Raw genomic sequence first — 60,948 nt, 5'->3', positions numbered from 1 at the left:
AAAGTACTATCATCACTTTGGGACCCATTTCAGTATAATTTTTTAAGCTTTTTCTTTACATCATTTGCAGCATGTCATACTAAGAAACATATTACCTAGGGTAGTATTTTTTAAAATGGGAGATTTTATCCAACCCTGGATTAAGAAATTAGTTTAGTGGGTCATGATGAGATTTTTTTTAGTGACATAAATTAGAATAATAGAATAAAATGATGAAACAAGAAGAAAATAGAAAATCCCAGCTTATGTCACATGAACTAATGGTAATTATTGCTTTATGGATGTTTTTCATATACATTAAACGTATGTGTACTGGAGATGCAAATATTTTAGCATCACTGGCTTAAGGAATCCCTGCATTACATTGGCTCTTGCCTACTTTTCTTGTTATGAAAAAAGGTTCAGAATTATCTCTATGACTATAAAAAGTAGGTGTTTGAGATAAAGGCAGAGAAGATTTACTGAGATAAAGCATTGGAAGCAGTGGAGGCTGGTCCTGTGATGTTGTTGTAGCGAGTACAGTGGGTGTAAAAGCAGTTGGCAGGTTTACCAGTTATACTTCTCCTCATTCTCACAACTCCCTCTACAGATGTACAGATGATGGTCCAGGGATCTCTGACTCCTCCAGAGAAGTCTTGTTCACTCTATACAAAGTGTCTTTTAGGCAAAGTGTTTCTTTTAATCACACACCAGGACAAACTAGGATATAGAAGAAAGGAGTAGAGCAATGGAAAGAAGTGTTGAACCCTCATGTAGTGGTTATAGGCACAGGGAGCTAGTGGATTTCATAGGTTTAATTAAATGCATTTGTTTATCATGATGGAGGAGATGCAATAAACCAGATTCAGTCCTGGAAGAATTACTAGCTTATTTTGTAGTTAAGGGTCTATTCATTCCTTGTCAAATAAAGTATTCTTCTTTTATCAAAGCCACTTCACATTTTTTTAAAAGAATTTCTCTACACCCACTGAGTTTTGGAGGACACCATCACCCTGAATTTGAAGCTAAGACTTGCACCACTTATATGAATTTTACTAATGAGGAGCAGGAATGTTCTGTATTGGTTGGGAGAGGAAGCTTGAACACTGATCACAGTTTGTGAAGGAGAGGCTTACACTTTCCACAGTACTAAATACAAGAAAGGCAAATGATCTCACACCCAGAAGAGCAAACAGGTCACATGGTCCACACCATCACCAAGAAGGAATCAAAGTGTATGGCCATCTGAATCATTAGCAAGTAAATAAAACAGTGTTAGAGTGATCTGGATTTTCCTTTGACAAGTTCCCTGGATTGTCTTTTACTATCATATACCATATTGAAAGCACAAGGTGAGACTGAATCATGTTCCATGACATTTTATCCTGCTTTCCTGAGCCCCATCACAATAACTCCAATAGCAGTTGTGGGAGTGAGGAAAACAGCAGGTGCAGGTTGGACTCAAAGGTCCAAGCATAAGGGGGATCATGTCCTGACCTGCAGCACTATGTAAGGGAGGGCCAAGGTGTCATACTGTATAGTATCCTCAACCTGCAGGCACTTAGCTATGAGTGAGACACCTGTCCTAGACCAATTCTACTGAATCAAGGTAAAGTCCTAAAGATCAGATGGATGCATTAATGATGAGGATCATAGGATCCTAAACTGAGTCCTGCCAATACCAAGCTAAGTCACTGCTAAGACTTAACTGTCCTGGCTGGTTACGGTGACTCCTTCTGGAGACCAGAGACTGAATCAGTACTCTGAGGTTTTCCATGTTCATAGCGTATAAAACTAGATATTAAGATTTCACTATTCCCAAATTCACATGTGGACTCAATGAAATCCAGTTAAAATCTCCGAAGGATATTTAGAGGTTGAAAAGACAATTCTAAACTTTACATGGAAATTCAGAAAACCTAGAATAGCCAAGAAAATCTTAAAGAAGAAAATAAAATTAGAAGACTTATAATGTCAGATTTCCAGACTTATTATAAAGCTACAGAGATTAAGACAGTGTGTGCACTCTAGATACAAAGATAGACAAATAGACAATTGGGACAGAACAAAGAGTCAAGGAAAAGACCCCCCCCACACACACACACACAATTACTTGATTTCTAACAGAAGTGTTATAATAGGGTATAGTTTGTTCTTTGTTTCCCCTTTTTTTTATTTTTCTGTTGTTGTTGTTTTACAATAAGTGGTAAGGGGCTATTGGATACGAAAATGAAAATAAAATGAGGAATTGAAATGAAATCCTGACCCACCTACCACCAGGAAAAAATATAAATTAGAGGTAAAGCATTATCTATGTGTGAGCAGTAAAATAATGATGCTTCTAGAAGAGAGCACAGGAGAATAACTTTGGGCCTTAAAGGTAGGCAAAAATTTACTTAACAGGACACTACACGTAAACACACAAAACAAACACAGGAGGGGAAAAAAGGTAAATTAGATTACTTTATAATTAAGAATTTCAAAACATGTATATATAGAGAGAGATACAACGATATATATATATATGCGTCTATGTATATATATATGATTTGAATAGGTGCTTCCCCAAAAGCAAGACATGCAAATAGCCAATGAAAAATAGATATATGAAAAGATATTCACCACCACTGATCATCAGGGAAATGTAAACTTTAAACATAACACCACTTCAGATTTATTGATACAGATTTTATTTTAAAGTCTGAAAATACCAAGTTTTGGAAAAGGCTAACAGCTTCTGGAAATTTAATTACATGATTGGTTGAGTGTAAATTAATGTCCCCCATTTAAGAAAACTATTTGGAAGTGTTTACTAAAGCCAAATTTATGCCAACCCTATGACTTGGCACTTCCATTCCTAGGAATAAACCCAAGAGAAGTAAGTGCATAAGTCCATAAAAGACATTTCAAGAATGTTCCTAAAAACTCGCTGAATTGGAACTGGAAACAACTCTTTAATTAAAGAGTGAATAAATTAATTATGATATATTCACATAAAAGAGAACGATTCTACAGTAAAAAGTAACAAATTACTGCCACACCAACAACATAGAAAATATGTTAATGGAAAGAAGCCAGACACCAAAGAGTACATACTATGTAATTCAATTTGTATTAAGTTCAAGACCAGGGGAAATCCGTCAATATTTGTATAAAACGGAACAGGGGAGGCTCTGCTGGTGGTAGAAGGAACATGGAATTGACAGGGAAGAAGTATGATGAGTCTTTGGGATGATGGAGACAGTTTCTATCTGGATCTGGTTGTGGTTACAGGGGAGTATGTGTATGTTTGTATCCACCCAGATGTACACTTTGTATTCACTTTATATATACGTTTATGGTTTTAGTTATGTCTAGTTGTTCCAAAAAGTTAATGAGTTAATTAATGAGTAGGAATTATAGAGTCAAAATACTAGATTCTTTTCTATCTTCTTCCCTACAAGCATTGTACCTTGAGCAACCTGAGCTCTGAGAACCTGATTTCTCGGAGGTTATAGAAGATACTATAGAAAATATTTGTAGGGTTAACTGCATTAAATTTTTAAGTCCTTAGCCCAGTATTCAACCCATAAATTCTTCAAGACTTCAGTAAATTGCAATTGGCAGTGTAGTTAGTGTTGCTGTTGTTATTATTTTCACTGAATATGGGCTTTTTTCTAGTTCTCTGCCTTAATAATCACTCCCTCTAGGGAAGAGATTCAAAGATCACGCTGTGGATGAATTTCTTTGCATTCTTCACTTAGAAATCTCATTTTTAGAATTAACTCACTGTTTAGGGGTTTTATGTGGTCAAGAAAGCAAGCTTTTGCAAGACTGAAGTCCCTTGCAGGCCCTTACCCTTGAGCTCTGAAACCATTCCACAGTATGGACCCTGCACCTCTGAGCAGAACACAGGGCAGAGTGCAGCTGCTGGAACCAACAACCCTCCCACACAACAAGCCCGGGAGGACAGTTTATGCTCAGGGCTGTAACACTGTGGGAGGAACCGTCTAATCTTGCTAGCCCACTCTAACGATCTTGACACGAGTTTTTAGTCTGATCCCTTGATATATAGCATAATATTAGAGATTCAGTAGTGGTCCTTCTTCTGGACAAGTTGGATGCTTGGAAGTTCCAGTAGCCAAGTGTGCCTCAGTTAGTTGAAATTCATATAATTGAGCCCATGCATGGCCCTGTGTGACACTTGTTTGTGAGAGTCTCTAGGAAAGCTGGAAAAGGTGACTGACTGAAGTCTGTGAGTTGGAACGTCGTAATTGTTGAGAGTCCCCTGCTCAGCAATGTTCTTTTAATGAGTATTTATTTAGAAAGCCATTATTTTCCATCTTGGCCCATTTTGACAAGTCCAGTCGTAGCTCTTCCAAAATGACCTTGTCTCCAATCCTTCAGCTGTATTCCTTCTAAGGCCTAATAATCTGTCAGATCCAGCAGTGAATGTCCTTGAATTGCCTGTCTTTCTTTGCAAGTCATCATCAGATGTAACTCTTGGAGTTTACCCACTGCTGTGATGTCCCTTCTTCCAGGGCATCCTTAACTATAGGAGTGATATGACGTTAGTCTAGCATAAACCTCTGACAAATATTGAGACAAAAATTTGTCTCCAAACCCAGAAGTATTTCAGAAACAGAAGAAAACACCTGGAGGTATCCAGGCATTTTTTGCATGCCCAGGTGCCTGACTGGTGAATATTTCATGTCTAAGGGAATGAACGCCTCTTGGTCTCTAGGTCTCTTTCTTTATCTGCAAAAGGAGGTAATTGAAGAGGGTGATCTGCATTCAATGTTTGATACAATGCAGCTCTCTCTTAGAGGTCATTAGGACACAGATTGAGTTAGGATTCATTCTTGCTCCACTCTTTGGTCTCTGCTGCACAAAGGATAACCTGTTAAATTGGGCCCATTTTCTTCAAGTTGTCCAGTGTCAATGATCTATAAAATGTTAGGAATTGTTACGTAAAGAATAACCTGAAGAAAAATCTTAACATGTGAGTATGCATTTCTAATGTGTAATTTGTCCTCTAATTTGCACAAAGGCCAGGGGAGTCACTCAACCAATCTTTGAGAGATGTATCACCTGTTGGTAAAGCAAATGAATTATATGCTAGAATAGTATCTGTAGCATGAAAAGGGGACTTTAAAATCTACTATTAAATAAATCAGATCAAGCTTCATAACTGTCTCTACCTGAGATTCTGAGATGCTTCCTTTCTCTGGGCTAAATGTTGTCATATATGAGGATGTGATTTTATCCACACAATTAATTTTCCAGGCATTCAGTCTGATTTGTTTGTTAATTGCTAAGTTTGTTTAATTTCTATTATCTTTATAAATCACAAGTGCTACGACCTAGATGATAAGATTATCAATCAGATTTCACCTTAGACTGAAAAAAAATCTAATAAGTAATATCTCATACCTGGAACTCATAGCATCATTGTGAACATATATATATAATGGGGACTTTCATTTTAACGTTAGGCAAAATTGTCTCCTTTCACACCCTTTGAACCACGAATGACTTAGAAAAAGCCACACATTGCGGGAGTTTTAAAAACCTTTATTGTGAATAACGCTGCAATGAACATAGGGGTGCATATATCTGTGCGCATTTGTGTTTTCACATCCTTTGGATAAATACCCAGCAGTGGAATAGCTGGATCATATGGTAATTCTATTCTTATTTTTTTAAGAATTTCCATGTTGTTTTCCATAGTGGTTGCAGCAGTTTGCACTCCCACCAGTAGTGTAGGAGGGTTCACTTCTCTACGAATTCTCTCCAACACTTGTTATTTCCTGTCTTGTTAATGACAGCCATTCTGACGAGTGTGAGGCGATATCTTACTGTAGTTTCGATTTGCATTTCCCTGATAGTTAATGATGTTGAACATCTTTTCATGTACCTGTTGTACATGAAACAGGCCATGTATATATCTTCTTTGGAGAAATGTCTGTTCAGATCATTTGCCCATTTTTAGATTGGGTTGTTAGTTTTTTTTTGTTGTTGAGATGCATGAGTTCTTTATATATTTTGGATATTAACCCTTTATCAGACATATGGTTTGCAAATATCTTCTCCCAATTGTTAGGTTGTCTTTTCGTTTTGTTGATGGTTTCCTTTGCTATGCAGAAGATTTTTAGTGTGATGTAGTCCCATGTGTTCGTTTTTTCTTTTGTTTCCCTTGCCCGGTCAGACATGGGACTTGAAAATATGCTGCTCAGACCGATGTCAAAGAGCGTACTACCTATGTTTTCTTCTAGAAGTTTCATGGATTCAGGTCTTACATTCAAGTCTTTAATCCATTTCGAGTTAATTATTGAATATGATGTAAGATAATGGTCTACTTTCATTCCTTTACATGTGGCTGTCAAGTTTTCCCAACACCATTTATTGAAGAGACGTTCCTTTCTCCATTGTATGCTCTTGGCTCCTTTGTTGAAGATTAGCTGTCCATAGATGTATGCGTTTATTTCTAGGATCTCAGTTCTGTTCCACTGATCTGTGTGTCTGTTTTTGTGCCAGTATCCTATTTTGATTACTATAGATTTGTAGCATGTTTTGAAGTCAAGGAGTGTGGTACCTACAGCTTTGTTCTTTTTTCTCAGGATTCCTCTGGTTATTCGGGGCATTTTCTTGTTCTATATAAATTTTAGGATTCTTTATTCTATTTCTGTAAAAATATCTTTGGAACTTTGATAGGGAATACATTGAATCTGTACATTGCTTTAGGAAATATGGACATTTTAATTATGTTAATTATTCCAATCCAAGTGCACAGAATATCTTTCTGTTTCTTTGCTTTGTCTTCTATTTCTTTCAACAATGGTTTATAGTTTTCATGTACAGTTCTTTCACCTCTTTGGTTGTTTATTCCTAGGTATGTTTTTCTTTTTCTTGTAATTGTAAATGGGTTTGTATTCTTAATTTCTCTTTCTGCTGCTTTGTTGTTAGTGTATAGAAATGCAACTAATTTTTGTATGTTGATTTTGTATCCTGCAACTTGACCATATGCATTTATTATTTCTAAAAGATTTTTGATGGATTCTTTAGGGTTTTCTATATATAAAATCACGTCATCTGTAAATAGTGACAGTTTCACTTCTTCCTTTCCAATTTTGGATCCCTTTTATTTCTTTTTCTTCCCTGATTGATCTGGCTTGACTTCCAATACTATGTTAAATAAGAGTGGTGAAAGTGGGCATCCTTGTCTGCTTCCTGTTCTTAGAAGGAAAGCTTTCAGTTTTTCTCCATTGAATGTGATATTAGCTCTGGGTTTGTCATATATAGCCTTTATTATGTTGAGGTTCTTTCCTTCTATATCCATTTTCTTCAAAGTTTTTATCATTAATGGATGCTGTATCTTGTCAAATGCTTTCTCTACATCTATTGAGATGATCATGTGATTTTTATTATTCATTTTGTTAATGTGGTGTATCACATGGATTGATTTTAAGATATTGAACCATCCCTGCATCCCTGGAATAAAACCCACTTATCATCCTCTATGATCTTTTTAACGTATTGTTGTATTCTATCTGCTAGTGTTTTGTTGAGGATTTTTGCATCAATGTTCATCAGTGATATTGCCTTCTTTTTTTTAATTTTTAATTAAAAAAATTTTAATTTAATTTAAGAAATTTTTTTAATTTTCTTCTTTTGTGTTGTCCTTGTCTGGTTTTGGTGTCAGGGTAATGTTGGCTTCATAGAATGAGTTAAGTAGCTTCCCCTTCTTTTCTATTTTTTGGAAGAGTTTGAAAAGGATAAGTATTAATTCTGAATGTTTGGTAGAATTCATGAGGGAAGCCATCTGGTCCTGGACTTTTATTTTTGGGAGGTTTATGATTACTGTTTTGGTCTCCTTACCAGTGATTGGTCCATTCAAATTGTCTATTTCTTCTTGATTCAGTTTTGGAAGGTTGTATAATTCTAAGAATTTATCCATTTTGTTTAGATTATCCAGTTTGTTGACATATAACTTTTTGTAATATTCTCTTACAATCTTTTGTATTTCTGAGCTGACCATTGTAATTTCTTCTCTTTCATTTCCAAGTTTATTTATTTGAGACTTTTCTCTTTTTTGATTGCTGAATCTAGGTAAAGCCTTGTCAATTTTATTTATCTTGTCAAAGATCAGGTATTAGTATCATTGATTTTTGTCTATTTTTTTTAGTATCTATTTCATTTATTTCTGCTCTGATTTTTATTATTTATTTCCTTCTACTGATTTGGGACTTTGTTCTTCTTTTTCTAGTTCCTTTAGGTACACTATTAGATCGTTTATTTGAGATTTTTCTTGTTTTTTGAGGTAGGCCTGTATTGCTGTAAACTTCCCTCTTACAATCATTTTTGCTGTATCCCATAAATTTGGGCACGTTGTATTTCATTTTGATATGTCTCTGGATAGTTTTTTTATTTCCCCATTGACCCAATCATTGTTCAGTAGCATTTTGTTTAATCTCCACATATTTTTGGCTTTTCCAATTTTCTTCCTGTAGTTGATTTCTAGTTTCATACCTTTGTGGTCATAAAAGATGCTTTCTGACAGATTGAAGATTATTTCAATCTTGTTAAGTTTATTGAGACTTGTTTTGTGGCCTAATATGTGATCTATCCTGGAGAATGTTCCATGTGCATTTGAAAAGAATGTGTATTCTGCAGGTTTTGGATAGAGAGTTCTGTATCTACTGTATCTATATCTACTATAGATACTATATAGTACTATATATATATAGATACCATATAGTACTATAGATACTATATCTGTATCTATATCTACTAAGTCCAACTGGTCTAATGTGTCCTTTAAGGCCAATGTTTCCTTATTGATCTTCTGTTAAAGTCCCCTACTATTATTGTGTTGCTGTCTATTTCTCCTTTTATGTCTATTAATAATTGTTTTGTATATTTAGGTGAACCTATGTTGAGTGCATAGATATTCACAAGTATTATTCCCTCTTGTTGGCTTGTTCCCTTTATCATTATGTAGTGCCCGTCTTTGTCTCTTGTTACAGTTTTTGTTTTAAAGTCTATTTTTTCTCATATAAGTATTGCTACCCCAGCTTCCTTTTCATTGCCATTTGTGTAGAGTATCTATTTCTATACCTTCACTTTCAGTTTGTGAGTGTCTTTAGGTCTGATGTGTGTCTCTTGTGTGCAGCGACTATATGGGTTTTGTTTTTTTATGAAAACAGCCACTTTACGCCTTTTGAATGGAGCATTTACGCCATTGACATTTAAAGGAGCTATTGATTAGAATGCACTTATTGCCATTTTGGTACTTTTTTTTCTGGGTGTTTTAGTAGTTTTTCTCTGTTCCTTTCTTCTTCTCTTGCTCTCTTCCCATGTGGTTAGATGGCTTTCTTTATGTGTGGGTTCCTTTCTCTTAATGTTTTTGTGTATTTATTATAGGTTTCTGGTTTGTGATTAGTATGAAGTTCGTATAATAACCTACATTTATAGCAAGTCTATATTGTTGTCTCTTTAGTTTGACCTCTTGCTAAAAGTTCTACTCTTCTACTCCTATCCTCCCACATTCTATGTTTTTGATATCATGTCTAACATCTTTATGTGTGTGTGTCTATCCTTACCTTCTTATCATGGAAATAGATAATTTTAGTACTTTAGTAGTTGTATTTTGATCTTTAAATTAGCTTCATAGATGGTTGATCTGCTATCTTTATTGTATATTTGCCTTTACCAGTGATTTTTTTGCTTTTTTTTGATAGTTTTCTTATTACTATTTGTGGTCCTCCCTTTTCCACTTAAGTCCCCTTAGTATTTCTTGTAAAGCTGGTTTCTTGGTGATAAACTCCTTTAGTTATTGCCTGTCTTGAAAACTTTTTCATCTCTCCTTCTATTCTGAATGATACCCTTTCCAGGTAGAGTATTTTTGGAGGTAGATTTTTTCCTTTCATCACTTTAAATATATCATGCTACTCCCATCTACCCTGTAATTTTTCTGCTGAGAAGTCAGGTGATAGCCTTATGGGGTTTCTTTTGTATGTAACATGTTGCCTTTCTCTTGCAGCTTTTAAGATTCTCTCTTTATCTTTAATTGTTGACATTTTAATTATAAAGTGTCTTGCTGTAGGCCTCTTTGGATTTATCTTGTTTGGTGCTCTCTGTGCTTCCCGTACCTGGATGTATGTTTCCTTCCTTAGGTTAGGAAAGTTTTCAGCTATTACTTCTTCAAATAGATTCTCTGCCCCTTTGTCTCTCTCTTCTCCTTCTCAGATACCTATGACGTCGATGTTAGTGTGCTTGATGTTGTCCCAGAGGTCCCTTAGACTGTCCTCATTCTTTTTAATTCTTTTTTCTTTTATCTGTTCAGCTTGGGTGATTTCTTCTAGTTTTTTATCCATCTTACTGATCCATTCTTCTGTTTCATCTAATTTTCTATTGAGTCACTCTAATCAATTTTTCATTTCCAGTATTGTATTCTTCATTTCTGATTGGTTCTTTTTTATATTTTCCAATTCTTTGTTGAGTTCATCCATTCTTCTCCCAAGGTCAGTGAACATCCTTATGACTCTTTTTTTGAACTCTGTCAGGCAGATTGTTTCTTTCTCTTTCATTTAGTTCTTTATCTGGGGTTTTATCCTGTTCCCTTACATGGAACATATTCCTTTGCCTCCTCATTTTACCTCTTTCTCTGTACTTAGATGTATGTATTATGTAGGTCAGCTATGCCTCCCGATCTTGGAAACGTGGCCTTATGTAAGAGATGCCTTATGAGGCCTGGCAGTATGCTTCCCTATCCTCACCAGTTCCAAGGAGTGTCCCTTGTGTGGGCTACATTGTCCTTTTGTTGTGGCAGCGTTGCTTTTGCTGCAGGTGCCCAAGGAGGTTAGGCTGTCTCCCTGGCTGGCTGGTTGTAATGCTCAGCTGCATGAGGTTGTTATGATCCTTTCAGTCACTTTATCAGGCATGTGGAGCCCCAGCACAGTTGGTTACAAGGTCTAGTAGCACATTCCTGTTAAGTCAGTAGGCCCCCAGCATGTCTGATTGGTAGACTCAGAGGCCTACAATTGTTGTAGGCCTCCAGCCTTCAAAGGTTATTGTCAGCTCCCTCAGTGTTGCAGCTGAGTGAGGCCAGCCCCAGGCATAGGAAAACTCAATTGTTTCAGGCTTTGGAAGGTGGGCTTGATCCCCTATGTGGCTGTTTGAGAAGTACAAGTCTGCTGCAGCTGATAAGACCCACCACCTGCAGGGCCACACACCCCATCAACACAGTCCTTCCTGGTGCACATGCCCTTACCCACTAATTGGATCTGGTCACCCCACTGCAGAGATGCCACACACTCTACCAATGCAGGCCCACTCCTCAAGCATGCCCTGCTCACCAAAGGTGGACCCACTCACCCACCTGCAGAGGTTCCAGGAACCTCACCTGTACAGGCCCTTATGTTGCCTGAGGGCTTGCTGTTGGGTGGGGCCAGTCCCTGCAGTGGCTTCCTGCCCTGGATGAGCTGAATTAAATTGGTGCAATAGTGGGTGGGGCAGACATCTGTGCTAAGAGGCTAGGGGACGAACTCCAATGGCTTCTGCCAGCATCTGTGTCAGCACACCTGTACTAGGTCACAGTAATGGCTGCTGCCAATGCCTCAGTCCCTGGAGAGGTCTCACCTCTCACCAAGATGCACTTAGAACCTATCACGTGAGTCTCTTTTCAGCAAAGGACAGTGTACCTTTCTTTCTGGTGATTTTAGGTTGCTTTCTGAAACGTGTGAATTTGTGCATGGGTCCTTTAAGAGCATGCTTTTCTTTCCCCTTATGTCCAACAGTTTTTCTGGGGAGATATTCCCTGTTTTCACTAACAGCCAGCAAAGCCAAGTATTATGACACTTGTCTCAGTTGTACTGAGTCCAAAACCTGCTTATTGTGGTAACTCTCCCCTGCTCAGATCCCCCACTCCTCCAGGGAAGACTTCATACCTTGGGGTTGCTCCCAGTTGGCTGTGAAGCATTGTGGCTGGAAAGTGGCTTTTTTCTCTCTGGAAAGGAATTTCTGCCTCTTCCACCTCATTCAGCACCATCCCTTATTGTGGGGGTTCTTTACATGTATCCAGTTTTTAGTTCTTTCTCAGGGGTAATAGTTCCAAGAATAGTTGTAAATTTGTTGTGTCTGTGGGAGGTGGTGAGTTCAGAGTCTGCCTATCCAATCATCTTGACATCATCTCCTGTTCACATGATTGACATAAGTAATTCTGACTGATTCCAGCAAGGCTTAGCTGGGTGGTTCTGCCACAGGCCACTGAGCTTGTCTCCAGTCTATGGATGGTGTTTGATCTGGGCCAAGACTGAAGGGCAATGAATCCTCAGGGCACAACGTTAAGGGAAAGTTGCAGGAGTGAACAAAATCCCCAACCAAGCCGCACAAGTGAATTTAAGTTCAATCATCTCCAACACATATGCACACAATTTTTTTAACTAGTAGACTTTTTTTTCCCAGAATTCTTAGCTTACGAAACAATAGAGCAGAAAATTCAGAGAATCCCCAAATACCCCTCAATACCTCACCCCGTTTCCTCTATTATTATCAGCAGGCATTGGTGTGGCACCTTTGTTACAACTGATGAGCTAATGTTGATACATTGTTAATTAAATTCCATAGTTTACATTAAGGATCACTGTTTGTACTGTCCATTCTAGGGATTTTGCCACATATATAATAACATTTATTTGCTATTCCAGCCTCATACAGAACAGTTTCCCTGTACCTCGAAGCCATGTGCTCCACCTATTCACCCCTCTTTCCCTTCCCCAAATACCTGTCAACAACTGATGATTTTATTTTCTCCAAAGTTTTGCCTTTTTCAGAATGTCATATAATTGGAATCCTGCAGTATGTAGCCTTTTAAAAAATTTCATCATAGTGTATTTATTTTCATTTTTTAAAGTGTTTTACTCTTTTAGAGCAGTTTTAGACTCACAGCAAACTTGAGAGGAAGGTGCAGAGATTTTCCACACATCTCCTGCCCCTACACGTTCATAGCCTCCTCTATTATCAACATCACTCACCAGAAGGGCATATTTGTTACAACTGATGAACCTACATTGACACATCCTAATCACCCAAAGTCTACAGTTTACCTTAGGGTTCACTCTTGGTATTGTATATGCTGTCAGTTTGGACAAATATATTATTATAATATGACAGAGTATTTCCACATCCCTTACAAATTCCCTATTCTCTTCCTATTCATCACTCTCCCCCACCATGCCTAACCCCTGCCAACCACTAATTTTACCATCTCCATAATTTTTCCTTTTCCAGATTGTCATATATTTGGAATCACACAGTTTGTAGCATTTTCTTTCACTTAGTAATATGCATTTAACGTTCCTCCATGTTTTGACATGAGTTTGACAGCTCATTTCTTTTCAGCACTGAATAGTATTCCATTGTCTGGATCTATCACAGTTTCTTTATCCATTCACTTACTGAAGGACATCTTGATTGCTTCCAGGTTTTGGCAATTATGAATAAACCTGCTATAAATGTTTGTGAGCAGGTTTTCATGTGCATGTAATTTTCAACTCCTCTGGATAGATACCAAGGAGCACAATTGCTGAATCTTATGACAGGAATATGTTTAGTTTTGTAAGAAACTGCAAAATTGTTTTCCAAAATAACCACACAAATTTGCACTCCCACCACCAGCAATACAGGAGAGCTTCTGTTGCTCTGCATCTTTGCCAGCATGTGGTGTTGTGTTCTGGATTTTGGCCATTCTAATAGTTGTGTAGTTGTATCTCATTGTTCTTGCATTTCCTTGATATCAGCTGATGTGAAGCTTTTTTTTCATTGCTTATTTGCCATCTATATATCTTCTTTAGTGAGGCATCTGTTAAAGTCTTTGGTCCATTTTTTAACTGGGCCATTTGCTTTCTTATTGTTGAGTTTTAAGAGTTTTTTGTACATTTTGGATACAGTGCTTTAACAGATGTGTCTTTTGCAAATATTTTCTCCCAGTCTTGGACTTGTCTTTTCATTCACTTGACTTTGTCTTTTGTAGAGAAAAAGTTTTTATTTAAATGAAGTCCAGACTATCAATTATTTCCGTTATGGGCCACGCCTTTTCTGTGTGTCTAAGTCACTGCCATACCCAACATCATCTAAGTTTTCTCCTATATCTTCTAAGAATTTTATACTTTTGCATCTTACATTTAGTTCTTGAATTCAATTATCAGTTTATTTTTGTGAATGGTAAGATCTATGTCTAGATTCCTTTTCCTGCATGTGGATGTCCAGTTGTTCTAGCACCATTGTTGAAGAGACTGTCTTTGCTCCAGAGGATTGTCTTTGCTCTTTTGTCAAAGTTTGGTTGGCTTTTACATTCATGTGGTACTATTTCTCAACTCTCTATTCTGTTCCATTGGTCTATTTGTCTGTTCTTTCACCAATATCACACTGTCTTGATTACTGTGGTTTTATACTAAGTCTTGAAGTCAGGTATGTGCACTTGATATTTATTTATTTTTTCATCTTGGTGATTCTCCAAATTTCAAAAAACATTTACTCCATTTAAGGTATTTTATAATATCAATGACAAATAATTGTATTTTTCATCTTTTGTTATCTTAAAAATGCTTTAAAATTTAATTTTGTGTTAATTAAAAAGAAAAACTCGGTGTGTTTTTTCAACATGTGATTTTAAAATAGAAATTTTCTTAAATTTTCTTTAAATTTTAAAATAAAATTTGCTTAAATATTTTCTTCTATTTCTTAAATATTATATTTATTATACATTATGAAAATTGCATTATATTTATAAATATATATATATATATTTAGCTGAAGTAAACATCCCCTAAGACATAGCTTCTTAAACCTTAGATAGATGATCTGTTATCTTGCTAAAAAGCACGTTTTCATTTAGTAGATCTAAACTGGGCCTGCTATTTTATATTTGTAACAAGCAACTTGTCAGTGATGCTGCTGCTGCTGATGAATTCTGGACAAATTTTTAGTAAAAAGATATTTTCATGTCAAGGTAAAAGAATGCTATATCCATGTGTAGATTTTGTGTGAAGAAAGTTTTTCATTTGTTTATCAAATTATTGCTATATATTTCATGCAACTTCCTCATTTTCTGTTTACTGCATGTTTAATGTTTTTTCTTGTTATGATCCCAGTCTTGCTGACGATAGTTGGAAGCACATCCAAGTATATTCTGGATGCCATTCCCTACCTGGAAAAATTCTGAGCAATGGAAATAGTACCATACTGAGCTGTCTGCTGTCAACTCCTCACCATCATTATTACTTCTAGAAGTGCATTTCCAACACCTCTTTTCTTTCTGTGGTTTCATGTAGAGTTGTTCAATGATGGGCCCTCCAATGAGATTTGGAGGTCAGAAAAAGAAAGTTCAATATCCACTGGCATCTGAAAGCAGAGAATGGACAGGGTGAGGACTTGAAAAAACCTGGTGAGGTGCTGCAGAAGGTAAACCATCAACACCTCCACTCCTGGGCTTCTTAGACAGGCCTGAGGCCACATGATCAGGCAGCCTATACCTTCAGTGGCAGCTGTGCTCTGCCTTCTGGGGGAACACCAGGGCATCATCCCTTTCTAGCATCTGCTCCCTTAGTATCACACTCCCTAGACTTTGAAAGGTTATAGTTTACACTAAAATTCCTCATACTAAAAGATTACTGCTTGGAATATGTAGACTGACTTCTCTTTTGCTGTATAAACCCTGACTGGTACCATAACTGAGACTCCTCAGGTGTAATCATTTCCATCCTTTATTTACTCAGGAGAGGCACTGACATGTCTGTGCTGCTGGGGCTGAGGAGAGAGAAAGAGAGTTATAGAGTGCTGAGGAGCCTTCCTGCCCCTTCTATCAAATCTCCCTGTGACCTTCAAAGTGTGGCAGCTTCTGAGAAATGCTCTGAGCAGATGGAGGCACACAAGGAGGAGCTGGGGAAGCCCAGCCCCACACTTTTGCTTTCCTGGGTGGTTTATGTTCTGGCTTGTAACACTGTGGGAGGGCTGCTCTTATACTGCTGACAGTAATAAGTTGCAGCATCTTCAGGCTCCAGGCTGCTGATGGTGAGAGTGAAATCTGTCCAAGTTCCACTGCCACTGAACCTCGAAGAGACCCCAGTGTGCAAAATGGTTGCCTTACTGATCAGGAACTTAAGAGCCTTCCCTGGTTTCTGCTGATACCAGGCTAACCAAGTGTTAACGCCCTGAGTGGCCTGGCAAGTGATGGTGACTCTGTCTCCTAGAGATGCAGACAGGGAGGCTGGAGACTGGGTCATCTGGATCTCACACCTGGCACCTGAGATTGCAGACATAAAAACAAACATCCATATTATTAACCATGTTATAAGAGGACTACTCTGAACTGCTAGGTAGTACTGACCACATTGGGAGAGTACATTTCCAGTGTTCTCCCTCCTTACCTGGGAGCCAGAGCAGCAGAAGGCTGAGGAGCTGAGCAGGGACCCTCATGTCCAGGCTACATCCTGACTGGGATTGACTCCCACACAGGGTGCTAGCAGCATATTAATAAGTGCGCAGGGCAGTGAGTCATACTCCAGTAATATGCAAATCAGCAGGGGATGGGGCAGGGCTAGGCACAGCTGCAGGGCAGCTAACTCAATAACACGGCACAGGCGCAGTGTCTCCCAGGTGTCCAAGTCTGACCAGGGCAGCACAAATGTGCCCGTAGAGAATGTATTTCTCCCTGGGGGCCACAGGATAGATTTAGTCTACTGTCCTTTAAGTATAGTGTTCTTTTGCTCTCTTCACTGTTCACAACATGCTTTTCTTTCTACCTCTCCATCTAAGACAAGTTCTATCTGGGATGACACGTTTCAAGAAACTGCAAGAAATTTTACAAGATCTCTGTGTTTGGTACCTGGGGATATTATTGAGGCCAAAGGGTCCTCCCCTTTGATCAGATTCCCTGATGCCCTTGCTGTGATAAATTGTCAGCACGTGACAGAACCCAGGATATCTACAGAATTTCCCCTCTGTATTTGACAAGGTACTGATTGAAAGACACATGAGAAGAATCTATTGAGGTTGTAGAAAGATTTTTCTGAATTTATTAGAGGAAAAATTCCGCAGAACTCAGACAGAGTCAAGATTAGTTGCTGTTTCCACCAGCCAGAGCAGAAAATCTTATAATTCATGAGCCGTCAGCTGGAGCACTCAGAAAGAGTTTGCCTCAGTGGTGGGGCAAAATTATCTCTATGCTAAATGCCATCTGGTCTTTCCTAATAAAGCCTAAAACCAAGACCAAATAGAGTCAAACAGTTTCACGTGAAAAGATTAGATAATGCAGAAGAAAGATTAGTGACCTTTAGCAATAGAAAATATCCAAAATTGAGCAGAATGAGTAAAAATTTGAAAAAATACAATAAAATGAGCAGAGCATCCATGAGCTGTGGGACACCTTGAAGCAGTCTGTTGTGTATGTAATTGAAGTTCTGAGAGGAGAAATTAAGGAAATGAGTACAAAAATTTTTGAAAAAATATTGACTAAAATTTTATGTTTTAAGTAATGATTCCAAGGGTTTGCATAATTAAAAACCCAGTCAGCTCAAAACCACAAATTCAGTGGCTGAATGTAGACGCCCAAGAAAAATCAGGCAATTTACCCAGAGCTCCCTCCATAGTCCTGGCTCTTGTTGCAAACAGATTTCTAGCAATTGAATGGTCTGGGGAATATCAAGAAATTATCTCCAAGATAAAGACACCCCCACACCCATAACTAAAAAGTAGTCAACACTAGAAAGTCCTTTATGGATTCTGAAAGCAACACAGACATTTTGGAGTGAGTTATTCTAATTCATTTATTGATAACTTGTAAGGTTTCCAGTTCTGAGTGAGTCCCAGAAGAGAAGAAGGCTCTGCATTAAGTCCAACCTGCAGTGGACCTTATGACCTAGTAGGTCAAAGATGCTTAAGGTGACTCTGTCAGGTAGGGAAAGTGTATGGAGGCTCCAGAAAGCCCCAACAGGAGAACCACAGTGCAGACCTCTAGAGCGTTGCAACAATGCCATGATCTCTTTCGCAGGTAAAAAGTCCCTTTTTGAGATAACGGTTCACAAAGTCCATTTGGTCAAGTTGTTCGGTAGTGTTACTCAGATCACTCAGAGCCTTACTGCGTCACTGAGTATTGTGTAGTTTTAAACACTCTCAGTTGACTCTTTAATTATATATTTATTTACTTTTTAGAGATTATTGTAGTACAGTGGTTTTCATCTGGGAAAAATGTTGTCCCTTCTCCCCTAGAAACATTTGGCAATGTCTGGAGATGCCTGTGATTGTCACAACTAGAGTGGGAGGGGGTGGGCTGTGACCCTGGCCTCCAATGGGTAGAGATAAAGATGCTGCTACACATTGTGTGATGCACAAAACAGCTCCCGCAACAGAGAATTTTCAGGTCTAAAGTGCCAACAGTGCCCACTTGTTCTGTGGATTACACCATGCAGCCATAACTATCTTAGCCTACTGTAAGTTAATATTTTCCCACTTCACAGACAAGGCGAAATCCCTAAGCTGTGTACTGTCATTTAGCTCCCTGCCATTCCCTGTGCTATTTTTGTCATGCATTTTACTTTCACACATATTTTACAACTCACAGCATATCCGTATTCATTTTTCTTTAAACAATGTGTTGTCTTTAAGGAAATTGTAATCAAAGAACAAGTCTTTCACATTTTCCTATCATTTACCAGTTCTGGCGCTCTCATTTCTGTTGTGTTTTTATCTAGTAAAATTTCCCTTCAGCCAAAGAATTCTCTTTTGCATTTCTTGTGGTGCAGGTCTGCTGAAGACAAATTCTGTTTCTTTTTTGTCTTTAAATTTCTTTATTTCATCTTTATTTGTGAAGGATATATTTACTGGATATGGAATCCAAACTAACGTATTTTTTCTCAGTGCTTGAAGATGCTTCCTTATATTCTGTTTTGCAATTTTCTCTGATAAGAAACATGCAGTCATTCTTTTGGTTGTTTTCCATAACGTTTTCTTCCCATGTGGCCGCTTCTTTTTGTTTTTTGAGGAAGAATGGCCCTGGGCTGATATCCATGGCCATCTTCCTCTACTTTATAAGTGGGACTCCTGCCACAACTTAGCTTGATAAGCAGAGCATAGGTCCGCACCTGGGATCCAAACCGGCAAGCCCCAGGCCGCCGAAGTGGAGTGGGTGCACTTAACCACTGCACCACCAAACTGGCCCCAACCCATGTGGCTGCTATTAAGCTTGTCTCTTTATGAGAAATTTTCATCAGTTTGACTAGAACGAGCCTAAGACTTTGTGTTTATCCTGCTTGGGCTTTGTTGAGCTTCCTGGGTCTGTGGGTTGACATTTTTCATCAGCTTTGGAAAATGTTTAGTCATTATTTCTCAAATTGTTATTCTATTCATAATTCTATGCATTGTCAGTTAAAGATGGTTTCAGCTGGGTAGTTCTTCTGGTCTTGTTTGAGATTGCAGATGGGCAAGCAGAGAGGCTCGGGACCTTTGACGAAGGTGTAGCCTGGTCCAGGAGAAAGATAGTGGAGGCTTGTAGCAGGATGGGCAGTGGAGGTGGAGGAGGTGAGAGGTGGTCAGATCTGGGATACATTTAAGGTGTGGGAGAGCTGTTCCATTTCTCTTTGCTCCGAGGTGCCTAGCACACTGTGTTGAGTGTGCAGCACGTACAATAACTCTTGATTTTTGTTTCATTGAGAATTTTCCCACTGCCTGCTGGCATTCAGGAAGGAGACTTCTCATTTCCTCTTAGATTCCTTTGAGTAACCAAGATTGTGCCTCTGTTTCACATTTCCTTCTCCTGGTTGTCCCCATCTTCTGAAAGGAGATGGCCAATTTATTCTGTTATTGTGAATCTCAACCTGTTATTAAAAGGCCTCAGTCTAGTGTCTTCTCTATTGTTTATATGTTATTTTCTTATTTCTTTGTCATCATCTTAACAATAAAATAAAATGTAACCTTTTCCCTCTGATTTTTAGCTATTACAAATGCCATCTTGGTTAATCACACTGATTAGCTTCAGAGCTACTAATGAACATACAGAATGGTATTAGGAGATTCAAACAGTGTCTTCAATAAGTTGTGTGTAGAGCACGTGACTGTCTAGCATTAGGGTCAGTGCCTCTCACCGAATTTTTCGAATCAGCTAGCTCTGCAGAATTCCTCTGTGTTGTCATACTGCTTATTGCCTTCTATGAATCAGATTTTCTGATTAGAATCTTGGCTTGCTATCTGAGTTATCTGGACACATTTCATAACCTTTCTCTGCCTTGGTCTTTCCACTGGAAGATGAGAATAAAACATCTCACCCCAAGACTTAGCTCCATTCATGGCACATAATAAGCATTCAATAAGTATAACAGCCATTGTTATCTTTGTTGTTGTTAGACTTATATTTCAAGACAATTATGGTGAATCAGAAAAACATTGCTATATTCCTCCTGTTGAGAGTGGAGTCTATTTCTTGATTTCTTGAATCAACTTTAGTCTTGGGTCTTGCTTTGACAAATAGAATGTGGTGGATGGAACCCTCTGACAGTTCTGGAACCCAGAACTCAAGTGGCTTTGCAGCCTCCACCCTCCCTGTTGGAGTGTAAGAAAGCTGATCTAGCCTATTGGAGGATGACAGGCCACGTGGAGGAGAACTGAGATACCCAGCCAACAGCCAGCACTGACTACCAGACATATGATCAGGCCATCTAGCAACATGACAGGGGATCCAGGGTGGGGAGAGGAAGTGGTCCTTCTGGATGGGTATATTTTATCACTGACATTGTTCAGAATTGTCAGTACATGCAGATAGTAAAAAATAGCACTATTATCCATTTAAAACTTTCTACCATTGGGGCCGGCCTGGTGGTACAGCAGTTAAGTTTGCACATTCCACTTTGGCGGCCCAGGGTTCACCAGTTTGGATCCTGGGTGTGGACGTGCACATCGCTTGTCAAGCCATGCTGTGGCAGGCATCCCACATATAAAATAGAGGAAGATGGGCACGGATGTTAGCTTCCAGGGCCAGTCTTCCTCAGCAAAAATAGGAGGACTGATAGTAGACATTAGCTCAGGGCTAATATTCTCACCCGAAAAAAAGGAAAAAAAGAAAACTTTCTACCATTAATTCACTCTTTAGAGCATGCACGTGAGGTGAAGGTCTCTAACCATCCCTCCCCTTGTATGTAACTAAGAAGAGAACTGAGGCTCCCAGCTGACAGCCAGCACCACTGGCAGACATGTAGGTGAGACCAACTTGGGCCTTTCAGCACAGTTGACCTTCCTGCTGACTGAGACCACATGCGTGAGCCCGGGCAAACCAGCTGAGAAAACACCTGGCCAACCCTCAGAATCACAAGAAATAATAAATTGTTGTTGCTTTAAGCTATTATTTTTGGAGGCTCTGTTACACTGCAATTGATAATGGAAATAACAATAAATTAATCCATTTACACCTTCTGTCTAGATCACGGCTTGGCTCTAACCCCTACCATGTTTTCCTCTATGTAGATCTAGTTTAAATGTGGGGCAAGAACTCTTCAACACGACCCTGCTTCACCAGGTCAGAAAATATCGACTCTGAGAACCTGGACATCTAAGATGTGGATACTTCACATCTCTCACATTGTGGCCTCCTGCAGGAAGCAGGTGTCTTTCCACCGGGGCAGACATCTATAGACTAGAAACGGTATTTTTGTTTGGGGCTCTGTCACTGTGAGAGGCCAGCTCAAGTGCTGCTGGCAGTAACACACCCCAAAGTATTTAGTTTCCAGTCCATGGATGGCGAGGGAGAAGACAGAGCCAGAGCCGCTGCCTCAAAGATGAGCACCCTGGGAGCTTCATTGGGTTTCTGTTGGTACCAGGCCACGGAGGTACCTACCTCCATTCTGCTTCTACAGGTGATGGAGACAAAGCTTCCCTGAGATGCTGCCAGGGTCTCTGGAGACTGAGTCAGCATGATCTACCTCCTGTGGGCTGCAAGGACACCCCTTCCAGGCAACACAATGCATTACTTCTCCCAAAGTTTTCAAGGAAACATTGTTCATTGGAAGAAACATGTTCTTTAGAAGAACCACGTCAAGTTTCAATATGATATCAATTAGAAATTAAGTGCCACTGGGCTTCTCCACCATTGCCTGTGTCCAAGAATCCACAAAGAAATGGCTGTCAATATGTCCTCAGGCCCAAGGCAAGCTATAGAAGGTGAACCCAATATGGCACATCCTCATCCTGAGGAGCCAATGGATGAGTCCATTCCTTATAACCTAAACGGTACTAGTGAGCCTCTAAAGAAAGGATGGACATGGAGTGGGAGCATGAACAGAGAGATCCATGGGCCTCAGGGAGCAGAGGACAGTTTCAAGTTGGTTTATGCCTCTGCTTCATTGTCAGGCTTGGACTCTTCCTCAGTGTCTAAGAGTTAAGTCTAAACAACTCTGTATATTTCACTGTAATTTCCAAAATCCATTTGATAACATGATCTATGCATCAAGGGCTAAGGTTCCAGCTCAGAATCTACAGCAGGAAACATGCTTATCCTGAAAACTCATCACCAGGAGACAGAGGAGCTGGGCCTGGAAGATCATCTTGGAGTATCCTCGGAATCAGCTGCCTCTGGAAGACAAAGCAAGAGGGATGGGGCTGGGCAGGTAGTTAACTGTCAGGGCTGCTCTGGAATTGGGGTCTGTACCTCAGGGTTAAATAAGCACAAGTTTCCTTTGAGTCAATTTGCATGTCTGGTGGCCTGACCAGGGCTCTTCTCTGGTGCCCTCTCAGGGCTGGCAGGCTCACCCTATCTGCAGCTGGAGGAGGAGGTGGAGGTGACGGAACTTCTGTGGAGGGACAGTGGAGCTTCTGCTCCCACAGAAGCTAAGGCTGGATTGAGTGGGACCAGTCAGGCTGCCTCATTTACAGGGCTCCTCTCCAGAGGCAGGGACTGAGCTCACCCCAGAGATGGAAAATCACCTGCAGATGATCATTCAAGGATCTATTCTTACAGAAATGGGGGCTTATTCTGCTTTCTTCTCAATGAGATGCCAAGTTAACCATTGATCAAAGCCCAAACCAGACAATTAGTTATCATATGAGAGTCAAGCCAACCTGTCTTCATCACAGAGAACATAGCTCTGAATATACACAAAGACCACCAGAGAAGACAGGTAACTAAAATTAAAATAAACTGTTGTTGAAGGAAATAGTTAATACGAGAAGCCAGATGCCCACAGAGAGGATGTGGACACATGCTGCCGACTCAACAATGCAGCAGCTTGTCCAGCCCACATCTCGGGAGAAGGGACGTTGTTCTGCTGCCTTGGACACCACAGCTGTGGCCCTTTACTTCTTTATTGTGTGTTGGAAGCTGGAGAGGCCCAGGGTGTCATGTCAGGTCCTCTGCACTATTTTCAGCCCTTTGGGTAAAATTTGTAGCTCTGGGGTTCCCATAGACAGGACCCAGAGATGACTATGGGGGTGAGGATTTTGAGAACCTCCTGGGATGTCAGGAAGTTCTCCTCGGTGTCCTCCTGGCTGCCTCCATGGAGCATGCCTTCTGTCTGTTTCAATGTGGTGGCTTTCTTTCTTTCTGTCTGTCTGTCTGTCTGTCTGTTGGCAGCCTCCCTAAGAGGGACTCTGTCAGTTACCACATGGGGCAAACAGAACACAGTAGAGGAACGAGGTGGTGGACAAGTCCTCAGGGACAGGACACAGACCAATCAGACTGTTTTGACTTTAGAGCCTACATTGTCCAGTGAACCTGAGACCTGGGCAAACAAGACTGAACAATCCCATCACTGCTGCACTTAGAATCCCTTAAGAATTTCAGGAGGCATTTAGGAATGGAATAATCTCTCCTCACTGGAGGTAGTGACTTTTGCTGATTCTACAAAAGAATTTTTCATGACCAAGGAAAGGAATCATCATGCTGAGGAGACTTTAAATGGAAACAAGGATCCTGGTGTGGTCAGAGAGGGAGGGCAGCTCTGTAAGGCCCTGTGTGGTCATGAAAGTGACAGGTCACTCTGTACCTGCCAGACAGGGACAGCATTAAGCTTAAAGCAGAGAGATTCAGTAGCCATCTCTGTGGCAGATTCCCCCAATGGGCAGTGGGAAACCAGCTCTAGACCAAGTGTTACTGATCCAGGTGGTGTGGGACCAAAGGGTGGGTGTTGTGTGTGATGGAACCAAGCTCATAACTCTAAGAGCACAGGCCCTACAGGCAAATGGGATGTCCCCTGAGGGAGACAGGAGTGGAGGGTGAAGACTGGGTTTACACAAAGTTTCTGTATCCTGGTGAAAGCTCTTCAAAATTGTCCCTTTTTTGAAGACTTCATAGTCATTGCTCAAGTGAGACATGCCTGCCCACTGGAAACAGAGATTTTCAACCATATAAATTTAGTATCTCCTCAACATCCAAAGCAGGGTCAGCTTTTCCCCAAAATTGGGCAAAGTCTTGAAAACAGAGCTGTGAGGACGGGAGCTCAGTCTGCCCCTTGGAGAGCTCTGCAGTTCTTGTGGGGGAAGGTAGGTCTTCCCTCACCCCTGGTCCTGAGGAAGAGAGGAGAAGGTTCCTGTGATGTCCCAGGGGATGGGGAAGGAGTGTCTCCATAGTGCAGCTTCAGAACAGCAGTGAGATGCTGCCCCAGCCTCCATCGGGGGAGCAAAATACACTTCCCCACCTCCTAGCCGGGAAAATCCCTTTTCCTCTTTAAAGTCTTTTCTCAAGCTGTCTCTTCTGTGCAGTGTTCCTGACCCAGCCACCTGGTTTGTACCTCTTGTCTCCACACTCCCAGCTTGCCTTTCTCAGTAACCACAGCCTATGTCAGTTATGCAACAATCATTTATCAATCTAAAGGCTCATCTTCCCCAAAAGACAGTGACTTCCTTGAAAGCAGAGACTAAAGATTTCACTATTTGTATCTGTTGGATCTCGCAAAGGCCAGTAGCCCCATCCTGGAAGAACAAGCACTCACCAGCAGGGACAAGCCAGAGATAATTCAGGATAATCTCCCCTTTTTAAAGTCCTGAAATTAATCACATCTGCAAAGGCCCTTGCACAATGTAAGCTAACATATTCACAGGTTCTGGGGATTAGGATGTAGACACCTTTGGGGGGACATTGTTCAGCCTACCACACCTCTCTTATCATCTCCACACTGTATTCCCCTAAAGTAGAATCCAAAATCACATGCCTGAGAGGAGAGAACAAGGAGCAATAACAGATTTACGAAGCAATAGAGCTGGAAGGAATCTGAGACTCGGGGACCCTCTGGTCTGGGGACTTTAAGTGTTAGATGACTCTTCCTTACTTTTAATGTGAACTTTTTGGGGTGCAAATCTTTGTTCAGAGGTTTCTCTGATTTCATGACACATAAGAAAGGAGTTGCTGTTTAAGCCCAACCTAAGAGAGATTGGTAAATGGAAATTAAATGTTTCTCAAATTTTCTGAATTTTTTGACCATCAAAAGGGAGAAATGGCAAGAATTTAGATCAGAGATACCCTCCAAGGATGAAAGATTTGCCAACTTAGGTCAGGTCACCCATTGACAAGGATTCCTATTCAGGCAGCAGATTTGAGAGGAATAGGAAACACTGAGAGAAGAGGAGGGAAGAGACAGGGAAAGAAGATAGACAGTGAAAGGCACATTAGCAGGACAGCTACCAGTGAGCATGACTGGATCTCAGCCTCAACATGGAAATGCTAAATATTTCTGGGTTATTCCACCCAAGAGGTGGGGCAGCTGGGGTATCCATGCACCTCCTCCTGTCAGTCACTGATTGAAGGCTGCCCTGGGGGTGTTCATTCCAAGCCCTCCAGCATGCCATGCATGCAGGCAGAGCTGCTGTTCTCAGCTTCGGACAGGGCACTGAGGCACAGATAGGGCCCTCGGAAGTCAGCAGAAGTACATGGAAGTGACAAGGCTGAGGGTACCAACAGGGACTGCTACATCCACCCAGAAAAGAATCTGTATTTTCAATACAGAGCTCCTACACGTACTGAATCTCTGGAACAGGGTTCTGGTTAGCTGGTTGCAAACAGGTTCTCTAGAAACTGAGGCCCCAGCCGCCATCAGGAGGTTTGTGTACAGGCTGCAGCACTGTGGTTTGGCCACCCGTAGTCATGCATGCAGGAATACTCCATGGTGTCTTCAGGCTCCAGGGCACTGATGCTGAAGGCATAGCTGGTTCCACTTCCCCTGCTGCTGAACCGAGCTGAGACACCAGGGTCAAGGTCAAAACATGAGAGATATATCAAATCTTTGTCTAAGTTTTATCTGGATCTAAGACGTTTTTCCATGTACATAGGCACTGGCTTGACAGGAAATATGGACTCTCTTTCCCGGAGATGCAAACAGGGAGGCTGATGTCCCCACTCACTGCTAAAGAGTAAAACGGAAAAGTAGGGAAAAGTGACATTTATGGTGCATGGCAGGGTGCATGCACCTAGTACAGCCACCCTTACTTAGGAGACAGAGCTGACTAAACTGGCCTCTCCACAGGGCCTCCCAACTGACCTGCCATCCAGAAAGCCAAGCTCCAGAGGAGCTGCACCTGAGCCCCTAGAAAGATGCTAGTAGGGAGTGTTCAGGGCCTGGGAGTGCATCAACAGTTATATAGACCTGGGCTAGGGTGGGGGAGGGGGATGTGACATAGGGCAGACCGAAAAAGCCTTCAAGGAAGATAGTCCCCTGGGACTATGAGGGTTTATGACCTGAGACAAGACCAGTACTCTGGTGAAAATGCCAGAAATATTTAGGAGGAAATTTTTCTATTCCTTGACAATGAGCAGAAAGAAAATGATGCCCCTGCCTAGAGAAAAAGCAAGAATCAGCTCTTCTGTGCTACTTCTCTTCTTAGACAGCCTGGAACTACAGGAGATTTTAGAGTTCAGGAGTAGATTGACAGTCAGTACGTGGGGACCCCCAAGTGTAGAGGGTGTCAGTATAATTGGTATAAACTTCTTCAATAATTCCAGTGCTCACCTGTTGCTTTTTTCTATTGATCACCAAGCCATCTGCCTTCTGAATGGGGACTCTCATGTCTCATTTTCCAGACTCATCTCCACACATCTTTGGGTGAAGCCCAAGGGGTCCATCCAACCTCCACAAAGGGACCTGAGAGCCATTGCTTTCAGGGGCCATGTGGAGACATCAATGAAGACGAGACCCAACCTGCATGACAGGCAGAGTGTCCACTGATGAAATGGGCTTCCTGATGAGAACCAACTCAGGTCCCCATGATCTTTGATAAGCGGTCCCACTCTCAGTCTCCTAACGCTGTGGCCATAGGTCTGAAGTCTAAGTCCCTTCTCACACACACAGCCTTCCTCAGGACTCACTCTGGCCTCCTCCATGCTGTGAGTCAAGAATCACCATCAGGCTTTTCTCCTTGGGAATCCAACACTTACAGCCTGGAAGCTTTTCTTTGTAAATCCTCAAACTGCACCCTCTGATGGGAACCTGGTTGGATGAGTCAGCATCTCCCCTTCAAAATCAACTGAGAGTGGAGGGAAAACCTGCCAATATGTTAGTGTTGAGCCGACCAATGCAATCCTTGACTCTACATCTTTCCAAATTTTATTGATCACAATCATATTTTAGTGACCATTGGAGGACAGGTAAATCAAGGGAAGTCTGAGGCTGTTTTGGTGCTTAGGCTATAAGAAGAGAAATGGAGACAAAGAGAGTAGAATTCTTAAACTCTTCAAAGTGGTCTAGTTTCTCTAGCCATGGGCATGATATTACTAGGGTGCCAAGGAGGGCATAACTTATTATGGTTTCCTGACAGTCATGCCACTGACTCCCCATAAATACACACACACAAACATATGATAATTCCTGTCCTGTACTAAAGAGCAAGTCCAAGGCCCAGCCAGGCTTTTCCCTTTATGTTCTTTTCTGTATAAGTTAGAATAATTTTAGAAGCAAGTGAAAGAAGCAATAGAAAAAGGTTAAACAATCACAAGAAGACTGAAGGTTGGAGCTGTTAGATTGGTGCAGCAGCTCAGTGAGAGCAGAAAGACCCAGGTTGTTTCGTATTTCTGCTTCGCCACCTTCAACACATTGACTTTTAATCTTGAGTTTAATGTCTCATGGTCTCATGAGGGCTGCACAACTCTGAACATCATGTCTTCTCATACTTGTTCCAGGAAGAAATGCAGGGCAAAGCTCTTTACCTCTCCTCTTCCTATGAAGGATCGAAATCCTTCCAGAAAAACCTGAGCCAACCTCACTCTCCTTCATCTCACTGCCCAAGGTGGTCATAGGTGCCCCCTAGACCCTGCTTTCCCCTGGGACTGGGAGAGGGTTCAGCTATCCTCACTATGCACAGCAGGTGAAGGAGGAAGGTTGCTGTGGATGTGGCCAAGTTAACCTGGATGCAGAGGAGAGACAACAAGGGCATCTCTAGCTTGTGGGTTGGAACACGCCAGGCTCTAATGTTAACAATGAAGCCAAGTTTCTAATTTTTCAGGAGACAATGTCAGCTTCAGCGACTGTGGAAATGTGGCAAGGACAGGCCCTCAGGTACTGGAATAAGTGGGAAGATTAGAAACAGGTCCTCAAGCAGGGTGAAGTTTGGCTTGCACTGCCCAAGAGCTGCCTGGCTTTGAGCTGAACCATAGAGGAAACAGCTGCTCTCCTGGGTTATGGGGCTGAGGACCTGGGGGATGAATGGCCCTGCAACGGGCTGACTGTCAGGGGCAGGGAAGAACAGTGCTCATACCTGACGAGCACTGAACCAAGACTAGTGTCCAGCAGCCGGGGTGACAACTGGAGTGACCAGGACCTCAGAGCTGGGTCTGGGACTGTGGGGCCGACTGTTCTCTGAGCTGATCTCACTTGTCCTGAGTGGCCGTGACCCTGCTGGAGCCCAGAGAGGCAGGGTCAGCAATGTCCCCCTGCCCAGTGTCTTCACTCAGGCAGACTCTGTCCCAGTTAGAAAGAAAGGGTGTATGTGTTAAATAAATAAGTAAATAAGCAAACAAATCACTTATATATAAGCACTATATGTAAGTTTTATATATTAAATGAGTATTTTGTATATAAATTATATTTGTATATACTATGTATCTATAACATATAGATACATATAAATATAATGTGCATAGATATAACTTTAATTGTTGGTATAATGTGATTTTAAACTTTGACAAGTAAATGAGCAAGGACATTGAAAACCAGCCACGGGTTCATGGCCCTATGGCCCCTTCCTCACTACAGAGCCCACATGTCAGGAAGCCCAGGACTCTACCCCATGTCCTGCTGGTCCAAGCAGGGACCTGCCCATCCTGAGGACTCTGAGGGACTGAGGGGTTCTGGGGACCCTGTGAAGCAGCAGGTGCAAGGAGACGTGCAGGGGGTCTGGGTCAGAGAGAAGAGGTTTTTTCTCTCCAGAGCTCAGCCCGTGGGCAATGCCTCCCCTGGGGCTTCAGTCAGTAGCAGCCACACAGGTGACCTCAGGGACGAGTGTGGTTACAGGACAAAACCACCCACAGCCTGTCCACAGCTCACGTTTGACTGGAGGGAGGAGGGACCTCCCTGCCAAGCTTTTATTGCTACTCATGGCTGCCAGGACTTGGTCTCAATGGTTGGTGTCACCCCCCATGTGCCAACCTCTGAGTATTTGTCTTTTACTTTCTGGTTTTCCATGCCACAACTTGCCAACAACAACTCTTCCACAAGGATTCGTGAAGTGGAGTGCTCCAGTCAGTGATGCAGAGAAGATGGCCTGGAGATGCCAGACTGAGGAGGTGGGAAGGGAGTGCCAGGAGGAGAGGGGATGCAATTTCAGAGCTGTTGACCCAGACTCTTTCTCCTGAGAAGGCCCCAGAGATCATAGCAGGCCCAGGGCAGGAGCAGAAGCTCGGGTGAGGTTTGTGCCTGGAGTGGTGACAGGAAGAGGATGTTTGTGCACTGAAGGCAGCTCAAATGATGGTGGTGAGAGTGACACCTACCTAGACCCACTTCCCCCACCGGGCAGACATCACATCCAGGCGGCAGTGTGAGTGAGTAGCAGCTTGGGAGCTGGTCCTCACTTCTACTGATTTCAGGCAGGATGATGTTAATACTCTGGCTGGCCCTACAAATCTGCAGGTTATGGTGACCCTCTCTCCTGGGACACAGGAAAGGAGCTTGAAGAGGGGATCCACACCATGTCCCCTCCAGCATCTAGGTGGGGAAGCAAGTGTGAACATCCCCAAACATCAATATCAGGCGGAGAGCTCGTTCAGTTTGATGTATTTCTGTTCGGAAAACAAAACAGTCTAATGGCTTCATCTTCAAGGAAATGTCCAAGTTTAATGCAAACAAACTGAAGATGAACCTTGAGTCCTCCTTCCTCACCAGAGTCAGAGCAGCAGGAAGACAAAGCTGCAGTCCAGACGTCCCTGAAGGGCCTCCTGAGGCTAATCCTGCTCAGAGAGGGTAGGGATGATCTCTGGGGACACAGCCATCGCAGAGGAGATGGGCAAGCACTGGCTTCCAGCCACAGAGCACAGAGCACACAGCAGGTTTTCTCCACCACTCAGCACAATGGCAGCTCCTCCTAGGTGTCCCCATCACACCAGACAACCCATTCAAACCTCAGGGGCTCCCTTTGATAATGGTACAGTATCACTCTTACTTTCTCAGTATTTCTAAGATCAGGCCTGTGTCTTTTGTTTACTGTGGAATTTGTCTGCTATCTAATGACAGTTTTATGATGCAGCAACTTATATGATTTTTGTTGTGGGTGCTGAGATAATCTTGACTGTGAGCCTTTGCACTGTTACGAAGTTGATACTATTACATCCATTACTAGGCCAGACTCTGTACGGAACACAAAATGATCCTTACCTAGCTGAGAACAAAAGGTTAATCAGGAATTTAGCAAAGATATTGATCACAAGACAACTAAGGGCTGGGTTCTGTGATCCACATGAGATGCCAAAGATGTGGTTTTGGAAAAGAAAGATGGGCCGGGAGGGAACCTGCAGGCATAATGGCAGGAGGTGGGGTGGGAAGCAGAGGGCTCCTGGTCTAGATCTGTCCTCCCAGCCTCATTCCTCCCATCCAGAAACCCTTCCAGAGCAGCTCTGAGAAGCGCAGTAGCCACACCAGTGAGAAAGCCTCTGAGGCCACCCAGTCCTCTGGACCAACAGCTGGTGAGTTTTATGCTTTGAGCTATATCACTGTGAGTGGCTAAGCGTAAACTTTTAGGCCATTACTAAATAGTAGAACTTTCTCTGACAATGAAAATGTCTATATCTGTGCCATCCAACATGGTAATCATTAACCACATGTGGCTATTCAGCACTTAAAATGTAGCTAGTGCAACTAAGCACAGAGTGTCCCATAGCCACTGCACCAAGCTGGGCTATGCTGTGGACAAGGTGGACAAAGCACGGTGTCAATCTTTGGAGTCTTCCCTGGTTTCTTCAGCCCCCAGGTAGGTGACAGAGACCCTCTCTCTTGGAGAGGGAAACTGGAAACTGGGGCCCACAGCGTTGCCACTAGAATCTGGAGATGCAGACCAAACACAAATGTGCCCCAGTATTGATGACATCCCACCCATGGTCTTCCCAGTAAGGTCATGCTGGCTGAACAAATGGGACTGTAAACATGCACTGAGCAATGATCTCAATCTCAGTCCCATGGGTCATATGCACCCTCACATGAGCCGCCCTCCATTCCCTTTCTCAGCTGGAGCCACAGCACAGGACCCAGAGGGCCAGAGCCCTGTGTCCACAGCCCTGTGCTGCCTCTGCCTGACATGGATCCTGCCCAGAGGCAGTGACCAACCACTGATAAGGGCTTGAGAGGCAGGGATGGGTTTGGGTGAACATGCAAAGCAACAAGACATGCAGATCTGGGCTTCCAGCTTCTGAACAGAGGACACATTCCGTCTCATGGGTGAGACCCACACCAAGGGGCTTGATGAAAAATATTACAAATTTTACCCTTTAAAGGAATAAAATCACAGAAGACATCTGGTTGCTATAAGACTAGTTGGCTTTTGTAATACAAGAAAAGATTTTTTTTCAATAAACACTTAGTGGTTCATCTGGAATCTCCTGGTCCCCGCACTTCCCAGGATGTTTCCCTGGTCATTGGACGTGGTATTCAGTCACAGGGTCACAGGGCTGCCTCCTCCTCATTCAGAGTGCATCTCAGATGTGACCCAGAGACCCTCACTGATCGCTGCAGGTGGACAGTCTCCCCCTCCAGACTCTACAACCTCTCGCCTGATGTGTTAATAGAACTTAACCATCCCTGAAATTATTCCATCCACTTCCACCACATAGTTATTGTTCCTGGATGGCTCCCTCCTCTGCTACCACTAGAATGGAAGAACTTGGATCAACAATTGTCTTATTTACTCATGTGCAACTGCCCCTCACACGACGGCTTTAACTTATTCCTAAAAACTCTAAAACTAAGTGAAAAGCTATTAATGGAAGTGTATTTCCATTCTTTCTTAGTGTAGAGAATATGATTCATTCCACTCATCTCCTGACATTTAATTATTTTCACGTACAAAAAAAGATCAATTGGACAATAAAAAACAAGTTTGTATGAGTAGCAAGCAACATTTTGAATTTAAATAAAACAGTTGTATATAAAATGTAAAGTGTTTACCAAAGAGGCAGGGAAAGACCTAACGGTGGGTGGTGCTTGATGGAGACGGTGGGGAGAGTCAGGCCTTGGAAGGCAGTGGAGAGGCTGATGATTGACTTCAATCTCAGGACCACATGTGTCTAAGGGCAATTTTCTTTTCCTTAAGCTTTGATACCAGAAGGAGCTCCTGATGGGGAAGATTTTGGCATATTCACATAATTTCAAGCTGTGATGTGGAAAAGAATGGTGAGTGTCTGCCTGCACCCTCCATGCAGAAATATCACTTCTTATATTGTATTTTCTCACTTTGGGATAAAGTATGAGTGGTACTTAGAAAAAAAATTGATCAAAAACTAGCAGAACTTCTGTGGCCAAATGTGGTGAAAGCCATTAAAGAAAATGTCACTGACTGTGATATGTCTGTATTTCTAGTGCTTTGATTGGACACCAAAAATTATTGTTGAATGAATGAATAAGTGGACAGAAAACATAGTCAAACAAATGAACTTAAGTTCTTCTTGATAATAAAAAAATGTCAAGAAGGAACTCGTCCCGACAATCAAGACTGGTGAAAGTAAAAGGAAGTGATTTTTCAAAGTGCAGCTTGAATTTGTATGTGGGTGAGGGAGAAGATAGTCAAAGTCTCTGATAAGCAGTAAAGAATGTTCCTTCTTAGGGTGAAGATGATCTCCTGTATTTCACATGACAGTCAGGATAGGAAATGAAAATGTCCATTGAACTTTCCCAACCTTACTTGAGCTCTCAAGCTACATTCTCTTTTGTTTATCGACTTGATATATAGAACCTTTGATATAGGGACTCTAAAGAGGGAACTTGAGTTTCCTGATTTCAACCTCTTTGACCTGGAGCCCTGTGCTGCTCCCAAGACTGGCAATAGAGGACTCAGATTCCCTCCTTTATTCCTGCTAAACATCCTCCCTGGGAGAGTCTACTTTTCCCAAGCTTTACACACATGTCTACAGTCTTGTTACCAATGGGCCAGTTTTCACAAGACTATAGCTAAATATCTAGCGCCTCCTGCATTCTCAGTCATAATACTCCACTGGCAAAAGTGAACCTTAGTTCTAATCTGACTTGATAGATGTCCAGCCTTCAGGGTCCGTGTTGGCACGGGGTTAAATTGTCACTCCTTTGAACCCATGATAACCAAAACCTGAATCAACGGGCTCTGTCAATTCAGTTCCAGTTTAAGTCTTGGTTGTTTCACAATCTTCCTATTCAATTCCCTTTTATCGTACATGAGTAACTGTAACCCCTAAAGAAGAAATCCAAAATTTTTACCTACTTGGAAAGGGTGCTTTACGTAAGCATATAGACAGATTAACAGGTAATTATCTTCAAAAATTTTTCACTTAGTGTGAAGAATTACTGTGGGTGAAGATGAAAGGAGGATTTGAGACAGTCCCTCTTGGGATTCATCTCTGTTGGGGGTGAGCCAGACTTGTGGTATTGGTGAGCTCATTGCCCCAACTGCACCTGCAAGAATCAGAAGAAGTGCATGATTTTGCCCAGTTTCTCTGTTCACCATTGCTGAGCAAGTTTTTGTTCTAGGTTGTAACATGGTGTAAAGATGATAATAGCTATGCTGACAGTAATAAGTTGCAGCATCTTCAGCTTCTGGCCTACTGATGGTGAGTGTGAAATCTGTCCCAGATCGACTGCCACTGAATCGTGCTGGGACCCCCGAAATGGACTCGGAAACATACTTTATAGTGGGCTTTGGAGGTTGATTTGGCTTCTGCTGGTACCAGTGTAAGTAGTTGCTAATGCCCTGATTGGCCCGTCAGGTGATGGTGGCTTTCTCCCCTGGAGTCCCAGACAGGAAGGCTGGAGACTGGGTCAGCACAATCTCACCACTGGAGGCTGGAACCACACATGAACCATTACCAGAACATAACTATACGTAAATGGAAGTCACCATCAACCTAGTTACATACAGGAAAGGATATTATTTATTTTTTAAAATATCAGACTTAAGCAGTAAGCCAAATTCAGGTGGTGAAGGATTCTCAATGAAGAAAACAAATCAGCAATTGAAATAATATCCCTACTTTTATCTTTGTCCAATTATTCTCACCTAGATCCCAGAGGAGCAGAAGCCCAAGGAGCTGTGATGGGGACACCATCTTGCTGCTCTTGACTTGTCTCTTTTGCTCTCTCCACATCTCAAGATAAAGAGCTCCTTATAAGACTGTGAGAGGCAAGACCACTTCAGATGTAGGAGGAAGGATATATGCAAATTATGGGGATTTCATATTAGCTTAACAACTCAGATATGTTTGTCAGGAAACTGCTCTCCCTTCTCCTTGCTCCGAGTGTGTTAGGTCTCCCTCTGCTGGCCATCTAGAGCTGAGAGATGTAGAGATTTATTTTTGAACAGCTTTACTGATATACAATAATAATAAGTACACTGCACGTATTTAATGTATACTATTTGATGAGTTTGGACATATTCATACACCCCTGAAGCTATCACTACCAATGAAGGTATTAGATATATCCCTCACCTTCAAAAGATTCCTTGCATCCCATTGTTTTTTGTTGTTGTTGTTGTTGTTTTTAAAGATTGGCACCTGAGCTAAAAACTGTTGCCAATCTTTTTTCTTTTTTTTCTGCTTTATCTCCTCAAACCCCCTGTACATAGTTATATATCTTAGTTGCAGGTCCTTTTAGTTGTGGGATGTGGGATGCGGCCTCAACGTGGCCTGAGTAGCCGTGCCATGTCCGCGCCCAGGATCCGAACCCTGGGCCGCCACAGCGGAGCGCGTGACCTTAACCACTCGGCCACGGAGCCGGCCCCTGTTGTTGTTATTTTTTTAAACTTAGTTTAAATTAATTAGTTTTTTTGTGTAAGAATACTTAATTTAAAAAAATAGCACAACCAGGGGCGCTCACAACTAGAATATACAACTATCTACTGGGGGGCTTTGGGGAGAAGAAAAAAAAAAGAAGATCGGCAACAGATGTTAGCTCAGGTGCCGATCTTTGAAAAAAAATACTTAATAGGAAATGTACCTTCTTAACAGATGTTTCAGTTCATATTATGGTATTGTTAACTATAGACACTATGTTGCAGAGCACATCTCTAGAACTTATTCATTGTACATAGCTGACACTTGACACCTGTTATTTTGGAAGAGTTTGTCTGTGCTTGATCACGTGCAGTATTGAGCAGTAAAGACACACAAACTAATGCAGACCTCTGGTATCGTTTGCATTCATCTGGAATGAACGGCAGTTCACATCTGCTTTCTTGGCCTAGGGCTAGGCTAACTCTCTTGTTTTCTGTCCCAGTGGAGGCTGAAGAAACTTTGATTGTCTGGACATTCCACAGTGCATCACATAATAAAATACTAAATTGATAACTTGATGTTAATTAGATTTGATGAGCAAGAAATTGCAAGGACACTAGCTGACTTGTAAGAATATATGTGCTGCAGAGGATGGGATTCAAATCCTACAAAAATTCATGAGCCTGCCACAATGGCAAATATAGCAGGAGTCCAGATGTTTGAAGCATATTGGCATATCTCTTCAAGAGGAAGGACAAATAATTTCACCTTGTACCTCCTACCACTGAGACTGGAGCACAGTGTTTTCTAGGCCTCTGTGGAATGTTGAGATAACACCTTATATGCTTGGGGATCATATGCCATCCCATTTATCAGCTAAAGTGGAAGGCTATCAGATCTGACTGGGCCCAGAAGAGAAAGGAACTCTGCACCAGGTTCAGGCAGCAATATGAGTGGCTCTGTCACTTGGGCTACATGATCCACCACATCACTTGCTGCCAGCGACGTCTGTGGCAGATAAGGATATTGTATGTACTGTGAGAAGCTGTAATATAGTATCACATCATAGACTTCTAGAGTTTTAGTGTAAGACCATGCCATCTTCAGAAAAAAAAATACAATGTTCAAAAATCAGCTCCCAGACTATCAGGGACTCTTGATAGATATGGCCGGGGACATTAAGCAGCTGTGTGATTGAGCTACCCATTACAGTTGGTTATTTCAGATCCACCAAATATCAGGTGGGATGGGTCTCAGCATCAGTCTGTCTTAGGACAGAAGTAGTACTTTCAGGATTGGGTCTAAGCAGATTCAGCGGGCATGCTTAATTCCGTGGACACGTGTCCCAGTCTCCAACATCACTTGCTTGTCTTGCCCTAATGCCTCTTCATCAGTTTATATTTTGTCCTCATGGGATTTCCCAATCAGTTATTGCCAGAGAAAAAAACTCTAGGCTTTGTCCATGGATATGTTAGCATCACATGTTGGTTCTGTAAAGTGTGTACAGCTCCTATATTATACCCAATTCATGGGAGGCTCTGGAATAAGATACTGAGTTAGCAGATATTTAAGCAGCATTCATGGGTATCAATTTATTGCATATAGAGAACTGGCCTAAGATGACGGTCTATATGGATTCCTGGATAGCTAGTTAATCAAGTGCCTGGAAGCAGAGGATTAGAAGACGAGAGATTAGGAGATCTGGGGAAAAGGACTGTGGATAAACCTAAGGAAGTGAGCACTAAGTAAGCAGCACCTTGTCTTATGTCAAAATTCAGCAGAGCATTGACTACAAACAACACATCAAAAACCAAGCTCTGGAAGACTCTTACACCTCTGAGCAGATCAGCTGGCCCCAGCCTTTGTTCTCAGCTGCCACACTTTTTGCTCACTATGTTCATGAATAGTGTATCCCTGGTGACATGGTAGAAGCTATGTGTATGCCCAACAGCATAGCCTACCACACTATCTTCACCAGTGTAGATCTAATTGTTGTCACCTCTGGATATCCGAGTTCTCAGCAGCAGAAACTAGTACTATCAGCCTCTTGGTAGTAATTTTGTACATCACATCACTTCCCCCTGGAGGGGATATGATTCATCCTTACTGGAATTCATTGTATTCTAGATAAACTTTAGCCTTTCCTGCCCACTGAGTCTCAGTTCGCATCACTCTCTCAGGTTTTGTGGAGTTTATAATTTACCAATATGGGAATCTTTCAGATACAGGCACCTACTTAGTAATGAAAAATACATAATAATAAACATGTGACCATGACATCCAATGATCCTACCAAATATAATGCCATGAAAGGGGCCTGCTTGGGTATGACATCCTGCAGACTTTGGAAGCTCTCATTCAAGATGTGTTATAAATTTTGAAATGATGGCCTTGAGAGGAACTACACTTGGATTTGAAAGCTAAGGGATAGAATTAGGAGCAGCTTCTCTAGTCATTACTTACAGTGACCCATTTGGGAAGTTTGTGCTTCCTATCATGCAATTTTAGGTCTTGCTGGACCTCAGATTCTGATTCCAAAGAGATGGATACTTCTACCTTGAAATACTAGAGGATATTCTAAAGCTACGGTAATTTGGGGCTACTTGGGGCAGTAGAAGAGCAATCAATCAAAGAATTTATGATTTTGGTCAGGGTAAATAGCCCTGTTAATCATGAAATGAGATAATTCTGCTACATTTTTGGAGACGGGAAGGAGTATGTCTGCATATCTGAACTGAGTGACCCTAGACCCCAAAGGGAAAACCTAGATGTTTATTTTCCCCAAGTTCACATAAAGAAGTTTTGGAAACAATTGAGACAAGGAGGGAGAAGAAACAAGTGTTTAAAGCAATTCTAGTACTGATGCATGGTCCCAACATAGTTCCACCTTTTCCGGGAGGAGTTTTTGTAAAGGAAAATGACTCAGAGCTGAACAAAGGAAATATAAATTCAATAGAAAATCCTTCCTTCAGTAAAATATGTCAGGGATGCTATTTTTTGTTCTAAACCTGTAAACTACTAACCAGCCATCTAGGATAAACTTATCTACGCATTAGAATCAAATAGGGAGATTTAAAAATAACTGTTGCCAGTCTCCAACCTAAAATGATTGATTCACAATTCTTGTCTAGAATTCAAGAATCCCCATTTCTAAAAATCTTTTTCAGGAAATTTTTAGATGTAGCCGATATGGTTAACGACTATCTAATTGGATTCCTATTACTCTGCAGGCCAGCAGCACAGCATTGACATCACCAGGGAGCCTGTTGGACATTCACAATCAAAATCCCCACACCATAACATAATACTCAAAATGCCCCATTTTCAATCAAAAAACACTTGTCATGAATGAGGCAAATATCAATTTGAAAGAGAAAAGACAATAGACATCAACAAGATGACAAAAATGTTAGAATTATCTGACAAAGCTTTTGAAATAATGATCATAAAAATGTTTTAATGAACAATTACAAATATACTTGAAACAAGTTAATACAAAGAAAGTCTTAGAAAAAAATGGAAAATATAAAGCAGAAAACATGGAAACGCTAAACTTGAAAAATACGAATGACTATAATAAAAAGTTAAGCAGATGGCTCAAAAACTAGAATAGAAGAGAAAGAGAAAAGACTGAACTGGAAGATAGAACAAAATAAACTACAACAGAGAGAAAATACACTGAAAAAGAAAAACAATGAACACAAACTAAGGAATATGCCAGATAATAACAAAAAATCTAACATTTATGTCCTTGGAATCCTGAAAGGAGGAGAGAAAAAGGGTAGGGGCTGAAAAAGGCTTCAAACAATACTAGTTCAAAAGTTCCTAGTTTCACAAAAGACATAAACCCGTAGGCTCAAGAGGCTGAGCAACCACAAACAGGATAAAACTAAAGAGATCTATACAAAGATTATAATCTTTTTTTAAAAAGATTTAGTGCAGAACTGTGTATCCTAGTTGTTAGCTTAGTTCTCTATGTGAGCCATCACCACAGTATGACAAATGACAGACGGGTGGTGTATTTTCATGACCGGGAAATGAATCCAGGCTGTGGCAGTAAGAGTGCCGAATCTCAACCACTAGACACCAGGGCTGGCTCCATAGTCAAATTTTTGATGACTATGGACTAAGAACAAAATCTGAAAAGCGGCGTGAAAGAAATGATGCCTTAGACCTAGGGGAGAAAAATTGAACGAGAGGTGGCTTCTCATCACAAACATGCAGGCCAGAAGGAAATGATGGGGCCTTTAAAAAAGATATAAAATATGCATAATTAGAGTACCAGAAGGAAAAGAAAGAGAGAACAGAGAAGAAGAAATATTTGAGTTAATAATGGCTAAGAATTTTCCAAATTTATGACAGACACCAAACCACAGATTCAAGAATATCAGAGAAGACAAAATGGGCAAATACCAAATATTCTACCCCTAGGCATATCATATTTAAACTGCAGAGATCCAAAGACAGAAGAAAATTTTGAAAGAAGACAGAAAATAACACCTTATACATATAAAAAAGATCAGAATTACAATAGGCTTCTCTACAGAAACCATGCAAGCAAAACGAGTAGAATGAAATGTCTAAAGTGATGAAAGAAAAGCACCACAAGCCTAGAATTCAAAGTCCAGCAAAACTGCTCTTCAAAAGCAAAGGGAAAACAGGGGCTTATTTTCCGGACAAAAATTGATGGGATTCATCACCAGCAGACCTGCCCTGCATAAAATGTTGAAAGAAGTTCTTCAGAGAAAAGGAAAATATATGGGACAAATACTCAGATTTACATAGAAAAAGAAAGAGGGTAGAAGAAAGAATAAATTTTTAAAAATTAAAGTTTCTTTTTCTCATTCTTAATTTATCGAACAGATAACTGTTTCTTCCAAGTAATATCAACAATGTATTGATAGATTACAGCATCTGGATAAGTGTAATGAATGACAGCAATGTCGTAAGGGATGGGGGAAGGAATTGGAAATCTGCACTAAATTTTATAAGGTATCTGCACTAAATGTGTTGGAGTATAGAGTTATTTGAAGGTAGAATTTGATAAGTTAATAATGTACTTGCAATCTCTGAGGAAACCAGTGAAAAAGGTTAAAAAGAAGTAACATTGGTAAACTAAGAGAGGACATAAAATAGAATCATATGAAATGTTCAGCTAGGATCAGGGAAAGCAAAAAACACAGAATATAAGTATAAATGGAGTGGATAATAATAAGACTAGATCAGTAATGTCTTTAAATACGGATGGTCTAAATACACCAAATAAAAGATAGAGATTGACAGAATGGATAGAAAGTGAAAAAATATAACCCAAATATATTTTCTCTACATGAAACCCACTTTAAATATGAAGACTGTGGTAGATTAAAAGGAAAAGGATGCAGGATGATATACTGTGATAACACTAATCAAAAGACATCTGGAGGACCTATACTAATTTCAGACAAAGCAGACTATAGAACAAAAATAATAATCAGGATAAAAATAAAGTAGGACATTAAATAATGATAATGGGTTTCATTCTTCAGGAAGACATAACACTGCTAAATGTGTTTGCACCAAAAGACAGCGTGTCAAACGTATTAGGCAAAAATGGATAGAACTGCAAGAAAAAACAGACAAATCCACTATTATAGTTGGAGACTTCAACATCTTTTTTCAGTAATTGACATATCAAGCAGGAAGAAAATCAATAAGGATATACTTGACCTCAATAGCACTATCAATCAAATGATTGAATTGGCATTTACTCTACCCCCTCCAAAGATAGTGTAGGTGAGGCAGACACCTACACTCAGCCAGGGACCAGCCCATAGGGCTTTGATCTATAGCTAAGTGTTCTTGGAAAAGTGTGCAAAGTCAGTTCTGGATGGAGATATTTTGGGGCTTGTAGTTCCAAAGAAGATTAATTCATATCTGTCACAGGAATGCTTCCTCCCCTCACTTCTTCAGTTAGTAAGAAAACCATGCGAAGCCCCGCTCTTAAGCCAAAATCACAAGAGAATTTGCTTAGTCCTTAGAGATGACCTTTCTCTGGTAGTGACTACTTGAGTGACCACAAGCTTGTCGTATGAACCTTATCAACAATGTTTATCGAGAATAATAGTTCCTGACACAGCTATAAATTGAATTTGAGCTCAAACTGCTTGAATACAAAACTCTTTCCCTTTACGAACCCAACCCTTGGAATGTTCTATAGAAGACAAATCAAAGGTAGGTAGTTGGTAGCCTTAGTAACAGAACTTGGGAATTTAGAGTTGAGGGATAAATCATAAAAGAAAAATTTAGAGGGGCTGGCCCCGTGGCCGAGTGGTTAAGTTCGCGCGCTCCGCTACAGGCGGCCCAGTGTTTCGTTGGTTCGAATCCCGGGCGCGGACAAGGCACTGCTCGTCAGACCACACTGAGGCAGCGTCCCACATGCCACAACTAGAAGGACCCACAACGAAGAATATACAACTATGTACCGGGGGGCTTTGGGGAGAAAAAGGAAAAATAAAAATCTTTAAAAAAAAAAAAAAAGAAAAATTTAGAGAATTCTATACAGCGGCCATATCTCTATACTTGAGGATAACAATAAGCTATGATCTAAATTCAGGGGGGAAATCAGAATAAAGAGAAAATAGCAAAGGATTCATCAAGGAAATTTAATTTAAACTGTCTCAAAGATTAATGAAAATTTAGGTTGATGTAGAAGATGTTATGATTCAGTATTTGGGATTGATCTCATAAAGTGGCTTAAAGGGATAAGAAGTAGATCTTGGAGCAAAGACACTTGAAGTAGGAAGTCCAAAAGGGAAGATGTTGTTCTATTGCACATGGGATATTGGATGCTGTCTGCTTCCTTTATGAATGAGAGTATCTATAGCAATGTCTACAGAGTGTCTATAGCCTATTCCTGTCTCACCATTGATGACATGTCCTGAGGTATGAGGAATACTCTTCACAAACTATGGGCAAGGAGACTCATCCACAAAGGACCACATTTGGATAATGAAATTGTGGACTTTGACCTGTTGCCATTGTGGAATAATACTTGTGGGTGTTGGAGTAGGAATTAGTATATTTCTCAAATGGCAGAAACGGGTTATTTTGGCCAAAGTGTAGATAACTGCCTATCGTATTCATCAAGATAGGTGTAATAAGATTTCCCATGCTACAAGTTCCACTAATAGTGTGACATTGACACATCCTGTTGAACCTATAGGCACACGTTTTCTCCCTTTGAATCTGGGTTGGCCAGGGATTGTGATGAAAGTACTGAGGCTATAAGAGGTCATAAAGGCTGTATAACTACTGCCTGGTACTCTTGGAGGAAGTATAGATGGAGTCAAGCAGCCACATGTCTAGGTTGCAGCCTCAGCTGAGGACCCAAACAACATCTAGCATTGACCACCTCTGAGATGACTCTAGCACCAGTCATCATCCAACTGCATCTATGTGAGAAATCCAAAGCAGGCACCTTGGTGAGTCCAGGAAATACCTAGAGCCATAGAGTTAATAGTACAATGATTACAGTTTTCATATCCCATTAATTTTGAACTGATTTGTTTTGAATCAATAGTAACTAAAACATAACAAATAAATATAGAGGAATATGGAAGTAGAATTTATCTATTGATACTAAATTAATCTGGGTAAAGTGTATGTGGGAGTTCCTTATACTATTTTTCCAAAAATTCTTCTTGAATCCCTGACACAGGGGCAACAAAGGGAAAACTACTGCCTCCAACATTGGAGAGACAGGTGAATACAGGGAATCTTAAGCAGAGATTACAAGAGCAAGAGAATCATGAGCAGAAACTGCTCACAGAACCAGTGCTAGGGTAGGAAAACCTTAACTGTAATTGATGAGTTGCTGAAGGCTCAGTGTGGACAAGTCTGAGAGTTAAAAAATTCCAGGGAGACCCAGTAATAGGGGATGCCCCCATAATATTGTGAGATTTACCTCATGAGCTCAACCAGATTCCCACAATAAATATCAGAGAAAAATCACCTCATGCTTCCAGCAGGGGGCTAAGAAAAAGAACCATCTGGAAGTAGAGCAGAGCCATATTTTGCCTTAAGATAAAAATAGGAGCAAGGAATAAGGGTGATGGACAGAAAATAGGAACAAATGTGGTGACATTAGTCCAACTGTATCACCAATCACTTTGAATACCAAGGGCCTAAGTGCACCAAAGAAAAGACAAAGATTGTCAGAGTTGATCAAAAAACAAGACCCAACTGTATGTTGTCTACAAGAAACCCACTTTAAATACAAATACACGTAGAGATTAAAAGTAATCAGATGAAGAAAAATATACCATGCTAACATTAATCAAAGAGAACAAAGTAGCTAGACTAATTTAGCAAGAGCTGACTTCAAATCAAGGAAAGTTATCAAGGATGACGAAGGGAATTACATAATGATAAAGGCGTCTATTCTCCAAGAAGACATAACGATTCTTAATCTGCATGCACCTAACAACAGAGAATCAAGACTATGTGAGGCCAAAACTAATAGAACTGGAAAAAGAAGTAGATGATCCCACTATCACAGTTGGAGACTTCAACACCCCTCTCTCAGAAATTGTTAGACCAGCAGGAAAATCGGTACAACAGAAATCCTCAACATATTGCTACCTAATGTGAAATACTAATTTTATCATTTTCCTGAAACTGCTGGATCCTTTAATTCCATTTTCCCCACTTCTTTTGTGGTGTGTTATTTTTATACACATACTCTGGTTGTATATGTATCTCAAACTCTATATTGTTTGCAGCCAATATTAATTTATATTTATCAATATATGTATTGTCCCAACGTTAGTCTTTTGTATATATCCATGTTTCTTTCTAAGATGACATTCCTTTTGTTAATATCATTATCCACAGCATTTATTTTATAGAGTACCGATGATAACTATTTGCTTAATTTTTTTCAAACTATTTATTTGACATGTGTGTCCCTTTTTTCATTCTATTTCTGGTACATGAAGTATTCTTTAAGTTGCTGAAACAAATCATTCTTTTTTTAACTGGAAGGATTGAATTTTATTTTTCTTTTGATATGCCATTTTATTTGCACAAAAATATTATTAGAACGCTATTTTATATGGGGTATATTTGAAGCATGTTTCTATTCATTTATCACCGGAATATGGGAATCATATTCACTATCAAACCTCATTTTGATGATGGCGTGATCAGTCACCGCCACTAGACCTTAGTGTTTGCAATATAATACAAAAGCTCAAATAACCACATTATAATTTAATTTAAAAATAAAGGGGACTTCCACTTTCAGTTAGGATGTAGTAGGTATTTAAAAAATACCCATTGCAACAAATAGAGAGGAGTATAAAAAACATTCAAAAGTCAGTTTACAATGACGTAAGAGACATGGAAGAAATGAAGACCAGATAACTCAATATTCCAGAGAGAATATTGGCTTTTGTAGTTGATCTGGTATTCTCCTCTCAATTGCTATCTTAGTGAAATTTGCAAGATTTGAGTGTGGGCAGATATTCTGGCTTTGCCCATGCAGGTGGACTCTCCTGGGGAAGAGAATCCATCTGAGCTTTGGCAGTTGAAGAGAGCTGCCTTAATAGATAGGATAGGAGCTGAATTCTTAATCCCAGAAAGGATTTCTCCTGGGGACATTTGCTGAGGTCTGGGATGGGAAATGTGACTGGGCAGCTGAGCCGGAATGGCAGACTGAAACCTCCCACATTCTCATGGAGTTTCTCCCTATTATGCTGCACTGATTGTCTCTGTGTGTGTCTGAGACATGGACCTTGGACCTAAACCACTGCATCTCCTGCTGATCTTCGCAGCCTCAGCTCTACCTTCTGATCAACATCCTCTTCAACTTGACTACTTGGTCTCTCCTAATTGATCATTTTCAAATCATCACTGGTGTATCATGGGGCAGAATCAACATTTGGAAGCTCGTCTATGCCTACTAGGTTGAGTAGGAATGTGTGATATGACTTAAGGTGCATTTGGACATGAACTTCACTAACTGTTGAGTCACTAAATGCATAGAGCCCTGCTTGATGCATCACTTACCCACGAAACATGCACTGGCAGCAGGGGACAACATTGACAGCCAGGCAGTGGTATCTTCAACCCTGCGATCTTCCCAGGAAATAAAACTGAGTTTCCATCTGGATTCATATCCCAACCCCAAGCTCACCCCAACAAATGTGAGCCCCAGAGCTGGGTGTTGTACCAATAGCTGACCTCTTCCATGGGCCCTTCACATTCTCGTTTCTGTCCTCTGCGTGGAAATCATAAGATTCTTATTTTCAGCAGGCAAAAATATGACACTTATGTTGTTTTGTATTGATAACAATTCTATTGAATGCAGCATATATTGTTATGCTCTCTGATTGGTCAGACTTGGTTCTTTATTTTTGAAATCCAGCTTTGGAATTCAGAAAACTCTCTTTTGGTTTCCACATGCTGTGACAGAGACTGTTAAGGATTTAGGCACTAGGCCCTTTTTTATGAAGAGATTTACCAAGTCTACCCAGCAGTTCAAAAAACAAGAATATGAATAGTTTCTCTCACTATTCCACAGAGGACGGTGGTATAAAATCCTATGCTGCCCCCAAATTGAGAGGGACATGTACTTAGAAAGAGTGGAAGTAGGAAGATGGAGGAGGGAAAGAAAACTGTCTTAATATCACCAAATATTATCCTGCTGCATGCATGCTAGCAACTACTGAACCTAATAAAGCAAAATAAGTATTTGTTTTGTGTTGCCGTGAATCAGCCTCCATGATGTGTTGTATTGAATGAATTTAGTTGATGAATATATGCAATGCAGGAGGATTAGCATGAGTTCTCATTCAGCTTTTAGTTCCTCATGACTGCTTTCTCAGAGGGTACCCCAACCCCTCCATTCTCCTGCTGCTTCTGCCGTGCCAAGGCTGTGCAGCTGATGCGCCTTAACACGTGGTTCCTCAGGCACAGGGGAAGTGCTCATGGTCCAGCGTCCTCAGCTGCCAACTATTCCCCTGAGTTCTCCAACATCTTCCTCTTAGACAGACTCAGAGAATCTGCTGTGTCTACTCCCCAGACAGGCTGCACATGTGGGCAGCTGGGCCACACCATGCAGGGAGGTTTATGTTCAGGGCTGTATCACTGTGGGAGGAGCATGTGTAGCTTGCACACAGTAATAAACTCCAACATCCTCAGGCTCCACTCTGCTGATTTTCAGGGTGAAATCTGTTCCTGACCCGCTGCCACTGAACCTGTCTGAGATCCCAGAGTCCCGGTTGGAAACTGAATAGATCAGGAGCTTTGGAGACTGGCCCGGCTTCTGCAGGTACCAATACAAATAGGTTTTTCCATCAATATCCAGCAGGCTCTGACTAGACTTGCAGGAGATGGAGGCCGGCTCTCCAGGGACGACAGGCAGGGAGAGTGGAGTCTGGGTCATCACAACATCCCCACTGGATCCTAAAATAATGAGAGAGAAGTGCAAGGTTATGTACAAATATTATGAGCCATTTTCATAATTTTCCTTTTGTAGTTATTTCAGGCTAAATCATGTGTATGTGTGTGTGACTTTGATTCAGAATTCAAAAGTATCCACTTAAAAAAAAAAGCAGAGATTCATAAGGTGAAAATGCATCTCTAGAATTCAACCTCTTCATTCCCCTCTTTCTGTGTTACTGTCTTCACCAGAGCACTGATCCTTGGTTCATTTATATCCTTTTAATAATTATAGATTTAAACATCTCATGCCCCTTCCCAGACACCTAGACTCATGTATGGAACAAGCGAACAGAATACATACAGAAAGGAGTGGTGCCCCTACTGCTGACTCTTCTACCCCACTCTCCTTTCTCCCCTCCCCTCTGCCCTCACCTGGGATCCAGAGCATCAGCAGCCCCAGGAGCTGAGCAGGGAGCCTCATTTTGAGAAGTTGAACTGAAGAGTCCTGATAAGTCAAAACAAAATGACAGCTGATCTTTTATCTCAGACTCAAAAGGGAAGGTCCTCCCTAGGGAACAATATGCAAATGCCCTGGTTGGTCTGAGATATTGTGTGGCAAGAACCAATGTAGGAGTGGACCTCTAATGTGACCAAAGTCACATAAATATCTTCTGTGTTTGGAGGAAAACCAATGGAGATAAAGCCCATGCTGCCTGCAGTAGTGGGAAGAATGATCTGACTGTGAAAGTCTAGCTCTTTGCGAGGTCACAATGCACATGGCCCAGAAAGCATCAGAGACCCTGAAATGTTGACATGTGTGTGTCCAGGGTCAATGTCTGGGAGGTGAATGGATATCTTGCTTTGCTTCCTCTGAGCTAAACTAGAGAAGGAAACAACTCCCATCCCCACAGCTATTGATCATCAGCACTTTCTCCCAATAACAGCAAAGACTGGAGCTAGTTCAAGAGTTGTCTGTATCTGCTGTTACCAGGTTAACTGTTTAAGAATGGTTGACGCAAGTGTTACAAACTATCCCGGGACCCAGTGAATTAAAATACGTAAAGTACTCATGTCAAACTTAGACAGTTAATAGACCTGTTTAAGACAAGTGGAAAAGCAAACAAATTTAATACATCGGGCAGCAAATATGAAATTCATGCAACCAATTGTTACAAACTGGTGAATATTGTATCATAATTACATATGATTACATATACTATATACATATATCAGATTAATCAAAGATTTCTTAAGGGAAGAATTCGCTCAGAATGGTGGGATGAAATAAACAGGAAATAATTTAATATTATTTTTTCTGAATAGTTATAGAAAAATTCTTCCCATATCTACTCTTTCTCATCATATATTTTGGGTAGCCACAGTTGTGGCTTAAAAGAAGTTTCTGTATGTTAGAACAACAAAAACTACATCCATTTCTTTAAAGTCTCTGTGTAACATGTACCTATGACCAACATTTTCCTGGGTTTTCATCAAAGAAGGTGACTGTGGAATAAGGTGCTGGGTCAGAGCTGCTCAGGGGCATTAATGTCAGACTTCCTGCCTCCAGAGCTGTTGTAGAATAAACTTGTGTTGTTTCTTTTGCCCCAGGTCTGTGTGCTTTGTTGTGGCAGCCCTAGGAAGTGAATAAACCCACTATCCAATATGGAAACTTGGATTGTGAGAAAATGAGTAACAGTGAGAAACATCATGTTTTCTTTTGTTACAAATCATTTCTTGAAAAGGCTACTTTTACAAAGTATTCTTTAAGATACTTCCATTTCCGAGTAGTGTTATTTTCTGTGAAATTAACAAAAAACCTTCAAATTCTCCAATTCTGATTGGTTGTTTTCTCTCATAATCTGTTGCCCTGAAATATTCAGAAAACGTAAAATCTTATAAAAATTTGTGAAAAAGTTTTTACATTTTTTCTATACCACTTATGGACGAAAAGCACAATATTCCTAATTCTACAAATAAATCTCTGTCTCCTGCATGTTACCAAACCAAGCTATGGCCAGGCTGGTTATCTCACCTTGGACACACATGATAAGAATTGGTAAAGTGGTGTAAGGGACCCAGATGGGGAACAGAGCAGGTCTTGTGTCTCTGTATTTGGTCACAGTCAACTCAAGAGGAGGAACTTATACAGGTGGGTTTTATTGTATTTTTTCCCTGTTGCCAGGTGATGTTGATTTGGCTTCCATAAAACCAGCTGGAAGTCAGCATGAGATTTGTATGACCTGGGAAGACTGTCTTGGAGATGGAACCATCTGGGTCTGTTCTCCTGTGGTCAGAGAGTGTGGGGTGGAGAGTGTGATATTTGTATACATTCTGCAGACTTTGTGAGCCCAAAAAGTTCAAGTCCACTGTTTTAGACAGCATTGAGACACACAGAGGCCTGTTCCCCAAATAGACACAAATGGAGGTTCTTTGTGATTGAAGGTCCTGTTATATCTTTGTCTGAGATCAATCCACCTGCAGAGGGAGATCCCCAGGTGCAGGTGGGCTGACTTGGATTTCTGAGCCAGAGGCACCTGTGATTAAATTTGTCAGTCTTTTTTAAATAATTGCAAGTTTTCACCCATTAAAGGATAACTTCTGATTTGTAGGGAGCTCAGGGAAGGTTGTGTGAATGTGTTTATCCTCTGAGTACATGTTTTCTCAAAACACTGGGAGAAACAGGTATTTTTCACACATCACGCTTCTGGATCCTCGAGACCTTATTCTTCATCTGCTTAATACAAATCTATATCCAAATGTTTGACTTATTTTTGTTTCCTTTTTCTTTAAATAGATATAAAAATCCTATAGAGGTAAACAACTGATCCATAAGGATAAGTGGGGAAATTGTGTGCTAGAGATGAAGGCTTTTTGTCTGTAAATGTTAAACTTTCTTTTGTGTCCAGCTCACCCGTTTAATAACTGGACAAAGGAAGATAACAGTTCCATTGCATCCAGAGCACTGTCTGCCTTGTAAGTTCTTCTCTAAGACACCGCCCAAGGCTCAGCCTTGGAAAGGGGAGTGTAAACTCAAAAGAAGCTCTCTCAAGCCACAGCTTGTCTGGAAGTTTAACAATTTTTTTTTCACAGTCTGCATTTGAGGTTGGTCTGTTGGACTTTGTAAGAAGGTCTGGTTTACGTGAGAAATGGGGATCCTAGCCTCTTAAATTTTAGTTGAAGCTGCCTTTGATATAAAAATTTGTATTAATATCCAGGAAAAAAATTGTTTTCTTTGGATTTTTCATTTAGAGGGAATAGTTTACCAGAAGAAAAATGGGGACTTATAGTCTAAGATTTCTCAAATTCCATCTTTCTTCCATATTCAACTATTTTAAGAATCTGCAAAATGCTTATACAAATTTTGAATAAGGGAATTTTAGACCCTCTGGAATAAACAAGATCCAATTAAATCACTTATAAAATCAGCTTAAATTCTCGTTAACCACTTCTTTTCATCTCCTGTTAATACAAATTAAAGTTCAGAACAGGAAGGAGCCAAAGTCTGAATGAAATATTTAGTGGCCATTCGTTGTCTTATAATAAAACACAGCCTCTGCATCAGTGAGTGAAATAGTGATCTCTGACTTAGGGGAGCGGAAGGCTCACAGTGGAGAACCTCACATCCACTCAGTCTCTTTAGACCAGGAGCCAAGGATGCACCAAAGTTCAGACGCTCTTTGAAGCATCAACTGCCCTCACCTTGCAGTGCTTCCAAAAATTTGCATGTTGACTCTTCTAAAGCACCTACTAGGCCAAGCAGAGAATAGGGATGAGAAATAAAATAAAATAATTCTGAGCTTTCTGAATCAGTCACAGGTAGAAATTACATGGTTTAAGAAGGAAATGTAGGCTATGATAACATATTGGAAACTTGCACAGGTCTTCCTCAGATTTCATGTTCTCGCTCTAGTAAGTTGGGAACATCCTCAATCTGGAGAATGTCTCTCATTTTCTGGAATCATTGTAGCCTTAGGTAAACTTTGAAATGATTATGAGAATACACACTAACTTATTATCCTGGGGAAACTAATTCCACCAAGATGACTTCTTTAAGGAAAAATAAAGAGGAGAAACCTATCGATTCTATGGAAAAATTAAAGCAAATATTTGCTGGTCCCTAAAAATTTTGAGTATAACCCTAAACAGACAAGAGCAACATTTTTTGTTCCTGGCTTAATGCTAAGGTTTCCAGAGTCAGCAAAAGTGATTTGCTTTTGCTTCAAACTAAACTTGTAGTATTGCTCATAACAGCAATTAAACCACACTCAGAACATGTAGAAAAAAAACAAGAGATAATGAAAAATCTGTTATGGAATTTATCTCACTGTGATATTTGCAGGAAAAAAGAGACAGAGAGTGAAAGATAGACAGAAAGAGAGGCTTAATTTGAATTATCATTCTCATAGTATTAATATCTTTAATGTGATAGAGAAAAACTTTGGACCAGAACTTGCAAGGACATAAATATGTCTATTGAGACATTGACTTGACTGCCCCCTAGTGTACCGTTGATATAATGACCAAGTGAACGTAGGTAGAATAAAAGTACAGGCATGTGCCACATAACCACCTTCCCATCAACAGGCCGCATATATGACCTCGATCCCATAAGATTAGTACCATACAGCCTAGGTGTGTAGTAGGCTATACCATCTAAGTTTGTGTAAGTACACTCTCTGATATTCTCACAAGTATGAAATCACTTAACAATGCATTTCTCAGAACGCATCCGTCATTAAGTAACACCTGACTGTACAGAAATTATAATTTAAAATTTTAAACTCTCCTAACAAGAACACCAGCCAAGAAATTCTGTCAAGAGAAATGATATCATCTGAAAATGACCGGGAACTCTTTCTGGGCTTCCTGGTGATTCTGCATGTGGTCTGACAGCTGATGTCTCCTAGTTGGAGTTGCTGTCCAGATTATATTTCTGACCTCTTTGTTCTACAGCTGCCACCAAACAGTGTGAACTATTTCCCCCAATCATAAGATCCCTCATGAATGGCCCATAAAGAGAATGGGGGTACACCTTTCCTTCCAGAGTGTTTAATATGTATCCTCTTCTTTAAAGGAAAGAATCACCTGACAGGCCTCTCTGACTTATGGAGACAACACATTCCACCTCGAGGAGTCCTGGTCTGGCCCTCGTACCAGGTGAAATATATTTCAGCCAGCTTTGATGGGGCCCAGAGCAGCAAAGAGCTCTGTACCAGGTGCAGCCTGCCATGTCAACAGCCCTGTCACTAGGGCCCCTGAAGACACAGAAGATTTAACAACATTAACCACCTGGACATCACTGACGCTTAGAGACACTCCACCGAATATCAGTAAAATACATATTCCTTTCAGAACATTTGCTAAGATAGACCACATTGTGGGCCGCGAGGTATGTCAATAAAATTAAATAGATTCAAATCATGCAAAGTGTATTCTATAAAGACGAGAATCATATTCAAAATCAGTGACCTAAGGTTATCAGAAAAGTCCACAAATATTTGGAAAATCAATCAAAAACTACTAAAAAAAAACACTAGGATTAAAGAAGTAACAAAATGGGAAATTAGCAAGTATTTTGAGTTGAAAGAAAATATATCAAAATTTCTGAGAGGAAAGAAAGAGAATTTATAGCTCTGAAGCTATGGCAATGAACATGTATATTAGCAAAGAAGATTTAGAATCAATCAGCTAAGCTGCCGTTGTCACTAATAAAAGGAGAACAAATTATACTAAATAACGGGAGCCTTTTATCAACAGAAATGTGTCAATGCAGTGAGCCGTGCTTAGGCCGCAGCACTGGAATCGTGTGAGTGTGGGAAAAATGCGCAAGAGCAGCTTCGCAAGAGAAAGTCTAAGAGTGGATGGGCAGATTGAGGAACTGCTCAGAGACAATTCAGTGACAAGGAGAGTCAAGTAGGATTATGAAGCAATATTGTTATGTCGTTGTACATATGAGAGACTCTAGTGAGCTTTGACTTGTTCAAAAGCCAAACATCACACAGTGCAGGCAGCTCTCCAGTCTTCTGATGGTTAGAGAGAGTGACGATCATTGGGCAAAGGCATGAAGCAGGGCCCTGAGGGATTAAGTGGCAGTGGATGATGTCAGGAGCTCACTAGAGTCTCCTCCCAATGACATGACTGAGCTTCTTTGCAGCCAGTGAAGTCAGCAGTGACCCCATTCCCCAGAGGTCCTGCGGGGTGTAAGCGTCCTATGTGGGGAGGAAGAAAGGGGCTCTGGGAGGCTGTTCTCCTGATGCCCTGGCCCCTGTTTACACAGAAGAGATGCCCACTCTCTGTGACTGAGGCCTCCATGGGCTCTTCCTCATAGCTCCACAAGCCATTTCCACTCGAGCCCAGCCTGGTGTCCACCTGTCCTCTAGTCACCACAGCTGCTCCTGCTGCCCTGAGAGGCTGAGCCTCCTTGTGAGGTTTGGGGCTGTTACACTGCAGGGTCCAGTGAGTGTCCTGCTCACAGGAGCATGTGCAGCTTCTCCAGGCTACACATTCATGAATATGAGCAAGAAATCAATAGAATTCTGAATGGATGTGTGTCCCCACTGTGAATATGTGTGGAAACACCTCCTGAAGACTCATCATTCTTTGTGTGTGTTACAAACTCCTTAATATAAGACATGTTTTCTTTTTTTTTCAATTTTCTAGTTAAGAATTCATTTTTAACTACGCTCCCTATGGAATTCATTATCTTGGAAAGAAACTCATCTCTATATGTTTTATTTTCTTAACCAAAAAGAGGATTCTATTGTTTGTTGATCTAAACATTATTTATTTTCATTCATACATGTCAGGACATGTAATAAGCATGCCCATTATTAGTTCAGAAATATTTTTATAGAATTTTTTTAAATGGGATCTATTTGAAGTATTTATTTTATATCAACTATCACTAGAAAACACGTCAGATTCATTTTCAGGAAATGAGCAGGTCATGTGAAAATAGCACATTTATTTATTGTTTGAATTTTTCCTTTTTATGGCAATATAGCACAAAGGTTGTCATCTGCAAATATTATTTGTGTTAAAAAAATGACAGGAATACAAGTTCTCAGATAGAATGCTGGATGTCTTGGAAAGCCAATCACTGCAAAAGGTACAAAAAAATAAAAGGGTAAATGCCAGAAGTCATATTTTCATGACACCAGAGAGCAGTGGAAAAAAATGAGGATTAGATGACCTAAACTTGCAAACCAAAAAGATGCCTTCCTAGTTGAGCTGACGTTTACCTGAATTTTGTATCATTTTCCAAACTGCATGTGGAGAGACGTTCTGATTTAACCCGGGTAGAGGAACACACCTGTGAAGAGAACCTCTGCCTGCACTTTGGTGGTCCCACAGGGCAACCACTAACACATGGCCAGCTCTCTAAAGGGGACATACCTGAGGTTTGGGGTAGCAGACAGGCCAGGGGATGATGGACCTGAAGGGCAGAAACCCCCTACCTACTCAGATGCATTTTATTTTCCTCCAAGGCTGCACAGATCATCCTTAACATCTGTCTGAATCATCCATGTTGGTCTCCATCTCCTCTGTATCTGCTGTTGATTTGGGCCCAATGGGCCGTCTGGTTTAAGGTCATTGCACATTGCATCTCCCCCCAACCCAACCACATGGTCTCTGCTGGACCACCTGGAGGAGCAAATATGTTTTCAGATCTCCTAGGCTGTGCTGGGTTGACAGAGACAAAGTGACATGACCTTAGGTCTCTTTGAGCAGGGACATTACTAAGCCTTGGATGATTACAGGTCTAACGCCTGCTCCCTACACTCATTTCCTGTGAAATGTGCAGCAGCTCAGAAGGGACCTAGGAAGCCAGGCAGAAGTCCCATCCACTCTGTGATTCTTCGTAAGAAACACATCTGGTCCTCTTTCTGGATTCTTATTATTGACCCACAACAAACAGGGGCATTTAACCCCCCAAATGTGAGCCAAAGAGCAGACTATGTCTGATTGCAGAAGGTGCTATAATCTCTTCCTGTTCCCATTCCTGCCATCATCCACAACTTTAAATTCTTGCCTTTCAGGATAGCAAAAGAAATCTCATATCATATGTATTCTTCCAGTGTTGTATGGGATGAATTCCATGCCCTAAATCTTCCAGATATGCTTTTTTTGGTTTAAACAACTTTTGTAACTTCAAGAACTCACATTTTCCTTCTGCAAAAGGTAATTGAGACAAAGCAGAGACTTTTAGCATTAGGATGTGGCATCTACTGTGGATTGACAAAAGACTATTTGGACACCCATAACCCAAAACTTTTACAAGTCATTCTCAGCTAACTCCCCCAAGGACAGCTGGTGTAGACTGCTGTCTCAAAGAATACATTAATGGAGCGAGAAGATAAGTAAAAAAGGGAGATGTAGAAAGTTGGGAAAGTGGGAAAATGCCAATTGTTTTAACATTATGAAATATTATCCTCTTAAAAATATACGAAAACCTGCTAAACCCAACACGTATTTGATTTATGTTGCTACGGATCTGCCTCATTTGTCTGTCTGTTATGCTGACTCAAGTTGTTTCACAACCGTACACAAAATAGGGAGAATTAGGATGACCTTGCATTCACCTCTCCCTTTCCTCATGACTCTGTTCAGAGGGCACTGGGACCCTCCATTCTGCTGGTTCTGTCACGCCAAGGCTGTGCAGCTGATGAGACTTAACTGGTAGCATCTGAGGTGCAGCTGAGACAATCATGGTCCAGAGCCCTCAGCTGCAACCTGTTCTCCAGGTCCTACAACATCTCTCTCCCAGGCACTCTCAAATAATCTGCTTTGCCTGCTCCCCAGACAAACAACACACGTGGACAGCTGAGCCACCCAAGAGGGAGGTTTGTGTTCACAGATCTACCATTGTGGGAGGGTGTTGTAGAGATTGCATGCAGTAATAAACTCCAAAATCCCCAGCCACCACTCTGCTGCCTTTGAGAATGAAATCTGTCCCTGGCCTGCTGCCCCTGAACCTGTCTGGGACCCCAGGGAGGCAGTGGGAAAGTACAAAGATACGGAGCTATGGAGACTTGCTTGGCTTCTGAAAGTACCAATTCACATAGATGTATCCATCACTAGGCTCTGACTAGATCTGCAGGAGATAGAGGCTGGCTCTCCAGAGGTGACAAGTAGAGAGAGTAGAGTCTGCATCATCACAATATCCCCACTGGATCCTAAAATAATGAGGCAAAGGTGTAAGGTTATATACAAACTTTAGGAACAATTTTCATAATTTCCATTTTGTTATTAATTTCAGGTTAAATCCTTTCTTTTAAAATTTTTATTAATACTCTAAAATATCCAATTTGAAAAAGATCTCATGATTTGTAAATTACAAAGTTGTCTAGAAGTTGCCTACATCCTCTCTGTCTTTCTGTGTCACATTCTTCACCACAGGAGAGTTAGCTGTTTCTTCTGGATTCTTCCTCATTCTCATAGATCTAAACTTCACATGCCCTTTGCAGAGGGTAGATATGCATCCAACACGTGGACAAATACACATGAAAAGCACTTGTGTCCCCCCCCAATACCATGCTCTTTTCTCATCTCCCCTCTGTCCTTACCTGGGATCCAGAGCATTAGCAGCTCCAGGAACTGAGCAGGGAACCTCATTTTGAGAAGCTGAACTGATGGACCTGATAAGTCAAAGCAAGATGAGAGCTGACCATTTATCTGAGACTCTCAAGGGAAGGTCCTCCCTAGGGAACAATATGCAAATCCCCTGATGGGTGCAGCAGTGTGGAGAAGGCCATCTGGAGGGAGGACTCTCCTTTGAGTAAAGTGACATAAAACATCTTTTGTGTTTGGAAAGAAGCCAGCAAAGAATAAATCACTGATACTTGAAAGGTCAAATTCTGAAAATCTATGACTGGATATGTGAAAGACACACTGAAGGTATATCTTTCATTCTGAAGAAATTATATGCCTTGCTGATGGATCAGAGACCCAGAAGGTAGAGATGTGTGTTCAGGTCAATCTCTGGGAGGTTGAATGGCCATCCTTCTGGCTCCAGCCCATCTAATTGGAGAAGGAAATTTTACCTCCCCCTCTGCTGCTGACCCAACAAGTCACCAAGTGGCAAGATGGACTTGACATGGCTCAACCATTTGTCTCTTTTCTACCGCTCCCAAGGCAACTGCAGTTATGTGGATATTAGATGCAGGTGTCTTTTCCTACAATCATGGACAGAAAGTGGGACCAACGGATACATATTTTTTCTTACTGTGTGCTGTGTGTTGATGAACTAAACTCATAACTTGATCAGAACTCTCAAACTTAAGGAGCTGGACAGAGAAAAATTTGGCTCTTGGAAACATGTAGACTGAACATTAGTAATCCAGTTTAAGGTAGCAGGAAAAGTCAGAAAGATCTTTATTTCTCAGACAGCAAAGATGAAATTTCTGATATATATAATATATAATAATATACCATATTATATTAATATATTTCACATATTATCTATAATACATTAATTAATATAATATATATTACACAAAAATAGTCTTGTGTTTCTTTTCTAATGTTTCTTTTTCTGATTTTGTTATCAAGAGTTATAGTAGCCTTATGTATTGATTTGTTAATAGTCCCTTCATTTTCTTTTTTCATATAGAACCAATATACAATTTGAATTTTCTGTTTCTCAAGTAAGTGATAGAATTTCCTATAAAACTAACCGTATGTGTTATCTTATTTGTGATTATATTTATAAATATTGTTATCTTTAACTGTAACAGAGTACTCATGTTTTATTTCCATCTTGACCCGTTTTTTGTCATTTATAGTTTGAAGGATAAATTACTCAACTCACTACGTGCACACATGTCAGGTCATAAAGATCTTACTGACCCTGTGGGGCATGCATGTCATGAGAACAACACACAAGAATCCTAGAGATATTAACATCAAAGAGATTAAGTCATAGTTTATAAAAGGTACTTGAAGTTACCTAGTCGAAATATAAAAATTAGGTCAGAAATAAGGAAGAAAAGGTGATATTAAAAGATAATAATCCCCAGGCCCGGCCCGTGGCTGAATGGTTCAAGTTCCACATGCTCCACTTCAGTGGCTCAAGTTCACGGGTTCAGATCCCAGGGACAGACCTCCTCCACTCATCAGCCACACTGTGGAGGTGTCCCACATACAAAAGAAATTGAGGAAGATTGGCATAGATGTTAGCTCAGGGAGAATCTTTCTCAGAAAAAAAAAAAGTAATAATCCCCAAATATCTACAAACTCAAACAAATTCCTAATTTTTCTTCTCTCCCTAGGACTCAGAGATGACATTGTTTGTATTGCGGACAGTAGAACCATTGACAAAATCATTTGCAAGATGACCAAGAAGATACTTGTCACATCCAAACTGAAGAACGAGACACTTTCTTAGAACCTTAGAAGATGAACTGTGTGTTGGAAGCAAGTACGCAAAAGCCCTTGGGGATAACATTGGGTACTTGTATTGACTAATTGGCTCTGTGGCTGTTAAATCTTCTGGAGATGGCAGAGAGTTATAATTTAATCTCAAAAACACAAAATAATATGAAAATTGTATTTCTTTATTCAACAAATATTTTCTTGTACCTTGCAAGACCTTGTAAGGAATATGTGAGATGGTGAATTCCTTGTCACGGGAAGATGCTAAATTTTACAGTGATAGATCCAAACACAAGCAGAGACAGTGATTCATGGTAGATAGTCAATATATATTTGTTTGATAAATGGATAAAAAAATAAATGGATTAATACAGGAAGATTTCTGGAATTCATTCTGTTGACAAAATGTGAAAATTTGCACATTTTCATTATTACAGCTTTCTGCATCTTAAAAGTATGTAAGGCTGTTGTCCAAAGTTTTGCAAATGTGTCCAACTCATTCTTACCTGAGTTTTATAATGAGAGCAAACAAATACTTTCAATGATTCTTCTTAAATATCTTTTTTCCAGAATCACTCTGAATCTTTGGAGAAAGACAATCGTATTAAAAGAGGGAAGAGCTCTTTCTCCTCTCAGAATCAGCAACAGCATATTGAGAACAAAGCACATTGGACATATAAGTAACTCTAGAAGAGAAAGACATTGAGAGTTATTAATTAACCAATGTGCATATGCATGATATCACCTCACTGATTGCACTTCTAAGCTTAAGCAGCTGATGAGTCTGGATAGTTGAGTGACACAGGATGTTCACACTGATGCTGTCCTGTCCTCCAAGGCAAAGGGAAGGTTGATCCTCAGCAAGGAAGGAGCAGACACAGACATGACGCCAGTGATACATTCTGAGCTCAGGGCCTTCAGTGGCTCATTTTTCCAATATCTTGTTTCTGCTTTTGGGTTGTTCAAGGGTAGGAAGTAAAATTATTTACCTCCAAGGAAGTTAATCACGGTGGTTTTCATATTATTGAGATAAAGAGAGAAATTATTCTATCAACCAGAGAATAGATAAATAAGATAGTTTCTATCAATGGTATGAAATATCAGGCACACAGTAAAAAGGATATTGAAAGGGAGACTATTCACAGTATGATCATTGTAAATAAAATGCTGTGAAATATGGATTATATAATAGTGTTTTTGAAAAATACATATACATATATAGAAGGGGAAAACAAACACTTGGAAGTCCATAGGATGCAATATACTATGGTATTTTTCTTGGATGATTTGATAATAAGCATTTTAACAATTATCTTCCTTGGATTTTTCTCTTATATTCAAAATTATAAAATATAAAGACAGGTTTTGTTATTAATTGTACAAAAGAAATTTTACTCCATAAAATGGATGTATTGTTCTATATCTCACTGGTCACGATTATGAAAATACTACATAGTCCAAAATGAGACGAAATGGGACACATTGTTGCAAAGATATTTTCTCTGGTTAGGGAGAAGATATGTTATGATCACCTGCTTCTGAGACACTGGATGGTGGGTTTTTCCACTAACATATTTGCGATTCAACAAATCTATTATGAGAAAAAAATAGCTTTCCCTGTGAGGTAAAAGTTGTGTGTTTTTTAAATTAATTTACCCATTAGTCATTTGTCCATGCTATTTAGAAGGCATCCTGGCCTTAAATGTGTTGCCTGGACATTGGGAGAAGCATATGCATAAGTAGTTTTCTGTCCTGTCTGTTAATTCAAGTACACAATAAACGATTTTCCAAGTAAAATAGAGATTTGCTTGTATCAGAATAAACAGCAGATGCTGAGGAAAGAAAAGTTTTCCTCCGTCCCAGAGACTCTGAATACTCAGTGAACATCAGTTTTTGTTCAGGGCTGTACCACATGAGCAGGCCTGACTTACACTGCTCACACGCTTGGGCTCCATACCACTTCTGTGACAGTGCAGGCCACCCCGTTCTGACAGCTACTGAAGCCATTTGGGGCTGTTGAGTGTCTGGCTGTAGCTTCGTAGATTTCCACGTAGGGTTCTGCTTTGATTTGACTGGGTACTAGCATAAATTATCACTGATGCCCTGACTGACCTTGTAGGTCTGCTCTGACCCAGAGACTCAGACAGGGACATAAGGGCTGGTCAAGATTATGTTCTCTGCTGCATCTTTATTGAAGAACATTCCCCTTGGTGCACACTTGTATCTGGTAGAAACAAGAAATCGATCAGAAATTTATCTGCCAGATAGACCTTTCATCTGATGCTTAGGATCTCTCGTGAGGGCCATGAACTTGGCTCATTGTTTGTTGGAATTAGTAAAGAGCAATCTCACTGAGGCCCAGAAGTGTCAGTGCAAGAACGACCACAACTGCACAAATGAGCAGGACAAGGGCTCTGACCTTTCAGTGTACAGACATTGTTTCCCTAAAGACAGACCATGCTACTGTCCATGCTGGCAGGGAGCTAGTTCTTCGGCGATCCCCTATACTCTACACCACTCCATTCTGTACAAAACATCCATCAAATCCAGGCTCAGGCTCTTGTCTCCTTAACAATTTGGGAAACCTATGTCCACACTCTGGATCTAAACAGAATCCAATCTGAATTTCCTTGTGTTCCTCAGAATTGTGCATATGTGGTTGTGACTGCTTGGTCCATGAATGTTACCCATGGATGTTACACCATTCATAGTCTAAGCAGCTCTTTGGGTTACATTTTCCAGTCCTGACTCTCATTTCCTATAAATCTGCTACTTTACTTAAAACA

The 60,948-nt window shown here is 40.6% G+C and overlaps 3 gene segments (V, D, J or C); all 3 read right to left on the bottom strand.

Moving 5' to 3' along the window:
- Positions 1-15,938: 15,938 nt before the first annotated feature.
- Positions 15,939-21,916, bottom strand: LOC124239635 (immunoglobulin kappa variable 1-5-like). The segment is given in 3 exon segments: positions 15,939-16,261; positions 16,386-16,477; positions 21,711-21,916. Coding segments are annotated over 3 exon segments (621 nt in total).
- A 12,002-nt stretch (positions 21,917-33,918) lies between these two features.
- Positions 33,919-34,696, bottom strand: LOC124239634 (probable non-functional immunoglobulin kappa variable 6D-41). The segment is given in 2 exon segments: positions 33,919-34,433; positions 34,648-34,696. Coding segments are annotated over 2 exon segments (564 nt in total).
- Positions 34,697-46,478: 11,782 nt separating this feature from the next.
- LOC124239633 (immunoglobulin kappa variable 2-29-like) lies at positions 46,479-47,270 on the bottom strand. The segment is given in 2 exon segments: positions 46,479-46,810; positions 47,222-47,270. Coding segments are annotated over 2 exon segments (381 nt in total).
- Positions 47,271-60,948: the final 13,678 nt, after the last annotated feature.

Source organism: Equus quagga, chromosome 5 (genome assembly GCF_021613505.1).
Source record: "Equus quagga isolate Etosha38 chromosome 5, UCLA_HA_Equagga_1.0, whole genome shotgun sequence".
Taxonomy (NCBI): Eukaryota; Metazoa; Chordata; class Mammalia; order Perissodactyla; family Equidae; genus Equus; species Equus quagga.
The sequence above is the reverse complement of the archived record's forward strand: the minus strand, read 5'-3'. Positions and strand labels throughout refer to the sequence as shown.